The sequence below is a fragment of the Brachyhypopomus gauderio genome, chromosome 1, assembly GCF_052324685.1.
Source record: "Brachyhypopomus gauderio isolate BG-103 chromosome 1, BGAUD_0.2, whole genome shotgun sequence".
NCBI classification, from domain to species: domain Eukaryota; kingdom Metazoa; phylum Chordata; class Actinopteri; order Gymnotiformes; family Hypopomidae; genus Brachyhypopomus; species Brachyhypopomus gauderio.
This window is the reverse complement of record NC_135211.1, coordinates 44,676,689-44,747,760: the sequence shown is the minus strand read 5'-3', so window position 1 is coordinate 44,747,760 and position 71,072 is coordinate 44,676,689. Positions and strand designations below refer to the sequence as shown.

General features: G+C 43.1%; 4 protein-coding genes across 5 annotated transcripts; 1 reads left to right on the top strand and 3 right to left on the bottom strand.

The window, feature by feature from the left end:
- Positions 1–25,366: 25,366 nt before the first annotated feature.
- On the bottom strand, positions 25,367–38,434 carry suclg1 (succinate-CoA ligase GDP/ADP-forming subunit alph). Its single transcript, XM_077015488.1, has 9 exons — positions 38,285–38,434; positions 36,259–36,359; positions 33,949–34,065; positions 33,483–33,695; positions 32,910–32,967; positions 32,172–32,255; positions 31,925–32,076; positions 27,628–27,816; positions 25,367–25,732 (listed from the first exon to the last, which is right to left on the bottom strand). The coding sequence occupies exons 1-9, from the start codon at positions 38,370–38,372 to the stop codon at positions 25,706–25,708; spliced, it is 1,029 nt and encodes a 342-aa protein (XP_076871603.1). The 5' UTR covers positions 38,373–38,434; the 3' UTR covers positions 25,367–25,705.
- An 829-nt stretch (positions 38,435–39,263) lies between these two features.
- Positions 39,264–41,783, top strand: cisd2 (CDGSH iron sulfur domain 2). Its single transcript, XM_077015519.1, has 3 exons — positions 39,264–39,457; positions 40,127–40,341; positions 40,796–41,783. The coding sequence occupies exons 1-3, from the start codon at positions 39,355–39,357 to the stop codon at positions 40,883–40,885; spliced, it is 408 nt and encodes a 135-aa protein (XP_076871634.1). The 5' UTR covers positions 39,264–39,354; the 3' UTR covers positions 40,886–41,783.
- A 592-nt stretch (positions 41,784–42,375) lies between these two features.
- Positions 42,376–51,116, bottom strand: LOC143521937 (sodium/hydrogen exchanger 9B2). Its single transcript, XM_077015475.1, has 14 exons — positions 50,887–51,116; positions 50,377–50,459; positions 50,187–50,338; positions 49,541–49,745; positions 48,835–49,005; positions 47,764–47,906; positions 47,538–47,665; positions 47,065–47,240; positions 46,521–46,627; positions 46,201–46,350; positions 45,368–45,476; positions 44,946–45,082; positions 43,897–44,080; positions 42,376–43,267 (listed from the first exon to the last, which is right to left on the bottom strand). The coding sequence occupies exons 3-14, from the start codon at positions 50,277–50,279 to the stop codon at positions 43,206–43,208; spliced, it is 1,665 nt and encodes a 554-aa protein (XP_076871590.1). The 5' UTR covers positions 50,280–50,338; positions 50,377–50,459; positions 50,887–51,116; the 3' UTR covers positions 42,376–43,205.
- A 112-nt stretch (positions 51,117–51,228) lies between these two features.
- On the bottom strand, positions 51,229–55,504 carry bdh2 (3-hydroxybutyrate dehydrogenase, type 2). Of its 2 annotated transcripts, none has more exons than XM_077015506.1 (10): positions 55,416–55,504; positions 54,947–55,057; positions 53,889–53,967; positions 53,484–53,580; positions 53,131–53,239; positions 52,805–52,865; positions 52,422–52,535; positions 52,127–52,185; positions 51,756–51,921; positions 51,229–51,663 (listed from the first exon to the last, which is right to left on the bottom strand). In XM_077015506.1, exons 2-9 carry the CDS (start codon positions 55,016–55,018, stop codon positions 51,796–51,798), a joined length of 717 nt encoding a protein of 238 aa, XP_076871621.1. In that variant the 5' UTR covers positions 55,019–55,057; positions 55,416–55,504; the 3' UTR covers positions 51,229–51,663; positions 51,756–51,795. The 2 variants fall into 2 exon arrangements, with proteins under 2 accessions (XP_076871621.1, XP_076871614.1); XM_077015499.1 differs by having other exon boundaries at positions 51,240–51,663; positions 51,829–51,921.
- Positions 55,505–71,072: the final 15,568 nt, after the last annotated feature.

The following is a 71,072-nucleotide window of genomic DNA, read 5'->3' as shown; positions in this document are numbered from 1 at the left end:
CGCCAGTCCACTGCATGGCCAACACACACGCACGCACGCACGCACTCACACCTACGGGCAATTTAGAGTGATCAATCAACCTAACACACATGTCTTTGGACTGTGGGAGGAAACCGGAGTACCCGGAGGAAACCCATGCAGGCACAGGGAGAACATGCAAACTCCACACAGAGCAGCCCAGACCGAGAATCGAACCCAGACCGCCTTGCTGCGAGGCGACAGTGCTAACCACCACAACACCATGCCGCCAGGCTTTGGAACAAGTTTTGTTAATTTACCCAAGGGCCATCACTGGCTGTTTTTCCATCAGCATGAGAACAGTGAAAGCACTTAGGAAATAACATCCACTGTAAAGATAGCGCAGAGCTAATTACTTTAACACAACACAACGGTCCACCAAAACTGTGATCACCAAATAAAGCCATCGGCACGGACCAAGATTCAAACTCCTATCAGAGTTTGAGCCAATGGACTTGTTATAGTTGTTTTCTGGTGATAATGATGAGAGTCACGTCTTCAGATAGCAGGCCAGCATGAATCCCAATACAAATCGCCCATTAGAAGTTTGCAAGCACTGATTTTACACCATGAAATGATCTGTAGCTTAGCAACAAAAGTAAAGTATTTGGTACTGCTTGCTCAGCTTCTAGGGTGGAGGTGGGGCAAGGGGGGAGGGGTCGAGAGACTTGTGAAAAAGTCACAAAAGTCCAAGTAAAAATGACTAAACACATCTCCATCTTGTGAAGACAGAAGCAACGACTTTCCCTCCCAAGAGCGTTTCGGTCGTTAATGCTTAACGCAAGGTTACCCGGGCACATTAACATACTTCAATCCCCCCACCCCACCCTCACTGCCTGCAACGAGATTGTGGTCACTGGTTGGCCACTAGCATGATTTAAAATAAGCATTGAGAGTTAATGTTGCATCCATAGGTGGCTCTATCCGGAATTTGCACCCTTGGACTGCCATACTAAATCTAACTTGGCATCTATATGCAAATCCAATTAGGGAGATTTACGTCAGTAAGGAAGTGTTGAAAGGTACCAGAGGTCTGTAAGATTCTAGCCTCTAGTAATGTGTGAGGCACAATGCCGGTGTAATGAAGCCCTACATAAGGCAACATCACTAATCACCAGTTTGTGCTCCCAATTCCCTGCCAGTAGTACTACATTTGTTGCGAATATGTTGCACAATATGAATTATCTTGTTGACCTTTTATTTCTCAAATTAATTAGTAACATTATGTAAATTACATATGCAAAGCATGTGGATTCACATAATATTTACATATGCAAACACATAGCGCTCCCCATACTCAGGTCTTGAAGGTGTCCCCTCATTAATATAACATCAAGAGAAAACTTGCATATACTGCAGTTTTTGTTCTTTCACCAAGGTAAGTTGAGGAAAAAGCATTCTGCTCCAATCAAAATAAAATGGGGGGGGGGGGGGTGCCAGATGAACTCCCCAGACACGCCGTGAGAGCAGTAACACGGGACCTATCAAATGCCTGAAAGATAAATCTATTTCAGCAAAGGAGCATCCAGATGATATCTAAACAAAATCATGGAATGTTACAGTTAAATTAACGCGAGTAAACAGAGAAAGAGAGCTGAATTCAGGTGGAAATGAAAGCGAGACAACCTTCAAGCTTACTGCAAAAAAATGAAACAGCCCCTAGTAACCTCTTCTTGCTCTGTTCACAATGTGTTACCTTCAACAAGCTAGCACACTAATAACTATCAACTTGAACAAATGAAATAAACAAATCCATCAAAGGAAAGGATACTGTTTCATTGCTGTTTCATTCACTCCAGTAGTGGTGGGCGGAGCTTTCAAGATGAGCTGTGACCTGGGTCCTGGTTCGATCTTGAAATGTCCGACACGCAGCAGCAGGAAACTATCTCGGCATTAAAAAGAAGGGTGAAAAGAGATATCGCGTTTCTGTCTATGACTCGATTGTGCAGGAGTTAAACTGTGCTTTCAGACAGGGAGGAGGAGGAGACGGCCCCCGGGGATATCCGGGGGCGGGGGTAGTCGGGGGACCTTGGCATTATCACGGTTGGCTTGTGGATGGCGAGGATGATGAGGATGATGAGGAGGCATGAAGACCGAGCGGAGAGACATTCAAAAAAGGGCAGAGGGACTACGGAGTGACTCACACCACAGTCACTGATCCACTGACCATGTTCTCTCTGATCATTTCAGGCGTGACACAGGCACGGGGACGTACACAGCAGTCTGTGCTTTAATAACACCAAAAGGACCTTTCACAGAGCTGATGGCTGACTGCTCATTTAGTCTGCTTCGGAATGGACTGCGTGACTTCTTTTAAACGTTTCCTGGGGTCATAACAATAATGTGCTGCATTTGACCTCTTTGATGTTAGTGACAAGTATGACTGAATTTTATGGCAGCAATGTAGCAATGACATGAGACCATTGGCTGGAGAAGAGAAACGCTCTAGCTTTATCTGTTAACCGCAAGCTGGTCCTGTGAGCCCGGGCCTGCTGAGAGGGTTTCCTCAAGCCGTGGTTGGCTCTCCCCTAATCCAACATGCCGATGAACTGAGATAAGGGGGCGTGCAGTACTTGGGGAAATCACAAAAGTTTGAGTGCGCACATTGGATCACATGTAAGCTGGTGTTAAGAGTAATCAGGAGTTGTTCCTTACTGTTACTTGTTTTCTATTGTTGTTTACAAAAGAATTTCTAATCTCCTGACGACAGGAGCAGAAAAATCTAAATCTGCCCTGATACCACCACACAGAATCACAGAAACACAGCTGAGTCATGTGAACGCAGCTGAATCACGTGAACGCAGCTGAATCACGTGAACACAGCTGAATCACGTGAAGCGCATCTGAATCATGTGAATGCACCTGAGAAAGGTGCCCATCACAGAAATGTGTTTGATTCTATTTCTCTAGACGTCGGTTATGGGCTTCGCCTGAAAGCATGTCGGTATTCACTACAGGATTAGGCCTGTGTTAAATTGACTGCTTAAGCGGTGGAGTGGGTGAATTATGTAGGTTCATAGAAAAGCAGCAAAAGAGAGAGAGAGGGAATGAAGGAGGGAAAGAATGGGGCCTGGAAGAGAGGTGGGGAGCTGTGTTGATGTTCGAGGCCGCAAACGTTGGGGAATTATTCACTGAGGAATAATTAAATGCACCGTGAAACTTTAAATCAGCTAGATAAATTGCTTTTCTCAATTACCCCCCCCAGCATTTCATTCCTCTCCCTTTCCTGCCCTTCGCTTACATTCATGTAACAAGCAGTAAAAAATAAAATCATCACAGAACCAATCACAGCCAACGGTTTTGTGACCAGAAAGGAAAGTAATATACATATATGCATGCAGGCTTGATGAGTCACTGAAGGAAAAAGGACAAGACCCATTCCAAGCTCTGAACTTCAGTGATATCTGATGGCTTTAAAGGGCAGTGGAATCGTGAGTTACCTTATCATCCACCAGCGGACCATGTGCAATTTAGTGTGCCTGGCCCCCGGTCAGAAACAATTGCAATAAAACACGTGCCGTGTTCGAGAGGCCATTTAGAATTGCAAATTCTTACCAGCAGGAGCGCTCCAGGAGCTGACCCTTAACCTTTGGCCCTTCTATGAATTAAATAACCTGAGGCTTTAGATTTAAAAAAGTGAATTCTAAAAACATAGCCTGGTAAACTAAAGGATGTGCGGAAGGATAACTTCTGCATAATTGTACCATCCTTCACATTGAGAATTTTTGACCTTTAGCCTGTGAAGATGAAATTTCCCTCGGCACCAGTACACGTGGAATATGAATAATGGCTGTGTTAATAGTTCACTGCTCAAAGTCTCACCTCCTTTCAAACTTAACAGAGCGATAATCTGCGGACAACTTCTTTATTAGCTGAATTAGAACTTGAGATGAGATGGCCGAACTGGGTCTGCCTCTTACGGCCTCGCGGGAAATCCAACACGTAGTCGGACCTGATGAAGTCCTTACTGGACATCTTCTTTCTGCTCGACATGCACGATCCTTACATTTGAAAATGTAACGTTTGCAATCCATCACCCAGAATTTGTCATCACTGTTCAGATTGCTTCTAAATGGCATCATTATGGCAAAGAAAAAGTTTATTCATGTGAATGAGAGAAATTAATTGTACAGGTTCCAAATTTCAATTGCAAGAACTATGTCTTGCATTAGAAATGCAAGTTGCAGCATTTTAAGGCAGCTTGTTTAACCTTATGACATATAAGCTCATTTACATATTTAAGCTTTCTGAAAAGATGATTTTGTGGATCTTTAAAGATTTGTTGCATAATTGTGCCTGATTTCAAAATGTAAGAACTAACAATGGTAGAAGTTTGCAAGTATTAAATTGGCTCAAATTCGTAGAGGAGAGAGAATGACATCTGTGAAAAAATTTTACACTTCAACTTGAAAATGAAAAAAGGCATTTGCTACAATGATTAGAATTGCAAATCCTAGCAAAGATACCCACTCCAACGGGGGCCTTCAAGAACAGACTAGAATGTAAAATAAAAATATGGTGAGATAGTGTGAATGAGATTACAACACACTTATCGCTTGCACGTGAATTTACAACCTTAGCAAGCAAACCAGTGGTGACAACAAACCAGAGGCAAACTTGGGTTCAGTAACTCGCTGAAGGGAAATCACAGTGTAGGATAGATCGCATCAGACCACATAAGTCACAACGTTTCTGATTATAGCTCATTTGAGACCCTCTGGCTACAATCATCCATGGATCACACATTATCAGACACCAGTGTACAAAATGTATTTCTTCACTGACATGGAAGACACATGATTCTGAGATTTAACACACAGCTTAACACAAGCGAAAGTTGTGCAAAAGCTTCCAAAACCTCCACTTGAGATGGAGTTAATTCATCTCACAAACCAATGAAAGATTCATAAGCAATGCCCACTGCAACTGGATAATCAGTTGTGTTTGATATGTCCTTCAAGGTATGGGGTAATGTTTAGTCTTGCTCTTCTCCCCTTTAAGCAACTCAGTGGTCCTTCCCTCTCGAAGGACAAAACAAGTGTCTTTCCTTGTCTTGGCGTCTTCGTGTCTGTCGTAAATGAGACAGAACCACTACCTTCATACCTCATTTTCTCCTCTGGCTTCTAAATGGAGATGTGAGCTCGGCTGACTGGTGTCGTATTTAAAACGTAACTCGCTCCGTGCCTCACTAGTCCTGTTTTAATAGGAAACAGCATCAAGGGTCTCCTGGGAATGCTGGCTGTAAACAACCTGCGTCTGACAAATTGCTAACGGAAAGAGGCAGTAACTGACATATTTTTTTGTATTCCTCTTGCTTTTACTTGTTTGTTTTGTTTTTGCTTGCTCATTTCTTTGTTTGTTTCTTTGACTCACCCCTCCCCCCTTAATTCACACAACGGGGATTTATAATATGTATAATTTTGTTTGAATATTAATGGAATTTAAAGTGCAAGTGCAAATCAACCTCAGGGTGTTGTGGCTTCTACCTTTCTTTCAAACATGTGTACTGAATGTATGTGTGAATCACAGTGATCTTTACCTGAGTGTTTTCCGCATGATTGGTAATGCATTATTGTATGTCTCTTGGTAATACATCTCTGTGATTAGACCCATAGAACAAGGAGAGTGATTCATTTGTGGTGATACCTTCAAGTGGTTTTGTCAGCTAAATCTAACTCTCCATGACTATACATGGTGCAGTAAACAAGCAGCTAGATTTGAAATGAAACAATGACTGTGAAATTAAATAGAATACGATCCATTTAATGCAATTTTCATCAATTTGAGTGAACTGTTCAGGATTTACAGCCCTTTTTACATAGAAGCACCATTTCAGCAGACCAAAATAATTACAAATTAACATTCTGTAGTCTTAAATAAAAGTCTCATTTAGTTTAGTACTTATTTGCATATCCTTTGCGATGGATGATGGCTTGAACTGTGCCCCGTAGCCATCACCAGACACTGTGAATAATCCCTGATAATGCTTCTCCAGGTGCATAACACAGCCTGGTTCAGTTTGTGGCAGGCACTTTGCCTTCAGGCTGGAGGGCAGTAAGTAATATTGGGTTTTGATTGGGTGACTAACTCGACCGGTTAACAACATTCCTCTTTTTGGCCCTGAAGAACTGCATAGTTACCGTCAGTAGTCAAGTAATCAATAAAGCCATTTAGGCCTGTTCCACTGGCAGCCGCGTGTGTCCACGCCACGTTTCACTGGTGAGCTGGTATCCGTTTGATCACGAGCAGTTAAGTTTTTCCCCTACACTTTGCTTTATTCTTTATTCAGGTAGCTCTTTCAACCATCTTTAAGACTTTTGTACCAGAATTTTGTGTGCTTTTCATAAACTAGAAAACTGTATGCTGTGCTTTATACTGTTGAGTCTTAAGGGTGGCCATCTTCTTGGTGAGTTTCCTTCATGTTTGAAAATATTTCTTCATGCATTCATTATTGAGGTGTTGTGTGGTCTATCAAGCTGTTCATTATTGCTATGCTGAGCAGTGCCTTCTTATTTGTTAAATCACAGGGAACCTGAGTCTGGCAAATTTTTCTGCTTTATTTCTAAATTAGGGTAATCTTGCAGAATGGGCCATCTTCATGTTGTGTAAAACTCAGAGAAGCTTTATTCTCAACATTCAGAAAGCTGCTGACCTTGTCAAACCCAGTATTCCATATTTCTCAACCCTCATTAAGGTCTGAGCAACCTAGCTAGCTAGTGAGCAAAAGATAGCTAGCACACAAACATTTGAGTATAATCTGCATAATAATATAATATACAGTAATCTGCATTTTTTACTGTAAGGCCATAGGCATAGCTGTGCTGTCGGAATTACCATTCATAGTAATGTGGATTATAATGTAATGATTGTCTTGGGGTTATGGACAAATTTGATCTTGTATAAAGTTCATTCTAAACAAAACAAAGCTGGCATTAGATAAGACTACATTGTCATTACAGTACAGGAAAACTTGACGAAGTCAGTCACGGACTACATTATTTTACAGTGAAGTCTACTGTTTTTGTAAAGACCTCAACAGTCTCACTTCTCACAATTTTTTTTTTGTTTTCGTTAACTGACTCGTGACTCAACTTGACAAGAGATCTGACCTCACACAATTGCCTTGTCTCTCAGTTCTTAGATGGTCATGTTCAGTCTTTTTTATTTCTTATTCTTCCGTCTCTTGGGTCTTGCGTTGGCGTTCAATTCAGCATGGGCACGCAACGAGCCTTTTGTCATAACTTTTGCTTACAAAATCTTTGAGTCAGAAGAACATAGCCTAGTCTAAGTAGTACATGCTGCATCATCACAAAGAGGACACTTGCAAATCCACATCGAATCTTAAGACACATGGAAAAGTAACGCTAGCTAGCTACCCAACCTGTAGTTGGGATGAAGAATATCCTAACTAATTAGATAACTAGATAATTGTTATATTTTTAGTAAGCTACATATAATTTTAAGCAGTTGCTATATGCTCCATTGTCCTACTGCTATTGTTCTTACTGCTAGTAGTTCTTAGAAAATCGTAAATTTAACATTAGCTTTCAGGTAATGTATTTGCGATTGAAAATGCACATTAGCAACCTCACACAAAATATGAGGTTGTTTAACTGTATATAATGAAACTAAATACATATTATAAGGGGTACATGAGACTAGTCGAGTATTTGACAGAGACTAGCGATTTAACTCAAACTCAAAAACTCAAGGCTTGACTCAGTATGAAGAAACTGTCACAGAGTTAGCCGTGTGTGTCTAACTCTGTTTTTGTTTTTTAGTTTAAATTATTAAATGTTTAATATAACACTCAGGTTCAGTATCAAAGTAGTCAAAGTTCAGAATGTATTCTCTCTGACTTTATTGAACCAAACATGGACTACATCTCCCAGCACACATCTGCCATCAGTAGTCTTTCACCCCACTCCAATCAGCCAATCACAACTCTATTCTCTATTCAGCCTATCCTGATTACTAATTATTGTCACAGCACCTGCACATTGTTAGACTTACCTATATAGCCTGTTCATTTCAACCATATCATTTTTCAAATATTGCCATGTGTGTCTTGTGTGTATGGTGCTTGTTTTTTGTGCTAACCTGTCGGAGTACTGATTCTTGATATTTGCCCTAAGCTAAGCTTACTCTCTGCAATTGCAGTGGTGTTATAAGACTGTTGTATAGTCATGGGCAGACAAAGCCTTGTGAAGTGTTTACTTCTTCCTGATTGTGCAAGTCAAAGATTTGTGACACTGGGGTGTTGAAAGCCAGTGTCAAAACAGTGACACCTGGTGGTTTGCAGAAATTATAGCAGTCATAGGTTCAATATTGCACAATGCAAATTGTACAACATTAATACGTAATTATTATTTTTTTAAATCAGTAATGATGATGCTTAAAACTCTGCAATAACGTGCTTAATTATTTTTTTCCTTTTTATTTGAAAATGTAGTACATCATTGCAAACAATACTGAGGGTCAGGTTGACGGAAAGATTAAAATTTAGAATGTTTATTCCCCCTTGATGTCTTTATTATATATATTTCCCACATTTCTGATTTGGTAGTAGAAAGATATCTGGGGATTTGACTCTCTTATCGCTTGCAAAGTACAGGCCCACCCCGTCCAGTGTTTATGTGATGTCTGAAGCTTTAGACGATGGCAAAATGGTAGTAATTTGGATCAAGATTAAATACACTGTAACGAAACAGCATGTATTGCAATAATGATACGGGCTTCTATGCCTTGTGTCAAGCCATGTTATACCATCCTCTTATGGTCCTCTACATGGAGTTTGTGTAAAGTGTTGTAATTCTTACACAATTCAATTAAAATAATGTACTCTTGGATACAGCTAATCGTGTATGTGTATCTAGATGCTGCAAACTACCAGTCTGACCACCGGGAAACAGACTAATGGTAAAAATTGATACAATCTGCAAATTGACAGAGCATTCATGTTTGAGCTTTGTCTGGTTTTCTGATGTATTTTCCGCTCACAGTTGGCCCTCGTGGTAAGACCGATTCTAGTTCAGACTATTCTAGCTTAGCCATCTGACCATGTCATCAGTTGATGTTGTAGGTTTACTTTCTCAGGAAAAATTCTGGATCTTGCTAGTCAGTCCCACATACCCACATTCAACATATATTCGGTCAGTTTGGTTGAGCAGCAGTTCGGGACTGCTGAACACGCCGGCGAGCGGTGAGAGACGGAGTGCAGAACTGTAGGATCGAGAGTGCACTGATCCAATCATCTGATAGGCCACAGTGAGCCTCGCAGGTGTGGTCTGCATTTTCATTTTTTTAGCCACAGTGGTTGTTCTTGAGGAAGACCAAACGTTTTTCTCTTTTTCGATTTTCTCTATCAGTGGTTGGAGAGAAGTAATGATGACGTTTATCCTTGCCCCCACTTCTAGGAACATCTGGTTCTTCTGCGCACGTAGCTGGTAATGCTACAGGGCGTTCTTGTCTTAAGATCTTCAGGATCTTCAAGTTCATTGTGGACGTCATGTTTTTCTTTTTTTTTTTTTTATTGATTTTACTTTTCCAAGAACAAAGTCCTGTTATCTCAAACATACTGCCACCCACAAACAAAGGTGAGCTTTTGTAACTTTAATGAAAGGGAAAGTCCCTCCAGGCACTACAAGCTCAACTGTTGATTACAAGCTTATGAGAGAAATCCTGGAGGGCTGCTGGGGAGGCGGGGCAGCAGTCACTCATAAGTCCCCCTTTATTAGAAACACCTTCTTGCAGACACACTCAGTGGACACTTTATTAGGAACACCTGCCTTAAAGGTGCTTTATTAGGGACACCTACCTTAAAGGTGCTTTTACAAGCGCAGTTCCAGGCAGTGGTCTGTTTTACTTTGACAGTTTATGACTATAGCACTTCTGACTCAGCATTATTTTGATGGTGGACCATTCTCAACACAGCAGTAACATGCTCGTGGAAACTGCACGGTGTTAAGCTAGTACAGGTTTATCAGGCATAGTGCTCCCAACACACCAATGAGAATCAAAAGAGAGTGATGAGAAGTAACTGAGACGTTGACAGTGGCACACCGCATGCACATGCACATGTCCCCAGGGCCCAAGGTCAAGACACTCTGAACTAATAGTACACAAAGCTGAAAGACTAATCTTGAGAGCTTTATAGATTTAGAGGCAAAGGTCAAACAGGGAGCAAGAGACAGAAGAATGAAAGATGAAGGCTTGAAAGTGAGAACACGAGAGAGTGGTGCGGGCTGGAGGGGGGGATGACCTTGGGGGCTTTGTGTGGATGAGAGGTCATCGCAGTGATCTGTAGTTGGTGACGGTGAGCAGCAGCTGAAGATCACAGGAGTCACAGTAGAGGGCTCTCTAAAGTCCAGAAATAATATCACAAACCACCTTTAGGTGTTGTAGGGAGAGAGAGACCTCTATTGATTTTCGCGGGGCAGTGTGATGAGGCCAGCAGTTGAAAGCCATTATTAACATCACCTCCAAAGTCTTGATGGATCAGTATGGAGCCTAGGTAAAAAAAAAAAGAAAAAACAGTAATAATTCTCAGGACTTTTTAAAGAAAGCTGGTCTTCGGGCATGAGCTCAGTTTCAAGGCTGTTAAAGAGAAACCAACAAGGTTTCAAATTCAAATCTTTATTATTTTTTTTAACACCAACAGGAGCCTGTTGGTGATGAAGTGGAATTAGATCGCTAATCAGAAATGCACAAAGCCTTGTAGGGCACGTTTTCTTAACATGTGTTTGTAAGTCAAGAACCTCAGAAGACTGCTAGCATTGATGTGTCTGTACCTCTCAGCTCTGTGGGTCAGGGCAGTGGCAACCATAGCTTTCCCTTCTTAGGCTAGGAGTGTAAAGTCATCACTGTTTATTTAAACATCTGTACTGTTGTTCAAGGTGTGTCACAAGCCATGAGCCATTAGAATGCATGAGCCCTTTCAGTTAGAGGGGCTTCCACTGATTTACAGCAATGAAACAGAGTGACCTACTGCTTGCTGCTGATAATGTCCAAACTAATATATACTTCTTGGTCTAAGAACTATACAATAAATTTGTACTTCTCTCTTGTCTCAGGACCTGTATTACATTGCTTTCCTATCTCACAAACAACAATATGTTGTTTTTTGTAAACATTGATTTGCCACGGCAGCCCTTTGCACAAGGGGTTCCTCAAGGATCAGTCCTTGGTCCAGTCTCTGTTAGCACACATCCATGAAGTAAAACTAAAAATCAAGTGTCCAATCACTTCCATGGCCGGAAGTGTATAAAATTAAGCACCTAAGCATGCAGACTGTTTTTACAAACATTTGCTCCTAAATATTCCACAGTCAACTGTCAGCTGTATTATAAGAAAATGAAAGTGTTTGGGAATGACAGCAACTCAGCCACGAAGTGGTAGGCCACATAAACTGCAATCATTAAAGACATCCCAACTTCATGTGGCCTTTAGATTAGCTCAAGAACAGAAATGTGCTTCTAGAAGAATGGTCCAAAAATCCCCATAAACACACTCTGAAACCTCGCAGACAGCCTTTGTGGAAGAGTGGAAGCTATTCTAGCTGCAAAGGGTGGACCAACGTCATACTGAACTCTATGGATTAGGAATGGGATGTCACTTATGTGACTTATGTCTCATATGTGAATCAAGGAAGGTGAGTGAATACTTTTGGCAATATAGTGCATTTTACATTTAAATACAGAAAAAAATTGTTCAGCACAGAAAGCCGGTTGCTGAAATGTGTAGTTGCAGTATTGATATACAACGAATCAGTGAAACTTACACTCATTGCTAGGAGTTTTGGCATCCTGATCTAATTCTCGCTTGCTTTTGAGGAACACATTAAACCACTCCTCACTCTGTTTTTTTCATATTCATAACATGGCACGCCTCCCACCATTATTGACATCTAGTAATGCCAAAATTCATCCCTCATGCCATATTTTTTTCACGTTGATTTTTGCCATTTGTTTTTTATTGGTATTGCAGCTAAACACATTACCAAACATAGTTATTTGAAAAACCAGGAGCTAGAGTGGTTATATACCACAAGAAATCTGCTCATATCACCCCTGTCCTTATGGAATTGCACTGTTTGCTGGTTCTATCACGTAGCCAGTATAAATTTACTCCTCATCACCTTCAAAGCCCTTCAAGAGCTGGCACCAGCTCATCTTAGGGAGCACCTCATTCCCTACAACCCCCAGCACTCTCTCAGATCCTCCTACAACTCCCAGCACTCTCTCAGATCCTCCTACAACTCCATCATTCTCTCAGATCCTCCTACAACTCCCAGCACTCTCTCAGATCCTCCTACAACCCCCATCATTCTCTCAGATCCTCCTACAACCCCCATCATTCTCTCAGATCCTCCTACAACTCCCAGCACTCTCTCAGATCCTCCTACAACCCCATCATTCTCTCAGATCCTCCTACAACCCCCATCATTCTCTCAGATCCTCCTACAACCCCCATCATTCTCTCAGATCCTCCTACAACCCCCATCATTCTCTCAGATCCTCCTACAACCCCCATCATTCTCTCAGAGCCTCCTACAACCCCCATCATTCTCTCAGAGCCTCCTACAACCCCCAGCACTCTCTCAGATCCTCCTACAACCCCATCATTCTCTCAGATCCTCCTACAACCCCCATCATTCTCTCAGATCCTCCTACAACCCCCATCATTCTCTCAGATCCTCCTACAACTCCCAGCACTCTCTCAGATCCTCCTACAACCCCCAGCACTCTCTCAGATCCTCCTACAACCCCCATCATTCTCTCAGATCCTCCTTCAACCCCCAGCATTCTCTCAGATCCTCCTACAACCCCCATCATTCTCTCAGATCCTCCTACAACCCCCATCATTCTCTCAGATCCTCCTACAACCCCCATCATTCTCTCAGATCCTCCTACAACTCCCAGCACTCTCTCAGATCCTCCTACAACCCCCAGCACTCTCTCAGATCCTCCTACAACCCCCATCATTCTCTCAGATCCTCCTTCAACCCCCAGCATTCTCTCAGAGCCTCCTACAACCCCCAGCACTCTCTCAGATCCTCCTACAACCCCCATCATTCTCTCAGAGCCTCCTACAACTCCCAGCACTCTCTCAGATCCTCCTACAACCCCCATCATTCTCTCAGAGCCTCCTACAACTCCCAGCACTCTCTCAGATCCTACTACAACCCCCATCATTCTCTCAGAGCCTCCTACAACTGTCTACCTATGGTTCCATATACTAAACCCTCTTCTGTGGGTAACAGATAATTCTATGCTATAACACCTAAACCGTGGAAATCTTTCTCCCTTTCTCTGAGACACCATACTTGTCTTTTCTCCTTCAAGACTTTGGGTTTATGAAAGGTGATGTATTATTATTATTATTATTATAGAAGTTTTTTTTCTTTTATCCTTGTACTCTTTGTTCAAAATAAAAGCCGTATTTGCTGTGGACTTTCAGAATGTTACTCTGATTTTGGGCCTATAAAATAAGTATTCATTATCTATGACAAGACACCACACTAAGTATTGCGTTGGTGTGGGAGAGATGAATAGGGCACATCACTTTTTGAGCAGCATTTAATGGCATCATATGGGAACAATATAGCACAAACAAATCTACATTTTGTTTCTTTCTTTCTTTTTGTCTATCTCTGATCAACTTGTTTTTCTGCCGGAATCTGCAAGGGCATGAGTCATTTGGCCAGTGAGCCCTGTTGTTAAATTATGGCACCAATGTGTACTGTAAGTGAATCGCAACACGTCCTTGTTTGGGAAAAGAGGCGTTCAACAATACAATCAGGCAAGATCATAACAGAGCCAGGCTGATTAATCACTCTCCAAATGATACTGAATACACAGCATGATTTGGACTGGGGAGGAAAGGGGAGAGAGAGAATGTTGGACAGTGTGAGTTGCATTTTTCCAAGAGGAACCAAATTAAATGTGGCTGTTACACCAAATGGTCTGTTGGTGGGCAAAGTATTCTCACGGCCCCCAGTGTTACACAAGATGCTTAGGCAAGCTACATCAATCACTGCGCACTCTGTTTGCAGTAAAACACCCCAGAGGTACTTACAGATTATTTTCCTCGCCCATAAAGACGGCCATCTATTTACATCACATCGTGATGACTGGGTGAGCGTCATAATTAAGGTTTACAAACCTGTAACTTGGTTATTGTGACTCTTCTGATGCATTGACGTGCCGCCTGTACGCCTGTGGGCTAAACCTATTTATGTACAAATAAACCAGTGGGGAGCAGTAAGTGTGTTATTATCTGCATTAATTCCACATTAGTGAAAAGCGTTCTTCCTCCCCCCGTGACCCCGCAGGGCCCCATCTAATGAAGACACCCTGGCAAGCACTTAGAATCCTATTTACAAAATATGTCTGCCACCCTATGCAGAGTCCATAAATCCGGACCAAGCCCCTGCCAAACCAGACCCTTTGAAACAGAGATCTATGCTGAGGCAGGGGCTCTGAAAGCTCCAGCTCAGGGAAATATAAATTGGAACGGGAGCCAGTCTCCAGGTGCTGTTGTTGCGGACAGCATTGATCCAGAAGGGGATGGGGGGGGGGGGGGGGGGGGGTTCGCAGGGAGCATCGCTAAATGATTTAAGCTCCGGCATTCTTCCAGCCGCACTCAGACAGTCTGGAGACGCACGCTTGCGGGAGGGTGGAGGACTCCAAAGATGTACTGCTCTCCTGCTCTGGAACGGGGCAGGTTGGATTGCTCCAGTGCTGCTACAAGACTCATTAACAGACATAAATCCGGCATTCTGGTTTTAGAAGCTCAAAATGTCGCCTTTCCAAATATTTATGCACCCACTCAGACTTGGCGATAGATCCCCCGACTTAATGCATTTCAGTGTCCTGTCACAGCTTGATAAATGAAGTCTCCGCTCCAGTACTGCAATCAAGGGCTCTCCTCTGTGATTAATTTTCTATGTTATCACAAAAAATAAAAAGCGAATGCTCCAGATTGGCACAGAAGCCAATATCAAAATCACATATTTCTGGTTCAGCATTTGCCGCCCAATATTTACATTAATATTATAAGGTTAGGCTAGCTTTGTTTAGTCCGCTGTTTCATATGCTGACTGTGTGCCTGCCAAGTGGAGTATTCTGTGCAGTGCTGTATGTAAAGTCAGAGAATCGGCCCTCTGCAAACAGCTCATTCTCTATTCAGAGCAGGCTGGCAATCGCGTGGACTCGCACAACTCGCATTCATCTTGCGCATTCACACCAGGCCACGTGGCTCTGGGGGTGATGCCTCCTTGCGTCTCTGTAGCTCACAGAATTCTTTAAGAATACTGTGGTGAACTTCATGATAATGACGCTCAACTTCTGTTTTCTGGAGCTGGAAGATGGCTTCTAAAGCCACAACTGCTGCACTGTCATAAACCAGCGCATTTGGTCCTCTCCAAGTAAACATCTGAGCCTGGTCACTTGGGACATTCAGTGTCCACAGAAATAATCTTTTGATCTTTTAAGGTGCAAAAAAAAAAATCTTTCACAGGGTGCAAAAAAGTGTAAGCAACGTCCATCAGAGCGCTGAGACTAATACATTACTTAAACTGCTTAATGGGTTCATGTCTGGCATACAGCTTCCACTTTGATTTCCTGCAATAGACCAAAACCTAAAAGATTATATTTTCAACCGGCTCCACGTGTTGTGAGATCAAAGCGATCCACTTCCAGTGTGATTTAAGGAGAAGTTCCAACATCCTGCATTGGCAGCTCCCCGTAAAATCAAACATTCGTTAACGTTCCTTGCCAAAGTGCTAGACACATCTGATCTAAAAGAGTCACACTCATGAAAGAGATGTTCTTTCATGAAACTCTCAGCGCATGCTGGCCCGGGACAATGAGGTCGCGAGCCGAAGGACTTCAAGAAAAAGCGTCTGAGGAATGTTTAAGGATGCTGGCATGCGGGGGCTTTTTTATATATATAAAAGGTGTTTTTCTACTGTCCTCCACAACAAACGATAGTTCTGAGTTAATGCAGATACAAGAGGCTGAGAGGATGTCTATGGGGTGCATGCCGATGACGAGGGAACAGGAGGAAGATCGGCGCAAATGGACTGAATTATTACTGTACGTCGGTGTACATATTAGTATATGCTGGAACGGTCCTGTAGTAACAGACGTAGGCGAGGTGACGCGGATGACTGTCGTGCCTCAGAGGAAAAGGTATAAATAGAATTTGTAGAGTGGAGAATTGTCATTCTGTAATGTCTTCAGGTCTGTCAGAGAGTATAAGTGCCTGCAAGCAAGTCCAAAATTAATGTGATGAAAGGAGCTAAAAGACTATAACCAAAAAGTTTAAAATAGCAGGGTCTTGTGTCACTAGTGGTAATTCCAGAGGACCTCTAGAGACTGGATTTGCTATTTTGTCTAGGTTAAGTAACAACCAGACCAAAGACAGGCCACAGTCAGGAGACACTGCAGCGCGTCCTCTTGAACGCAAACGTCCAATTTAAATTTAATATCAAAGTGATGGTCGCCACCAAAGATTTTAAAAAGCACATATTATGATCAAAGGAAAATCCAGATATGCATAAAAAGCCTGTTGAAACATATTAGTCTGAAAAGCATTGCCAACGTTCTGGAGCATCACTGAACCACAATAAGAGCCATTCATCTGTAAACACGATAAACCTGATACGATTAAAAAAACATGTCCACAGAATAGAAGAATTGACTCCAAGCACTTCAGCATTGTGCACTTCAGACAGGTTTGTAGTCGAGGAATCCACTCTTTTAGAGTTGACTCTGGATACCTACTTTACTTACTTGTTAGGCCTTCTCGAAATTAAGATATTTCTTAGATTAAAGTAATATATTTAAGATGGTGTTTTGACAGCGTGTTGGCATATAAAACCGCTAATCTCATTTAATACGTTTATTTATATCATGTAAAAAAACATTTTTTTCAGTCCATGTCTAGCAGGATGAAAATATTCCATGGGCATGCCATAAATGTGTTTAGTTTTGGCTGGCGGTATAGTGACGTGATGTGAGGATGAGAGAGGTAAGTGAGTGAAGGAGTGAAGGAGTGAGTGACATGGGTAACTGAGGGATGAGTGACGTGTGTGAGGTATGGCGAGTGGAGGAGTGAGTGACGTGGGTGAGGTGAGTGAGTGCATGCGTGCATGTATGTGTAAATAATAATAATAATAGTTATTATTATGTCAGGTGTCCACTTAGTTGGATGCGTGTTGGTTCCTACAGCAAAACCGCTTTAACTTATGTAGTGTTATTTATGTTGCATTGTATGCATGTAGTAACTTCATTCATGTAGTAACTTTTGAACATTGCAATATATCATGTGAATTATCCATAATGCTGTATTACACCTTTATTTATTGGGACTACCTCCACCGGACAATCTAAAGGTAACAAAAACAGGGGGGGGGGGGGGGGCTACTGGTAGACACTGGTAGCTACTGTAAAGTGCAAGGGGTTTTCTTCCAACTCCTCACAAATAGAAAGAGCAGCTCAACTTCAAACAGCCATCACCGAGATGGATCGACAGCGGCTCGGGTTCGCCTGCCTCTGCGAGTTCCGCATGCCGCTGTCTGAGGGCATCAGCTCACCGTGCTGAGAATTCCACTTGCCAGCCATCAAGGAAGCTTCGTGTATCACTTCACAGGGAGTCAAAAAGTTTTGGTTCAAAAGCAAAGAGTTCCAAAGACTCCAAATCCCCATTAGCAGTGGGGAAAAAAACGATATATGGGGCATTTGTGTTACATATTTGTAACGTTTGTGTCAGTAAAAATGTGGTGTTAATTTACTTCAATGGTGCTCCGCCAACCCAGTTTTGTGTGCCTGAGTGGTCAATTCAGACCGAACTTGTAAAGTGTTTCTGATGCATATTTCAAGCAACTACTTATTCAGAGTATGAAAAAAACATTAAATAAACATGGACAGAACGTTTAGATTAGGCAATTACTTAAAATATATTACATGTACTTGATATTTAACTACAACATTTACAACAGCCTCAGGGACAGTATAAAAATCTAGCAATTTCTCAATGTTGGCAACAGTACAAATCTATCTTCTCTCTCTCGCATAATTGTGTATGAGAGGGGCGTGCATGTATTAGTTTATGACCTAAACATAAAACAAACATTACAAAAAAAGAAACACTTTCTTATTACCAAGAAAGAAAAGAATTTTCAGAATCCATCTGTTTTAACCTTTCCCTCTTTTCTGCCTCCCTCTGATTTCACAAACACCACGGGTATTTTTTATGATGGCTCTTTCAAGGTGAAGTGATATGAGTGGGGGAAAAACCTCTTGTTTTTCCCAAGTCTTTTTCAACCATAGAAGTAAAGTGGCAGGCTGATTGTGAAAGCCTTCTTAAGCCGATTCTCCTCTTTTTCGAGGGATTTGGCACGATAACACCACTCATCCCAGCTTCTGTTTGTGATGCAATCTGGAAACGGGGGAATGTGGGGACAGGCAGGCTGTTGACGTGGACATGTGACTGACGGGAGGTGAGTGGGTCTGGGGTCACTCTGTCCCTCCACCACTAGTGGCCAGCCTCCTGGACACATCACCAATCCCAACATCCGCAATGTGCACAGACACCTTAGTTGACAATCGGGCTACAAACCACCCTTGACAATGAGGTCAGTCTGCCAAGGAAGAGCATAAAAACTGGTAGGGAGTGAGAGAAGGAAAAGAAAAAGAAGGAATGTTAGAAGAGATTAAGATCCCTGACGAGGGACGAGACCTGCCCTCGCCATTTCTACCCCTTTTCCCCGCCTATTGCTTATGAACCTGACATAATTTCCCTTTGCGTCGCATTACGGTGCAGCCTGGCCGCTTTCCTACTTGATGAAATCAGCTCGGATGCGTGCGGAGGCTAAATTGCATTAGCGCACAAGAGACGCCGTGCTCGGTAACGGGATGTTTTGCACTCGGCTGCTTTGATACCTTTTGATGTTCCCTGGCGGTGCAGCTCGGTCACAGGCCCAGTGCTGCGAGCAGCCGGCAGACCTCAGACACATCCATTTGAAGTCTAAAAACAGAACGACTGCATCGAGCCTTATCATAACAGTTTTGGAGGGAAAGGGAGGGGAGAGCAAGATCGCTCACTTCGAATTAGCACCTGTCTCTGACCCCCTCCGCCTCATGAAATCAGGGATGGTAAGTGCCTTGTGGATGGTGCCTGAATCATTGCTCTCCAAGATGCGGGAAGAGTGGACATGGCTTGCTTAGAGGTGGACGTCGGGCTGACCCTGTGCTGAGCAGGCTCAAAGGACAGTTGGTATGAGGGGTGTTCCATCTTCCTTTAACTTTTCTTCCTTTAAGGAGAAGTGATTGGGGGGGGGGTAGCTGGGAACAGGGAGGCCAGCAGGCTGGATCAATGGTTAGTAGTGGCACCCTCCAGCCTATATAGTTCTTAATCGGGAGGGCGACGATGTAAGGGCAAAGCCACAAAGAAAGTGTGAAGCATAGAGTATGAGGCAGCACACGCCAGCCTTGGGACTGATAACTGCCCCCTCCCTGTAGTCTACACAGACTAATGGAGAGGTAAAGTGTGGGCATTTGTTCAGCTGCTTGAGAGGGTCACAAACGTGCTCAGAAATGTGGTGCCGTGACCCGCCGTGGGCCCAGTGACATCGAAACCCACGGTGAGTGATGAAGCTAAGCTCCAAATTCTCTGAAGTGAGAAGAGGCCAAAGGATCAAGTGAAGCAGTTGTTCTCTCTGGCCCCAGAAGCGGAGCAGAGATTAAAGGAGTCATGTATGATGCAACAGTGCTTTCCAGTCAGATTCACAGATTACGATGTTGCACCAACAAAATTCAGCAATTCCACTGGACGCTATGGTATCTACTCTCCCAGTCTATTAGTAAACAAAGGATTAGTGTGTCATCTCCGTAACAGACTATTATTATGAACATAGTACATAATAAGCTTGCAGTTATTGCCCTGTAGAAGAGGGGACCGTGACTGGATTACAAATGGATTTCTATCCTGGGAAGGGGAGGGTACTCTCAGCCTCAGCCAGCAAGCTTTTGTGCATCTGATTAAGTTCTCTACTGCTTCTGTGTTCTCAGACACATTCCACTGGCTGGTATGTCAGTCACATCTACATTCAACCCATGACTGACACTTCAAACTTTGGGATTTTATTTTTTTTTTAAAGTCTAATCAAGAGTCAGACTCCACAAGGCGAGAAGTTCTTTTGAGGGGGTGGGCACACCAGTTTATACATAGTGTATCAGTTATCAGCATAACTGAATTATTTTGAAAGAGAAAACGAAATATATTTAATAATGTTTACCGATGATTCCTTAATTACCAGAATTAGTGTCATTTGAACCATTAACCTTCCAACACAAGTGTTTTACCCACATCTGTATTTTTGCATGGTATTTAAGGAAGTGTGTTGTGATTGGTTGCAATTCCTAGGCCACCTTAGAGCTGGATTCACTGTAAACACATGCCATTTACCAGGTCAGCAGAAAAAGTATACTTTGCTTGTTGAAGAACTGAAAAGTAATAGTTACGTGTTATCAGATCTGTGCTAGGTCACAAATGCAGTATCTGTTTCTCAAAACAGTCAATCTTTTACAACCCATTGTTATAAAACCATGTTCTCAGTAACCTAGATTGTAATGATTATAATTCATAATCTAGACAGTGGGTCTCTAATTTAGTTTTTGAAAAAATGGGAGGAGCGCTTAACCTTATGTGAATGACATCATGGTAAATTCCTCTACTGCCTCCAGTCATGGATGTCTGGTTGAGGTGTTCCTACATTTAAAGAAAGACCACTGTGCTCCTGATCTAAAGTGGCTTTATTGCAGGGTACCTTGCCTCCTGAAGATCTCTCTCCCTGCAATATAGTTGGAACACACAAAAGTCCAATAGATTTACTTGGAACCATAATTCTACACTGGAGCAAAATACAATAGACCTCTGGGACTAAAGTTGGGCATTGCTGTTTCTGAGAGTCTGCTAAAGGCAAGACAAAACTCTTGACAGTCATCCGAATTATCTGCTTGGTTTACTTTTCAGTGCTCTGCAAATGAACACAGCACTCCAGAGTGAAAGCCCACTGCCATCAAAACCATGTTCAGAGGCATTGAACGTATAGTTTGTTGATAGCTTGTTGAAGCACACCGTGAATAAAGAGGTTATGAAACCCCCAAAAAGCAAAGTAATTCATGGCTTTCAAGTCATATTTCAACATTTTATTTTCAAAGTGCCACATGGAAGAAAAGTGGAAATCTGTTCTGAAAAAATCTCATTCTGTAACCTTGAACAACATGTAACTTACTTGCAGAGCAAGAACCTCATCATTAAACTATCTATTTCCTGTATGTAATAATGTAATATCAGTGCCTACGAGTACTCCATTTAAAACTAACATCAAACAAACCTGCTGACTTCCTATTGCTCTGATTCCTTTATGGGGCCTGTGAAGATCGTGCATTGTGGTGACAAGATGAATTACACCACCAATAAGTCAATTCACATTTATCTACAACACTGGAGGCACTGACCAATTACACTGACTAGATGGAAGAAACTTACATTAAGCCTTCTCAGATGCTAAAGGCACGGTAGGCGCGCTAACTGCCCCCTCTCGCGGGCAATTACACAACATGTTTGATATGTCGAAGAGGATAATTACGCTGAAGAATGCCACGTAGTCTCCTCTGTATCGAGGCCATTTTCATCCACGCGCGTTTCTTTGGCTCCAGCTGATTTGGCACAATATAAGAACTTGTTAGGCTTTATGAGATAGGGAGTGCGTCTGTTGTGCATTTCAACAATCAAATCCCATTGCTTATTTACGGCTGTGCTTTGACTGGCATGTTTAACAGCCCATTACAGCCGGTGAGACCATTTTAACAGGAGTGTGCGCGTATGTTTCACTCACTCACTCACACACACACGGATCAATGCAGCACCCATATTTTGAGCATAAATGTGAGAGCTGATTTTATAGCGAAGTGCTAATGAATGCCCGGTATCAATCTGCTTGCGCGTCAGTCCAGGAACCTTCAGTCAGTTTGTAGTAGGCGACCCTTTCTGGTTCCAGTGCGCCAAGGGCGCCCTTGAGCGCTCTTCAATGCGTTTACCAAATGTCCCCCAGCTCGTGCGTGTCCAGCTTTCGCTTTGGTTTTGCGGTTATTTTGGAGAGCATGCTGGACGTGTAATGAGTGCCTCACGTAGGTGCCCGAGGGAGGGAGGGAGGGCTCTCGGTCGAAAGGCGTATTATCGCTGCATGCACCGAGACTCTGGTGTTGATATTTGGGTTGAGGACCGTGAGGACGCAGTAAGGAGACGTGGGTCTTTTGCGGGGTACATGGCTGATTTTGAAAGCATAGTGCTCGAGTGGCAGATAAAAGGATTACGGAACCTTGTGGTGGAGTAAGGAGCCTTCAACATCGGTCTGCAAAAAAGGGCAGTTGCAGAAAATCACCGTAATTGGTTTTCAAAGTTGGAACAATTTGCTCACCGGGACGATCATGCCGTTTCTGTACAATTGCCAACCGCGTTTATCTAAATAACCCACACAAAGCGTGAATGGCTAAAGCAACACATGAGACAGGATGATTGCGTCCTCTGAAGGAAAGACGACTACGGTGCTGTAGTCCTCACACGTCACATCACATGCGTAGTGAACGCGCTTCAAGCGACCATCAGTCTCGCTAGACGTCGCCCACTTTCACTAATCTATACTAAATTCTGCTTACACGTGCCCGCGGATTTGTGCCTGCGTTTGGAGCACGGTCGCGTAGGCCGGGGTGCCGCTGCACGCGCTGCTCCCTCTCGCGCTACAGGTTATCCAGCTCTCCAGTTATCATGCACGGGCACGTGCGCGTTAAGGGTCGGGTACAGCAAACCGTGCACTGCTGCGTCAAAGAATAACACAGAACGTCCAGTTAAGAAAATGTTGCTCACGCGGCTATTAACAAGGCTCCATAATAAACTACACCATAATTTATTGAAATGTAAAATCAAAGGCACATTCTGTACTACTGTGTACTTTTTATTAATAGGACTTGTAATCTCATGCTTTGTAGGCCTATTGCATTTGAGGTCAAGCAGTCAATAAAATGAATTCCAATTAATGGGCAATATGGGCCATTAATTTCAGTTTCGATTTTAGGTGAGAACACTACCCAAGACGTATTAGTAATTGAAGACACAACGGTTGACAAACATGGACTACTGTTTTCAAACAAGCTACTTATAGCGCATTTTAACGGTTTACGATGTGCATGACTAATGCTGTAATAACTAACATAAGCTTTCTGGATGGCGAAAGTGGTGCCAAGATGTCCCTGCATAAAACTTGGAGGAATGCAGTACACTATAGTAAGGATTAATCAGTTTATCACGAGTCTAGAACAGACTAATGCATCTTTTCTAGGAAACTCTCTATAGGCTAACGTAAATCTAAATGATGATACAGAATTAACAGTCGTGGGCTGCTCGAGGACACCGAAATCGTCCTTTACTGTTTTAGAAGGAAATACGGCGGAATAGTACAGAAGCGTGTTTCCGTGTTATTTTGGCAGCCTCTGCGCGCGCCTTTTGACCGTGGAGTGGGAAGAGAGCGCAGCGCGTGCTTCACCAGCGCCTCATTAGAAATGCGCAGATAACGAGAAGTGCGCCAACGCCTGGCCACTGTACCGTTCTGGGAGAGGGGCAACCCCAAGCCCCCAAAGAAATAAAGCCCCGTATTCGTCTGGCAATCTTTATTATGCTAATTTCTCAAATGCAGATTAGGAAGTAATTGGCAACAGTGGCACAGAATTGTTGCCGACCGCGGCAGAAGGTGTTTAGTTATTTAGCACATTTAAAACCAAAGTGCTGTAAACGGCTGATTAATATAGTCTAGGACATACACCAATGATACAACATACAGTGTACTAAACTGGCAAAACTGGAAAGCTATGTTTTAATATAGTGGAAGGAGGGAGCAGAGTTGCTTTCTAATGGTAAGGCATTGCATAGTCTTGGAGCTGCAAGTGCAAAAGTTAAAAATAAGAGGCAAGATAAGAATACAAAGATGTCAGAAAGAAGATGACTTTTTTATGGTTCATTATGCGCTTCCCCCCCGGCGAGCGAAACTGCATTCTTAACACCCTGCCTCTTTGAAACTGTTTGTTTGATGGACACGGTTTTCTCTCAAATTCAATGTATTCAGTACTGCATAAGAGGCACTGACCTTGTATTTCTAAAAGACCTCAGCTGGGTAAAAAAAATAATAAATCATGATCACGCTAAAACAGCTTTAAAAAGACTTTCTGGAACATTGGGCTACCTCCTCAGTAATATAAAGCAAATTACCAAATGAAAAGCCATCTTGAAATCTGCAAACCAAAATTCATTAAACATGCGCTCCTAAGGCAAAAGCGTCGAGCTTGGTGAGACCTTTCTATTTGCTCAAATCAAAATGCCACATCACAAAAGGCCATTATTTCTCATTCTCTATAATCAAAGCTTTCCTTGTTTCTTCCATCCGAGAGGAGCGAACAATAAATGGTGGATATTGTGTGGGCTACAGCACTTCATAGGCTACCGGCCTTTTTTCCCCTCTTTTCTTGACATTTTGATGACCGCCTTGTGCCCGTTTCACAGCAGTAAGCCGATATTACCAAACCAGAGTAATTTTACTGAATTTCCACATGCTTTCCATCCCATGTAGCCTAACTGAAGCTTCTTAACATGGAGCACAAGAAACTCAAAACCAGCTCGGAGCGGTTTTGGGAAATATTCTCGGCAAATGATCAAATTAGCATGTTCATTCTGCAGCAGAGTAAAAAGTGTGCGCGCATGTCATTAGGAAGGAAAGACACAATTACAGGGCAAAGGCAGTTTTGTGACATGTGCTACTATGAGGTGTGTCAGAATTAATAAACGCCTACCTCAAACTACAGACCTGTTCTAAAAGCCTCCTTCAGATGACATCTTGCACCAATTTCTGAGACACACCAAATTGGTTGGGATTGAAGAGTGAAAAAGCTAAGCTAGTTCTGCCACCGACGTCGATAAAGAGACTGTGGAGCTCCAAATAAGTTTTGAGTCAGGGTCAGAAATTGATATATAAAACAGACCACATCAACGGCAGGTTATTGTTAATATTGACGAGATAACAGCCCACTGTTGCGTCCAACTATTTTCGCCGGATTTGGGCCAACGACTACTGTAATCCTTTTAAACTTTATTTTTGTAGAGGTCAAACAGAGCCAAGAATTGGCCCACAGACCACCATTGGTCAGTCTCTGTGGAAAGTGTGGGAGTGTGTGGGTGGGTGGTTAAATTGATAATGGACGAAACAAACACAATACAACGCAAGACAGAGGAGGGCAGGAGAATTATATATCAGATATATTTCTGCATCGGATAAAGACAATCAGTTTACACCGAGGATGGAACTTGAAGAGTGCTGCTGCTTCTCAAAAGACAATACGCATAACTCACTGCACATAGTGTCAACCTGGAGTTGCCAGTGACAATAACGTAGTGCTAAATGTAGCAGTTACAAGAAGACTCGTTGGCTCATCTTGCTGTATTGTACAGATGTTAAAAGAAAACTATCTGACAATAGATATCCACTTTATTTCTTCGGGGGGGGTGAGAGAAGAGGAGGAGTCTTCCGCAGTGGCGTAGGTTTGCCCACCCTCAGATGGACAGTCTTGTCCGCCTACAACAGCTTCCTCTTCTCAAACTCCTGTGCAAAGAGACAGATGGACAGAAATGAGACATACGAGCTGGCTGAACGTTTAGCCTAAATGTTTATTGAACTCAAGAGGGCAAAAAGCTGTCGTTTTTGCTGTGGTGACAGCACGATCATCTGTAAATCGCTTGCTATGCAAGTGGTGCAGTGTGCGTCTCTGACCACAGCCAGAACGCAAGGCTGCGACGAAACAGCACAAGACACCGCAGTGCTGGCTCTTAATATGAGGAAGCACTCGTTAAATATATCCTGGCACACATTAAAATTGCCCAGTTATGAACACCTACTACTTGTGGTGTGAATCCATCACTGTTAAAGAGATGTGAAACTGCTGGAAGTGCTACCCGTTTATATAATGTATTCCCAAGCAAGAATGAAGACACACAAAGATGACTCTAGACCATTACACTGCAGTGCAGTTATTTACATAGTCAATTTACTAGGAGTAACAGCTGCAGGGTGATCCAAGACGCTTCTGAAAACACATTTCCCCAACTGGGTATGGCAGAATTGTGCATTTTAGAGAGAATTCCCTTATGCAAATGCCATTTTTTCAGGAATGGATGAACACATTGAAAAACATTTGGGTGCTTCAAACGTCTCAGGAGTTCTACTGCCATCTGGTGGCTAACGAAAGAACTGGGACTGTGACGGAAAGGCTGGCACTGTGATGCAAAGGCCGGATGTTTGTTGTGGCTTCTGTCCGTTTCTAATCTAATATTTTGCAGTTTGTGAAGTGTAGCAGATGCCAGTGTGTTAAATACGAAGGGATTAAGGGTGCCTCTATGAACATTTGAACGTGTGTGTGTGTGTGTGTGTGTGTGTGTGTGTGTGTAGCAGTGCATCTGCACCATAGCTGCATAAAGACGCGCTTGAATTGATGAAAGCGGAGTGGGCGGAGTCTTGCAGAAAGAGAGCGCACACCACCACAGAGATGGAGGCAACACGGAGAAGACTCACTCAGACAGAGCGGCACGGAGGGTTTTGTGCTTCACTCACAAACACACACCTGCCTTAAAGTGCTCAAGTTCACAGAGCAGTGTACGGTCTCACACTCAACAACAGTGGAAAAGACAAGTTAGAGCACTCACACACACACACACAGACACAGACACACACATAGACACAGACACACACACAGACAAATCTATAGCTATATAGACATAGATAATCAAGAAGAACTTGAGGCAGCACTCAATTATTCATTTGTGTGCAGTAGTTTTAGTGTGTTAGTGTACCACAGAGATTAACCGGCCAGCGAGATTAAAAAAAGATGTGCCAACACAATGGCGTGCAAAATTAACAACCAGCAAGAATGTTTTTCATCATTACTCTCAATGATTACAAATTAGACCCCAAAAAAGAGGAGGGGAGAGAGATGGAGAGTAGAAACATTATTGATGCAGAGGAAGAAGCATTTGCAGATGTTTGTAATGAAAGGATAAAATGATGAATGGTTCTAATATGAAACTTCACTTTTTACACATCTTGTAAAAAAAAAAAAAAAAACTAAGTGCAGACTGTGATGAATTACAATAAATGGCCCTAGCCGCTCACTTGCCAATATAAACGCTCAGCTGCACATCACAGGTTAAGAATCCCTTCACTTCCACCATCTGCAGTACCACAACATCCTGGTCAGGGGTCTGGCCCGAGTAACCAGGGTCTGGCTACGACGGGCTTGGGCCAGCCTTGCCCTCATGTGTGGTCTTACTTCCTTGGGCAATGTCAAAGTACCAGTATATTAAGAGCTGGAAAGAAAATACCCAATAACACTTCCTCAAACTGTCGAGGAACGTGTCGGGGAAACAGCAAAAATGTGCAAGATAGTAGCTGTGACCCAAAATAGTGAAGTGGGACCCTTGATCCCATAACTCAAAAGGTCTCACCTTGAATATGGTGCTTCCCAGCTGTGCGGGGGACATGCTGACAACAGCACCAGCTGCCTGCAGGGCGGCGATCTTCTCTTTGGCTCCACCTTTGCCCCCAGCGATGATGGCACCAGCGTGACCCATCCTCCTACCAGGAGGTGCCGTGAGACCAGCGATGAAGGACACCACGGGCTTGGCTTTGACACCCTGCCAGCACATGGGGTCCAAACAGAACATTACCTCACAAATGCAAGAGGAGAGGGCGGAGTTACCCTTTCACCTTTATGGGCATTTGAGCAAGGGCTTCAATGTGTGTGTTCCTGCTTTGCAAAACGAATTTAATCTTCAACAGACATCTGAATGGCTCTAATAAATATGTAAAGGAACTTCAGGCTTCTCAAGAGTGTGCATTGAGACCATAAAACATCAGCATTAAACGAGTACTTAAATATTCAATATTGAATATTTAAATATTCAGTGGCTAATAATGAATGGTAGCAGAGAGAACTGCGCTAGCGTCATGACCTTTAGTAGCTTTCAGTCATTTTAAGCAACGTGAACGCTTCTCAACGGATAATTAGTTGAGAGACCAGTGAGAGATCTATTAAAGGAAAAAAAGAAAGTACAATGCAGCCAATCAAAGCTCTAACTACAGTCTAGTCCAGCTAAACCAGAGACAACCTGTAGGGGTTATAGCGAATCAGCATTTAGTATAAAACTCATCATGTGCCAATCACAGGCCTGCGTGCGGGAGAGACGCCTGCAGTCTCCTCGGCCTCCCCACTCCCACCTGACGTCCTGCTATAGTGTAAAAATAAAACACGACACGGTGGACCCAAGTCTGTGACGTGGGACGGAACGTGAGACGACAGCGGCCCAGGCTAGTCACGCAGCAGGCCACCACCCCGGACGCCAGGCAATCTGTTGTGTCCGAGCTGATTAGCTGCCGACCTGTCGGATCATCCCGCTGATGGATGGTGGCGTTCGTTGGTCTAGAACCTCTACTAGTCCCGAGGGGGTCCAGACAGGTCACGTGTTTTATTTGCAACAAGAGTAATGTTCGCATATGGGCGGCGTGTGGTTTTGGCGGTCACCACTGCTCCAGCACAAGGGCTGCTGGGTAATAGTGATTCAGGCAACAAATGAGAAGGTGACTCCTTGTGGGATTCAAGACTTCCACAATGACAAAAGGTAGGCTTTGACGGATACTGTCGAACTAGGGCCTATCTGGGTGGTCTGCAAGATTACAGCATGTTCAGGGAAACTCTAATTTCCAGATGTCAGATTAAATGTACTTCTGGACTAAAAGAGGAGGAGAATCCTTATTGATTAAGCAATTCAAATAATGCGTGGGATTAATCAACCTCAGAGATATTGATGTGTAATGCTGAAAGAGCTATCTTCTATGGGTTTCTGCTGTTAATCATTCATACAATGCATATGATAAAGTGAACCATACAAGAGCAATCAAGTGAAGAAACATGCGGTAAGTGGCTCTAAAATGTTCTAAAGCTAGCATGTGTTCACACTTCTTCCAGATACTTAATATGCATTAGAGATCATAGAGTACTTTCACTGGAAAAATACATAGTCTAATAAATAAATAAATAGTCTAAAATCTTTCAATCTGATATCTGAAAATAATGCACTGAAATTCCAAAACTCTGGCTCTGGAAAACGGATAAATAACCACTCCCTCCGCTCGTCAACTCATGCAAAACAGGTTGGGAATAATACAATTAGTGCCCCTCCCCGTCCACCCCCCAGAGGGAAATAAATTAGCATTATAATTCTAGCCTTTGTTCTTATTGTTAGCAGCTGAGCTAAAATGTTTAATTATGAAACATGGAATAGATGTGTTGTTCTCCTCCCTGTCTTTGCCCACCAGAGGATGAGCTCGGTCTGCTCGAACCATCTTCACACAGTTATTCATCTGTAGCATTTAATCTGGGTGAAGATTAAGATAGTAACCCCGGGAAGCAATTAAGGGGGAACCCTCATCTCAGGGCTCCGAGGGAGTGTCGGGGAAAAGAGACGCCTCGTTTGTCCCCTCGTTAGTCACTCCATTCAGCTGAGGCTTCAGGAACTTGTTTTTGAAAATGAATTACACGGGACTTAATGCTAGCACATGGGGCGGGGTGCTTAGAGGGCTAGCCACGAGGGAGGAAGAAGCATGCTCGCAGGGGACCGTGTAGACACCCTCTGGATTTTTCAAAACCAGGACACATCAAAATCTGAATCTTATTTAATTTTTTTAATTAAGGCTAAGCTAGGACTACTATAGAAATAAGATGAAGACTTACTTGTGATGAGAAGCCTGTTAACAGAACTATGAGAGAACTATGCTATGAGAATTATAATTAAAGATCTTGAAGTGTTTCTTGCTGTTCCTTTCCTCCAGATGTCTGTCTTATTAAGTCCTAAAATGTGACGTGTCCTCTGCCAACTGTTCCTATGACAGTTTTGATTGACAGGTTTGATGTTCTACACACCCCTCTTCCATCCTCAGTAACCTTACAGGTTTATTATGAGTCAAATGAGCGGGCGGGGCCCAATGTGAAACTCCAACAGATGACCTCTGACATCTCGTCCTGAGTATAATTACATTTACATCAACACCATCACCCAGAATCACACGCCATCCCATGATGAACACTTCAGAGGGAACATTCCCCGTCCATGCGATCAATGGTGTCGGAGGTTAACAAAGATACTTGATTGCTGGCCGATTAATCGTTTTGAGCCAATTCCAACACATGTAAATGTTGCATGCTCAGCAGTTTCTCTACAACAGGCCCATATTTCTGGGCAAGACCATCTACCAAGTGTCCACCAAGAAAGGCCTCATTACATTAATAACATGTCAGTGTGAAAGGCTAGATTAAGTCCAGTCATCAGAGTTAATCATTTTTTCTCCCTTGAAAGAACACTTAGGGTGTCACTGGTAGAAAGGGCATACTAATTGCACCTGAATATTTGAAGGATATTACCATCTGAGTCCATTCCCTCTTGGGGTTGGAATGAATGGTTCTGTCTTAATGACAGAATGGTGGAGCCACTTTTCAACCTACAAAAGGTTTTCCTGAAATTAAAGTACCTTGAAAGTGCTTCTGACTGGATCAACTCAAACACCTCTTTGTAGGAGTGCACCAGTTTTACATAACGGCTGTGCGATTTGAACAAATGGAGCCATTTAAAATTCTTGTGAAAATAAGACACTTTATAAGACCTGATTGACCGGACGGGCTCAGATCAGCTGGAATCTGTCCTCCCATTTCCAAGGACCAAACTCAACCAAACATCTTCTAGCGAACCGACGATGACCAGACGATACGGAGTTTCACGGCACACGGCAAACGCTGCTGCCCAGCAGAGCAGCACTCGATCCAGACGCCGTGGCGGAATGCTGCAGAGATGGACGGATTTTTAATTACTAGCACAAATCTCTGCATCTCTCCAGCCTCCACCTCGCCTCCCCCTTCCAGCCGCGAGCGGGGTGCACTAAGTCATCGACGAACGGACGCCGCCTGCCAAGAAAATTTGCGTTCGTGCTCGTCAGCCTGCTTAACGCACTCTGCCACTCGTACAGCCCAACGATACGACGCCGAGCTTCTATCCAGAACCAGATCGGGCACGTGTCCTCCCTGCAGCTCGCGCCGCGCTCATTACGCCAAGAGTGTGGCGTCTCGTTTTTGGACCGAACTTTGAGGAATTAAAAAAATTGTAGTCAGAGAGAGGTGCCGAGAGACGGAGGAGGGAGATTCGTGCAAACATCACATCTGGAGACCTGCAGCCTCGGCCCACACTAATGATGCCTGACACGCCGCTCTAGTTCAGCCCCCTCGTGGCTCTGGAGTGTAGAGCCCTGAAATGAGATGAGGGGAGAGGAAGCCAGTCTGGCGGTTTAAGTTGCCCTGTCTCGGGACCTGGAGGTTTTTCCTACCGCGGCGATCGGAGATTAAAAGTGCAGAGCGGTACCCGAGGCGGCGCTCTGATCCGGCTGTCTCAGGTGCCGGGACATGGTGACCCTCAGCCCTTTCCCTCAAACGTTTCCCCAAACCCCACAGGCAATAAGCGTCCGGCCGCATACCTCAGCCTAGCCAGCTGTTACACCCTGCTGAGATGTTTCAGTCTATATGGTGGGGCATAACCAGGCATAACAAACTGATAATGCCTTATATATATGGGTTTTTCAAACTAAACTGTCAGACCGGTGGTCAAGTTTACAAACGAAATACTGGGATGTTGAAGTTAAATGCCCAAAAGGCACAACGCATCAACCCAACCAATGAATGTGTGGGTTACATCCACTCACAGAGTTGTGCTCCTTTAAAAACTCGGCTGCATTCTCCTCTGCATTGCCTCCGATCTCTCCGATCAGAATAATGCCCTCCGTTTTAGGGTCCTGCAGGAACACCTCCAGGCAGTCGATGAAGTTGGTTCCGTTGAACGGATCTCCACCGATGCCTGAAAGCAAAAGAGGAGTGACTTCATAGACAGAGAGGGAGGGAGAGGGAGACAGACTGCCCAACAGGTCCAACGGAGGAGTGAGACAAGCGTACCGACGCAGAGAGACTGGCCCAGGCCCACTTGAGTAGTCTGGTGTACGGCTTCGTACGTTAGGGTTCCCGATCTCGAGACGATGCCTAGGAAACATCAGAGACGCTTAGATACTCAACACACTGAGACTCAAATACCAATTATCGATTCATTCATAATTACTGCACCTCATATACTCCCTATGCACAGAGCATCTCGACCAGAGCAGCGTCCAAAAGAAGACAGGAGGAGAGAGAAAGGGGCCGTCCCAGACGCCACGCTGCCGCTTACTAATGCAGGTCAGGCCGCTGGCTCCTGTTCTCTGTTCGCAGCTGCTCCCACTCAGAGCCCCAGAGCGGGGCCCTTTTTACAGATGTCGGCCCGTGTCACTCGAGCTCAAAGGCCACCCAGCCACGCTGTTCAAAGCCGCCGGCGGGGCGGGCTGGCGAGGGCCCTCCCCACACCGTCCGCTATCTGCACCCGCTCTCTACGTCCACGGCCAGCGTGCGAAGTCTGAGCGCGCAGTGCAGCGTCCACTGACTTATCAGCTCGTCCGCTGGGGATGACTAGTCTCTCGCTCTCCCTCTCCCTATCTCTCCCCAACACACCAGACAGGGAGGCTGGGCCCAGACACTCAGATATTCTTATTTAAGAACTGGTGGACGACCTCGCCTTGGGCCGCACAGGCTAAAGAAGTCCACAGCTGGCATTAAAGGAAGACTGATGGAGAAGCACAAAGGCTGGTGTCGTACAGTCCTTACCGATTCTCCCTTTCTTGTGAATGTGTCCAGGCATGATCCCAATTTTGCACTCTCCTGGCTAGGAAGAGAGAAAACAAAAATCAGTCACAATGACCAACAACAGACTGGAGAGAGAAAAACATGAATTGAACTGATCGGGGGGGAAAAGAAGGCTGGTTTATGCTTTCTGCTTCATGCTTCACACAAATGATGATGGAAGGGGCCAGTGTTCTCGATTGGTACAATGACATTCCTATTACTTAGCTGGTGCTGTGTGCAAAATTTCTTTCTGAACTACGCAAAGTTCCATGAAAAAACAAACACCACCACCTTTGAGCATTGAGATTAATTTGTGATCTGTCTCAAGGCGTGTTCTGACCTTTCGTGGCCTCATCTAGTTCACACCTTTCCTCCAGATTCAGGAAATACAAACCAGTCAGAGGCAACTCAAATAAACGGGTGGTTGAGTTGTGTTTGGGAACAGGGAGTGTTGTGCAGTGTGGTGTAAGATGTTGAAATAGAAACAGTGTGTGATGTACAGTGGATCGTTTATGTCTTTCAGTCCCTACTCCATCCAACAGGTGGCGCCCTCACGTTAATGACGCCGGGGCAGTTGGGCCCGATGAGGCGGGTGACGTTCTGGCGGAGGAGTCTGTGCTTGACGCGCACCATGTCCTGCTGGGGGATGCCCTCCGTGATGCACACCACCAGCGGCATCTCCGCATCGATGGCCTCGATGATGGCGGCCGCGGCGAACGGAGGCGGCACGTAGATCACCGTGGCGTCCGCCCCCGTGCCATCCTTGGCCTGACGGGAAGCAACAGTGTGTGAATGGAGTGGTCTCGCCGATGACGAGGTGTCAATGGGACTTTTAAAAATAAACCACGCCAACAAAGACGAGAATAAACTAAACCCTCGACGAACTTGTTTGTCACGTTATCGAATGTCACTAGTTCTCTTGCACGATTATTCACGTTAATATGGGTGGATAAACAATCCCTGTATGTTGTCGCTCAGGGCTAAATTTAGCTCCCACAGTAAAAGACAGAAAGGGCATTACCTCCTTGACTGTGTTGAAGACGGGCAAGCCCAGGTGCATTTTCCCCCCTTTGCCAGGGGACACTCCTCCAACTAACCTAGAGCCATAGTCCAGAGACTGCTGACTGTGGAAGGTGCCCTGCAACCAGCCACAAACAGAGACAGGATTAATGGTGACCTGGTGACCTTACTAGAGAAGTGTATGAGAAGTCATCAAAGGGGTACCAATGGTTTGAGAACAGTGCCATGCTGTAGAGACCCTGGGCTTCTTCGCAATAAACAATTTCTCTAAACAGTGACTGATATTTAAACTGTACGTGCTTTGGGTTTGCTGGCCACACACATATAAAATAATTATGTCCATTATGTCTATTTCATGCAGCACCACTCAGCATGGCACTGAGCTTCACAGTCTGACTACAGGTAAATTGCTTACAGAGTAAGGGCAGCTTTTCTTCAAAGGACCCAGCAGAAACCACCGACCGCTATGTGGGTGGCACTAGAAGCCATTGTCAGAGAGGTAATCAGCCTTAGCAATACAATTTAGCGCAGACTAGCCAATGGAACAAGCCTCGAAAACCCTTCCAAAGACTAGATAACAGAAAACAGACAGACAGGAGAAGCCACTCGAAGGTTATTGTCTGGCAGAACCACCACTGTATAAGAAGCCCTTCTGAGATAATTCCTTTGCAGTGAATTAGATACGCGGGACGTGATGGGGTGGGAAATGAGACAGGAATACAATTGGGGATTCAATAGGCCTCAACTCGAAATCAGCAACCTTAAATAAAGGTACCAAAGTTTTCATGTTCAGTCAATCGGTAAAGACCAGTTCTTCCCTTAATATGCATTATTGTAAAGTATTACACTAGCCTAATGGAACAAGAGACTCTGTGCTTTGTGGTGCCTGCTAAATGCTTATTTAGCCAGCTAACGTTGCTTGCTGCGGGGGTTTATTGGAAGCGGTTTTATCTTGGCAGGCCCAAAGACGACGGGCAAGCAACAGAAGCCATTATGAGCGAACATGCAACACTTTATTCAATTTCAAAGTAAAACTTTCCCTTCAACAGCCAAACCTTAAGGCTTGGTGTGTTCAGGCTGTGTGGTACATAATAATGGGTCACATTTAACACATGAAAGCCTGACGTATTGGAAACAGATTGGAAGACTAGCTTATTTTATCAAGCCGATTTTAGCAAACTTAGCACTAGCACTTTTTTTTTTAAGATTTGATTTCAAAACTAGCAGATGATAAGGGTGGACCACACTGGCTCTGAGTGGAGTATGAAGCCACCCACCCTCTTCATTGTTCCCGTGTTAATCGTTACAAATTATGTCAACATTATGGATATGTCTGCAGGAGGCTGTCCATACCATGACAGTTGACACATGTTCCTCCTTAAGCTATGGCTGTAATTACCCCCCACCACGAGGGGGAATAAAAAAGCCTTTTTTGATTACTCTACCCCCCCCCCCCCCCCCCTCACCTCCACCTTTGCAATAATCTTCTGCCAACTTCTCTATCATCGTTTTTGCCTCCTCCTTCATTTATCCCTCCCTCCCCTCCCCATCACTGACGGCCCCACGGGTGTGAAGCACAATTTGCTTACTGGGGCGCCGAGCAAAGTCACCGTGGCGACCCCGAAGCCATTCCTCATCTCCTTCTAATTATTATGAGTGCTCATTAAGACTTCATCTAATTACCTTTTATTATGTTAAGGAGTCAATTGGAAAAAAAAAACTGGGAAAAGAAGGGATGAATCAGAGAGGTGAGAGGTGCAAGCCGCTTGGAGATGGTGGCTGGTGTGTGTTGGTCTCGGCCCTCTGGGTGGGATTCAAACACAAGTGATCTAGCACCTCCATTCACATCGAAAAACAAAATGACCGACAGAGATGTTGCAAAGCAGCTGTCAAACCCGTAAGAAAACGTGCGCGCACATCACACCTCACAAAATGGGACACCATCTCATTTACACAAACACTCACAGGATCTAAAATTGATACGCACTCATTTTCATTTTGGTAACAATTCCACGTGGAACAGGGGGAGACGGTAATACTCTAACTAAATTACGCACAGCAAATCACACGAACAACGGGAAACAAGAAAGAGCCTTAAAAAAGCACCAGATTTATGCAAAGAAAAATGTCAAAACCTGCTATCCATTATTCCATTATCACGTTCTTTTATCATTGTACTCCAGTGAGACTCATCATCATAAAGGCTGCTTTAAATCAGCAGAATACAAAACAGTGCGCTTGTGAACTTAAAACCACACAAAGCTGCTGTAAATAAAATAAAGCCACATATACAGGACAAGAAAACACAAACCTGTTTTCCTGTGAAGCCTTGACAAATGACCTTTGTGTCCCTGTTGATGTACAGATTCTTCCTGGTACCATTATAACAGTGTCTGACTCCAGTCTGCTGCACTGCAAACACAGGGAACACAGGAGGAATAAGGACCAGCGATGAAAGTGCCGGCACTCATGCAATAGCATGGAGGCTCACAGCAGGACCGTCTTGGTTTTAAAGTAGCAGTTTATACTCTGTAGCCTACACTTATCTCATAATCTTATAATTATAGCAGTCTTCTTGCTTGGACTGTTTTAATGTTGTATGGCACAAACGTGACATGCAGGTGGCTAGAGCAAAAGCATATGAGGTAACAAAACTCTGGAACTCTGCCTCAATCTCTTCATAGCTGTTCTACTCGGTCTTCTATCAAAAACCAACTTCAAACTTTCCTCGTTACTCATTATTCTTCCTAAGTGTTTGTCCCCTCATATATGTGATGTTAAGCATCCTTGGGTTTGTGAAAAGTGCTATGTAAATGTAAACTATTTCTATTATAGCCTAAATGTCCGCTGTGCAGTCAATGTATTACAGTATATAGCCAATACAGGAGGATATCCGATGAGAAGGTTCCATAATTGCATCCATAACTACATTTGTCAATGTTAAACAAGTTATGTTACTAATTACTCATTACTAGTTACTGATGTTTTGTGAAACCTAATCTCTTCTCCTGGACTCTGATGTGATTTGAGACATGATCCACGTATGCCAAGACTCTCATTAAAAAGGTCTGAGCATACGTGGAGCAACAGCACCAACATGTGTTCACTGAGAGACACCTCCCTTCAAAAAGCTCAGAGGACTGAAAGACGTATGAAGACCAAGCAATTATTGTTTTATGATTATTTATTGCATAGTACTTCAGGCTCCTATGGTGTAAGGAGTTTTAAAAATATTGTTCTTATTAGTTCATAGATGTGATGGTAAGTTGCATTAAAGTCTAGTGTGTCTAATCAAGCTATAAAATAAAAAATAACAAGAATTAAAATTAAAATAGCAACCAAAAGAAGACAAGCCGAGTCTCTTTTGGAAAAGAGATCTTGGGTCTCAGTCCTTCATCCTCATAAAATGGTGAATAAATCAGGATTCAGCTCCTGCAGTGGCACTGGCTACTAGAACTGTAGTTTCTCTTAACACAGTGTAGACACGTCCTAAGAAAGTTAATCAATATGAAGAATGTCAGTTTAGCTGAGTCAATCTTCCAGAACTGGCTAAACCCAGGACAGAGTTGCACAACGGCAGATTAGATAAGAGGAGTCAAAGGAACAATATTAAAAAAAATTCTATTTGCCCCTCATTTTCGCATAACAAGATTTCATTTAAAGCCAATCGTTGCCACTGTATTGTCAAAGACTTAATAATGTGGACTCGTAGTGTGATCCCCAGTACAAAGTAGCCAAACACCTTTTTTAACATTAAAAACCGGTCATAACACATAACCCAACTGACTACTATGTTACAACAACATACATTAATCTGTGGTTAAATATGAACACGATGTCACAGACATGTTTGCTTTGGATCCTGTTAAGAGCACACCAAATATCTAAGGTTTCAGGTTGTGGGTCTAAATTCCTAGCGCCCAACATGGCTAAATAACCAGATGAAAATACAACACAGAGAGCTGAGGACTGAGAGAGACCAAGTTTAATCCTGACAGAAGCAGAGAGCTGAGGACTGAGAGAGAGACCACGTTTAATCCTGACAGAAGCAGAGAGCTGAGGACTGAGAGAGAGACCAAGTTTAATCCTGACAGAAGCAGAGAGCTGAGGACTGAGAGAGAGACCACGTTTAATCCTGACAGAAGAGGTGAAAGTTCATTAGCTGCTAGCCCCTTTAGCTCCTTGACCGTGGCCTAGCAACCCTGCACTTCGTCCACTGCTGCTGGGGTGAGGTACAATTAGCTGTTATTTTTTTGTATAACAGTCCTTCTAAAGAAGAACAAAATCTTGTATTCTAAATGCAGCGAGGTTCATTTACGGCAGTGTTGTCTACTTACAGAGCAGCCGGGCAAACAGTCTAGTGTGAGACATCTTCGGTCGGTCACCAATGACAAGGGTGAGACGCACCGAAACGTTCAAACTCATGGGTGGCTGGATAAATGCCTGTTTTTTGGGAAACGATCGTTTTTTACACTACCTGTGAATCGCGCGGCTTTAATATTACAAACTTTATGTCTAAACAAATACATATATTTAGGCTTGACATTTTAATTTGTAACGTATAAATTCAACCGAATAAACTATTAGTGATACAGGGCAGTTTGCATGAGACCAATAATGCAAGGCATGATGGGAAATGCAGTCCTTTGTGAAACATCAGATAAAAATTGGATCCCTTTTCAATTTGCAAAACATGTCAGTTTTGAGTACTTATATTAATGCATTTCACAAAATATGAAATAATATCGATTCGTATTTCATATATTCATGAAGTTATTCCAGTTTTCTTATCTAAAATTCTAGAGAAATTCCTAATCAAAGATTTTGGTTGACTTCACATTCTATATCTCGACTAATTACCAGCTTGTCTGGTATATATATATATATATATATATATATATATATATATATATATATATATATATATATATATATATATATACATATATATATAGCACTGGAGAAAATGTGGTTAAATATTTATGGGCTAACAAAACTGTATCAATTCACAGTTAATGTTTCTGCTCCAGAAAGGCACGACCTCCAAACTGTGCCCAAGGGCCAGACATGCCTCACAAACAGGTCACTGAAATAGCTGATTACTGTTTTAGTTATGTGTTTGTGTAAACGTACGGTACATGCATGTGTTTATTTAAAGACGTATTTAAAGATTTTGGCCAATAGAAACGTACCAACTCTGCGAACGCTGATTGGTTCGTGGGTTTTCGTCCTTTGCGCTGCAGCGTCCACTAGCGTGTATTCACTACTGTGTTCTACGCTATTGTTTTCCACCAATAGCGTAAATCTCTACGGTAACGTCACGACTGCAGACCCAAGCTTACGCAATGACGTAGGACGTGACAGGAAATATCTTGCTTCGAGTGAATTAAACCTGCAATCGTTCAACATGGTGTTAGACACTCTTTCGAGGATTATAAAGATCCAGCTTCCAGCCTATCTCAAGAAACTGCCCCTGCCAGAAACGATCGGAGGCTTTGCAAGACTAACCGGTATGTATATTATGTTTAAATATATGATATACCATAGTCGGTAGATGTGATAGCCACCAAACTTCCATGCATCCCTGGTGCTTGTATTTTAGCATGTATATGTATGTCAAGTCATATTTCTGGTATAATCTTCGATTTAACTCATTAGCGTTAACTGGATAGCTTGCAAACTGAAAGTTTTCTCCTGCATTTAACTTCTACGGTAGTCAGTAGTTAAAAAAAGGAATGACATAATAAAAGTTATAAAACAAGTTTCAATAAACGTTTCTCCATAGGAGAAGCAGGGAAATGCAGCATCCTATTATTTAAGTGTCAGCAGGTTGGGTACCTCTTGAAAAGCGATGAAGGCTCCGTCCCCTCAGGGAACCTGGCCCATACCTTGAGGAGTTGCTGTTCAGAGGCGCACCCCTCCCTCCTGACCCACCTGTGTACCGCAGCAGTCTGGATTTAGTGCAGGACATCGAGAAGTCAAAGGAAAGCAATTGTGTCAAGCCTTTTCCTGAAGACTTGCTTTCAAACTCTGCAACATAGGCAAACCTTCGTCTAGCAATGAGAACAGCTGACTGCAGTTTAAGCAGTTGGCATCTGTCCTTGCGTTCTGACAAAGTGGAACCAGGTGAACCCTGGAGACCCTTGAGCTTAACCCAGTTTTTTCCACTGTGTCCTCAGTTTCAGAGTGGCTGCGCCTGCTTCCTTTACTAGGCATTTTGGCCCTGCTGGGCTACCTTACCATCAGGCCTTTCTTGCCTAGAAAGAAGAAGCAGAAGGACTCTCTCATCAACCTGAAGATACAAAAAGAAAACCCCAAAGTGGTTAATGAGATTGACATCGAGGATTTAAGAAGCCCAAATGTTTGCTATTGCAGATGTTGGCGTTCTAAAACGGTAAGCAGGATGGGGCACAGAACAGCTGGAAGTACAAAATTGTTGCATGTAAAATAAACCGAATTAGGATTAGGAATATAACCCAACTTGTTTTTACTAGTTTTGTGTTGGACAAGAGCCAAACCCTCTTGGCACTTTTAAAGTAAAGCAATTATTGCCTTCATAGTGACTCATTAGGTTGGAATTGCTGGCTGTAGTTTAAAAATGACATGACCGATATTCCAGGCAAGTCTTTTTTTAAAGTGCCCTTCAAAGGGAGGAAGTTTGATTTAACTGGACACAGACCTTGGAGCAGTGCAGTGATGTGCACACACATGGTCTAGATTTTTGGCTTCCTGTTTTCAAGAAGCTTACAAAGGTTGAGCAAAGTTGGCAGATATGTTTGACTGGGAGAAAGAAATTTGTCCTGTGCACTCATTAAGTTTCAAATGCAGCATTGTGATTCTTATTACAGTTTCCTGTTTGTGATAAATCCCACATAAAACACAACGAGCTGACTGGGGACAACGTCGGGCCACTCGTACTGAAGAAGAAGATCCTATAAACCACTTTTCTCACTGAGCCCAGAACAGAACAGGTGCTCTCACTTCCTTTCCCCAAAAAACTTTTTTTGTTATTTTTGTAAAATGTAGGTTTTGCTCACTTCTCCTCATCCAGCTTGCTGTATCTTTTAAGAGCGTTACCACATTGCTGCGTGGTCATTGCAGAATTGGTCTAATGTAGATGCTGTGGCTGGAGGGTTTTTTTCTGCTACTTGTCTGTTTTACTACCTGTATTCTAATGTTAATGCCATCTTGCTTAGATTAAGTGTGCAGTATAACTGGACCACGGTGACTTTCATACATGAGCTTTGTGCTGGTACAACTGTCCCTTTAGTTGCTTCGTTTCTTTATCAAATGGTTGCTGCTCACCTTCAAAAGCCCACAGCTATTCGTGTCCAGCCATCGTAAGGATTGGTTGTGGCTTAAACAATCTACTGAAACCACACTTTAAAAGCTCTACATCTTATCCTAAACTTCTTTAAACTGTTGTACATGATGGGGAAATGTTTTGAACAGTAGCTTAATTTTATTACCTTTCTGTTAACATGTCTTCATTTAGTAGTCAACCACAGGGGTACTGAAACATTAAATTATTTATCAAGGATATTCAATACTTGCTGTCATTCTACATAAATAGTTTTCCTGTTAAAGGGCTAGCAAGAGGCACTTTATTCTGATGTTTATTATAAATGTAATATTGTTCAAAATTAATGTCACCTGTCAGGTCACTAAATCTCAGCCTGTCTCAAACTGTGTAGTGTGACGCATGTTGGAATACTCTTATACTGTGAGGAGCCAACCACATTCTACAGCTCATGCCTAAAGCTGGGTCCAGTTGGCATATGGTTAGATTTGTAATGTGCTTATTTTTCTAATGAATAAATTAACAGACTGGCCAAACATCTGTTCCAGTTTACTTGTACATAAGGGGAAAAGGAAAAAAAAATATTCATGGCCATACTATGGAACCATTTCAGAATTAAAGGTTAAATTGCCCTGGAGTGACCATTTAAAAATTCCCTTCTAGAAAGATACAAATACATGTATTGTCACATTAGAGGGTAGAAACACAAAGAATGTGTGTGATTGGCTGAAGGGCCAATCTTATTTTACTATAATTTGCATCCCGTGATCTAGTTTACATTATACAGGGACGTGAGGAGGAACTGTACGAAGGCCCCCCCACCTTTATCTTCTCACCGCAGCATCTAACTGAGAAAATGTTTCTGGTAAATACACCCCTACTGATCTAATCCTCTTTCATCCAAGCCTCTGCTAAGTTCTTGGTTCTTACTCTCATCCGATCCAGTTTGTGCTGGGAGGCTGGACTTGGCTTGGTCTTCTAACTGAGTCCCAAGGTCTCTTGGACCAGTGTGTCTTGGCAGCTCTGTACAACATGACTGGTCACCATTCTAAGCTCATTGGCTCGCAACTCTGTCATGAGTGCAAAAACACACAAAATTGAAGTCACACAGGAAATCCAAGCATATAATAATTTTGTTCACTTTTATTCACTTCATAAAAGTTTACTGTATGCAGCCGCAATGTTTTCAATTAAAAAGTAAACTACTTAGAGTAGTAATGTCTACACATTTTCTGGTCTTATACACCCGTCAGATACAACTTTGAACTACATGTTAAAAAATGCAACCCAAAAAAGGAAGGTAGAACAGTTATTTCTGCTTCCATATCAAGTTCTAACAAAAGTTAATTACAGCAGGAAAACTGACATGTTTTGTTCATACAGGTTTTATATTCAAATCATACAATTATACATTTTGATTTATATTTGATTATTATTGAGTATTAAAATTTTTACTATTCCTTTGACTAATTACTAAGGGTAATTACTGACTAAGGGTTCCTGAATGAAGACCTCTATCACAATGAAGTATTTATCACGGATGTGTAGGACAGATTGTAAAATTTGCATCATGACTATGAATGTTAAAAACAGTTTTGCATATTGGTGTCATTAAACCTGATCAAGATAAAGTTCATTCTTCTTACAGCAAACACAGCCTACTTTGCAAAAACTCATGTTTGTTTTCAAATTCCTCTAAATTCATCAAAGCCATTTTGCTGAACCAGCATCTTTGAGATATATTTTGAAGTCGTAGGCAGTTGTTCTGCAAGTTACTGTAGTGTTGCACCAAGACCCAAACCCAAGTGAGAGTGATCCCCACCCCTGAAGAGAATATTCTCACGGAGTAGTCCAGGAAGCCCCCTAGAAAGTGTAGCAGAAACCAACACAAATTTCGGAGGATGACCGCCAGACATGGCCACGTGTGAGTTCAGGCAGCATCAGTTTGGAGACGTTCCTCATATCGCACTCTCGTAGGTGACCGGTGCGTCCGATGCAGACAGCGCCCCCTGACTCATAGCTGCGATCCAGAAAACAAACACAGTGTGTGTTGAAAACATGGGGTAGTTGGACCCTGCAGGACAACTCTGGCTCCGCCTTCCCTGTTATGCTGGGAAGTGTTGCCATGCAACCGAACAGGGTAGCTTTCGAAGTGAAAGTCTGTTCACAGTGCTCATAGTGTTCTCTAAATGTCCCTGAACTTTGATGGGCAATTCACGTGGACTTTATGATCTAGTTCAACACCTGTGCCATCTGGCGGTTCATTTTGAATGATATATAAAGTTTAAGAACCTTTTATTGTATCAAGCAGACTGTACACTGAACAAACAATGGTGTCCTGTCATGCAAATTGTAAATAAGCAAGAGAAATTCAAAAGAACATGGAGGAATATGTTCAATGAACTGTGGAATATGTCTCACGGATAAAATGGTAAGGACGATACACAGCTTTACTGCTGAATTGATGGTGTCTTTCTCACCGTCATACCTATACAAAGTGTTCGTTTGATTCGGACTGTCTGAAAATACACCACGTGGCCATACGTGTTCCTACACATGCTGCTTACACACCACCATGAATGATGCCGCATGTGCAGCAGGTGGAGGCCGTGTGTGTGTGTGTGTGTGTGTGTGTGTGTGATATCTCACCCCACTTGGGACTCTTGGGCTTCTGCAGCAGACGCGGGCCACACAGGCCGATGAGCAGGGCGCCGGCGGGGGCCGTGATCAGGATGGCGAGTACGGCCACCGCTAGCACGTCCATGCCATAGAGCTGCGCTGTCTTGTCCTGTCTGCCCCGCGCCATGTCCAGCGCCGTTGAGCCAATGGCGGCCTGCCGACAGAGCGATTCAGCCAATCACATTTATACCAAGAGCTTGAAATTCATGAGATATTCCTGCTTCTCATAACATTTTAAATTGCTAATATTTGGTTATTACGTTTTAAGGCATTCTGTTTGGTAAACACTAAATAGTTCAGTACCTCCAGTGAAACATGAAAGGCAAGCAGTTACAAGACTGAGGAAGGACAGTGTGAACCCACCATTGTCTTCTTGAAATATGAAGGGTATATTAACAGAAGCTAGCAGGTATCTAGTTTATAGTAAACTATAACCTTCAAAGTTCAATATACAGTATATATAGTAATGTATCTTGAACTTAATATAAGGCCCCCCTCCCACAGAGAGCAGAAGGGCTTATTCCATTATCTAAAGCCTTATATATATATATATAATACAGCAAACATAAATGTCAGTTTGATTATCAAAGTGTGCAGCAGTATAATTCTAACAGTTTCTAGTTTATGTACTGAAGTGTAATGTGTCGGGTTAAGTAGCCTGAGCATGTCACTGTGTTCTTTTGATGGTGACTTTGATCAGAGTGTATAAGTGATGGGATAATGTACTGTTATCTACCAAGGTATTGCTCATCATTTTTCTATCTCTGTTGATGACTGATCGTGGGAGATAAAAGGAGGTCAGGTCCTTAATGGGTTTTAGATGTGCATGAAACAGTTTTACTTCCTTTATCGTTGTTTGATGGAGTTAGTGTAGGTCAGAAACGTTTAAAGAAGTCAGCAAGAAATCCTTCATATCCATTATAGGCATTTAATTAAGGACGTTATGAAATCCTCTGGTCATATTGGTTTATACAGAGTGTCTTTTATTTTGGAGTAAAGTGCTTCAAGTGATCGTTTACCTGCACAGTTGCCTTTGGCATCCAAGCCAGAGCGATAAACAGCTTCTCTTTGAAGTTGAAGCCCGCACAAAGTACCATAACGTAGGTGAAGACGATCCGCACAGTCAGGGCGATGCACACGGCCACCAGGCCAAGGCCTGAGAACACACACACACATACAGACAAATACAAGAACTCAGATCACATCTCTCACACATACATTTCCTGTGTAGTTAGTATTCTCGCACGCATTAATTCTGTGTAATTGATGGTAGTGAGATCCTCTAAGCTCTCTTCAGGAGCACAGAAACCTGCTCTTTTTTGGCCAAAGACCGAAAGCTATTTACATAGGTCAAGCTTGTGTGAGAAACACATATTGCAGACTGGTTACAGTGTCTGTTGTGGCTGGGGTAAGCCACAGTGACTTGGTGTGATGCACTCACCCACTGTGATGGAGTCTTGAGCAGCAATGTTGATCTCAGCACCAATTAGACCAAAGAGAAGAGGTTGGAACACATCCCAGACTTTGCCCACAATGTCCTCTACAGGAACCTGAACACACACACACACAAACACACAGTCTTGCTATTCCAAATGTACCTTATCGTTACACAGAGTGGTATTAATATCGCTGGTATGGAGGTATGCAGACACTCTGAATGTAACTCACAACATACAAGGTACAGTGACAGACAGATGATTTTACTCTGTGTGCTCTGTCCAATGTAACAGTATCAGTTATCCAGATTTCCCACAGTGATCCAGATTACATTTGAATGAAGTTTCCAGACTGGCTATAAATGTTTTCAAATAGTGGTGGAAAAGAAATAAACAGAACTCTGAGAATACTGATCTGCTTATTCGATTCAGTCTTAGTACAGCAGTACAGGATTTCTTATATGATAAACAAATGTGAAAAATATTTGATTACAACTTACAGAAATGATGGTACAAAGGTGTGTTTATAAGTGTAAAACATCGTAAGAACCTACAGAGATGACACTATACAGATGACATGTTTTCACAGTGCAAATATCTTTTCACAGGGTGTGACTACTGACTAAAGTGGAGTGTGTGTGTGTGTGTGTGTGTGTGTGTGTGTGTGAAGTTGCATGTAAGAGACTAAACGAATCGTAAAAGAGAACTGAAACTAGCAAGAGAGAAAGTAAGAAAAACAAGCAGTAAGGTGAGAAAAGAAAATAATAGCTACATAAAACATAGAAAAAACATAAGAAAGAAAGTTCTAGAGGGAGGGAGGGAGATGCCAGCTTCTGACCTTGGCCGTTCGCCAGCCCACCCCAGCGAGGAAGGCCAGCACCAGGGTGCACAGGCCCCCAGAACCTGGGAAGCCCAAGACGTTACTGCCAAAGACAGCAAACACGCACAGGCCCAGCAGCAGGAACGCACGCTTACCCACCAGGCCTTTCTGCATGGGGATCAGAGACCAGACATCACAGTATCACATGTAAACAGTTCATCTACATTCCACGGCAGCCACTACGTGTGAGGGAACACAGATACTGATCAAAAACGTAGAGAGAACAGCGCGGTTCTGTGTGACTGAGCTGCAGAGGCTGCGTGGGGCCACATGTGTACCTGGTCTCTGCTTGGGAAAAAACGAAGAAATAAACCAAGGCCTGCACCAGCAGTCACGCCGCCTATCACCTCCAAAAGCCCTCGCAGTACGCTAAACCAGGTGGAGCCTGCAGGGGGCGACAGAGAGGCCGTTTAACTACGAGTGTCTGCAGTCCTGCAGACCGGTGATGAACATGATGGTGTTTAATCTTAATGTTACAGTGTGCCAGAACAGAATGAATGTAGTACCACCTCACGTCTCGACAAGGACGTAACTATGAGGCCCAGTACTAACGGAGCAGTACATCTAACTATCTACAACAGGGGTGCCCAATATGTCAATCGCGATCTACTGGTCGATTGCGAAGGAAGTGTGGGTAGATTACATGACATTAAAAAGTAGTGGATGAATGACAGGCTATCGTCCATCTGCACTGACAGTTGTATTTTGTTTCACATACATAGTAGCCAATCTGACGTACCCCCCCACTGAAAAGTGGGCACCCCTGATCTACAATATAAGACCTCCACCCAAACACACCGCTGGATGCTAATGTCCTTGTACCTGTAGCGAACGCTATGCCCAGACAGGTGGTGAAGCCCGTGATGGCCAGGATATCGTCGAAGCTGCCGGCTGCCATCAGCAGGGTGGGAATGCCCTGTTCCAGGCCATAGCCCTCCTTCTGCAGGAGCAACATGGAGGGGACCACCACCGCTGGGGAAACGGCCCCCAGAACGAACCTGCAACAGGCAGCCACGGGGATGAGCCCCTCACCAACTGACCTAGAGGCAGATTAGCCTCGGCACACTCTAATCACACCCACTAAGAGCAGAACTGAGAAACTAGTCTCAGATCAGCATAAAAAACATTCAGACAGAAATACTCTGTCATACAAGTTTACAAGTAATATTATTTTATGATGCTTATTAAAATATTACTGACAGATTTCTACAATTTTTTTTTCACTGATGAGGTAAAAATGTGATTTTAGCTGCTGAGATGTAGCAGCTGTAAGCACCGTCAGGCATAAACCTTACCCCAATATAAACCCCCAGATCCAGGGCAGGCCCATAAGGAAGTGCGAAACTAATGCAACAGTGGACGCTTCTATGAGACAGGGACCCACGGCCACACGCAAACACACTGCTTTCAGCTTCTTGAGGGCCTGGAACGAACACACACACACACATGCACATACAATAATGATTAGAACATAACTCTTGCTCTACAGCTCTGAACAGAGTATGGCATTGAGCTGCGTACCTTGGCATCCAAGCCCAAGCCGGCTCTGGCCAAGATGACAGAGAGTGCGATGTTCCTCAAAGAGGCAGACCATCGATGGTCGATGTAGACAGCATCTGTCACTACAGGGGTGTTTCTGAGGATCACCCCTGCTAACAGCATGCCTACACAATCACACACACACACACACACACACAAACTCTGAGAATCCAAACAAACCTCAGAGCACTCATTACACTTCTGGGACCCGTGAGAGCATACAAAACCACATTCAGGATATATGAGACTTCAGTTTCACTCCCAGGATGGTTCAAGGCAAATATTATTTTTATATTAACTTCAAAATAATGAAAATGACTGTGCAGACTTGCTCTCCTCTTTCCTCTTTTAAAAGTAAAAGTAAAAAGTTATTTAGTACTGTAAAATAGCTGGGCAACACCAGTTCTGTTTTATATAGTGTAGTTAAAAGCTTTGAAGAGACTGTTATGAGACTTTTAGTTTTTATTTTTTAAGGTAGAGTGCATCAACTTGCAGCAGAGGCATTCGTAGCATCGTATATCTGTGTGTGCTTTATATTTGTGGTATGTCTGCTAAGTAGATAAACCAAAGATCACAGATTTCAATCATCCTAGTCAGTTGATCTTGTTTCTAAGAAACTGATACAGCATACTGATGATGCAGTGCGGTTTTGACAGCAGCAGTGTGATCAGATCAGTAATGGAAAATAAGAAGCTAGGAGAGTCTGTATGAAAGGCCTGGAATAAGACAAGGACTTTTGTGATTTATGTATTAACTTGAAAAGGCCACAGTGCGATTCTGTCAATTCGATGCACATACACTGTATGTTGGGCAACAGAGCACAGACCACCACACCCACCACCCTGCCAAAGAAAACACAGGGAGTGACTCGCGGTCAGATTACCGAGCGGAAAAAAAGAAAACAAAAGATGAGAGAGAGAAAGAGGCTGGACAGAGATGAAAGAAATGGAGAAAAGGTGGAGAGAGAGAGAGAGAGAGAGTGAGAGAGAGAGAGAGCGAGCACGATCAGGGGGATCTAAACAGGACAAATGAGCAGGGGTCAGGGGGTCTAACCGAGGAGTGGAGGCAGAGGTGGTAATCTGGGGATGTGCAGCACCCCCACCAACTTCCCCCCGGCGACAGCGCAAAAGAACACGGCCAAGACGCCGAAGAGGTTCCCCCCTGGGAGACACTCCTCCTCAGTGATGGACCACACCACACCAAAAGACACTGCAGCCATGGTCACTGCGGGAACAGAAGAACACAGCACAGAAATGTTCAGACCAACCTCACGCAAAGTTATGGACGGCTTATTACACAGGGTGTGTGTCACGAGCTCATTTCCATTCCAACGGATGACAGGTGTGTGTGTGTGTGTGTGTGTGTGTGTGTGTGTGTGTGTGTGTGTGTGTGTGTGTGTGTTTTCACACTCCTGGCAACCAAAACCACCATGTATGCGCTGGTGTGAAACCAATACACTGTAGATCAATAGGAACAACCTCACCCACACCTCTTATCAGTTACAGTACTGTTATCAGGTTGACATGATTGTACGTGTGCCAACCAACCACATTAGTTGTTAGCTGAAGCTGACTGATATTAAGTCCAGAACTGTTCACAATTATCCAGGTCTTAAAGGGAAGCAGCACTGCTATCATCTTTTGGTACCATCCAGTGTCTGTGGACTGGTGCCAATGTTGGTATCGACCCGGTGGTGGTTAAAGGGGGCACCTGTGCATCCTCACACACATCTGTTCTAGATCATGCCCCCCAGGCTCACCTTGAGTGATGTGGAGAGCGAGTCGTCCACGCGGGGGACAGTGACACCATCGTCGCAACCAGGCGCAGTGCTTGTGCGACCGGTCGGTGTTGGTGCAGGCGTCGACCAATCGGGACACCCGTGGGACCAGCGCTGCTTCTTCCGGGAGGGGGGGGCCCGGGTGGGCTGCATCCCCGACCACTGTCTGGTCAGCGGCACGCTGATGCTAAAACCAGAAGGTGAAGGAGGTCAGAGGTCAGAAATCAAAGCAGCAAATGTGACATTTAGCCCCGCCCATTTGGAGAAATGTCATCAGGTCTGATTACAGGGTTAAATCAGAACCTGTGTTATCAGGCTGTATTTTCAGAGTCAAGGCTCCCTTTTCGTAAGTCTGTAAACATAGACATCATGGCTCGTCAGGGAAAAATACCCATAAAAGTGAAACAAATTGACCAGGAGTGGAGCCAGGGCCTCATAGCAGCAGTTACCAGGCAAAACCCACACCACAGTACAAATTCATGGGCATACTGCATGGAGTACGTAATCTTACTGTAACTTGTATATGCATTAGACATTTACACTACTCCTGCAGAATGCTTAAAAGTGCGTTTCCTGCATTAAACTACTGCATTAAATCCACATTCACGTGTCATGAAACAGGTCTTACCTCAGCATGGTTCCCCACTACAGGAGATTCATCCTCCGTCGTCTGTGAACAGGTGGAGCGGGAGGAATGCGCTCCAGACGGGACTCCATCCATGGCGCACACAGGGTTAGGAGGCGCGCACTGGGTTAGGTGGGCGCGCACAGGGTTAGGAGGCGCGCACAGGGTTAGGAGGCGCGCACAGGGTTAGGAGGCGCGCACAGGGTTAGGTGGCGCACCAGCCGCAGGTGAAGCGCATTCCCGCAGCTGCTCAATAACTGGGCGTTCACACTAAAACTACAACAGAGACACCAAGTCGTCATTTAAGTCCGTGAGACGAAGCCTTTCATCGTAACACTATACTGTTTACTGTAGATAGTAGCCTATATTCTCAATATTTGGCAATAACTTTTTTATCATTATTTCTAATATTCTTTGTATTGAGACAGCCCATTATTGTTGTTGTCATTATCTAGATATGTATTTATTTAAAGGGAGACTGCGACTCGCCCATAATCTAAGGATTAGTCCCCATTTAGACCTGTATATGCTGCCAGCTGGTTTTAAATCACGCCCTTTAGTGAGCACTAAACCCCAGTTTATTTGTATGTTTATTTTTTTGTACATAAAAGTCGTTGTTGCGCTAACTAGAGCCCAGTGAACTGCCTATTATGAGGGTTATAACACTGGTTATTGGTTAGGGTAATGATAAGCAGCTACTTACTGTCGGGAGATGCGGCTGGTTGCTAGCTAGATACCTTCTTAGAGAAACGTTTAAGCGATATCTCGCAGCTATAACTAGCGAACCAGCCAGTGAAATGGAAGACAACGTTGTTATTACATCTTAAATGAAAGACAACATCTTCGTACAGATATATGTCGCTTTTACTGTAGTCCCATCAGAAAACCGGATAACGGCTTTGAATGCCCTATGGAAAGATTAGGTAGCTAGAGGTGGCCAACTACAAACTTGCACGGAGTTGACAAGCTAGTCCTCGACAAACAAAGCCAACGATTAAACAAACTCCGTTTATTTAAAAACTATATTTATTACATACATTTATTACATGCATTCTTTATTATTATAATAAAGCATTATTATTATTATTATTATTATTATTAATCATCATCATCATCATGTGGTTCATTTAATCTGTAAATTGTCCTACGAACATATCACATAGAAAAAAATAAACTCCGTAATTCCTTAGACAATCCTTAACAAATATGAAATTTCCCTTTTTTTTTAAAAGAACAATTATAAAAGAAACACTATTTGTTTAAGATTAATCATCCTAATAATTGAAACTTGGATTCTGTGGATTTTTTTTAGTTCATTCATAGAAAAAAATTAAGAAGACGTGGTATCAAAAATTTATATGTTGATAAAATTGTATGTCAACATCCAGACTACTGAAAGGAACTCATATTTCATAGTGCAAAATATTCAGATGCTCCAGCCTCCATCGATGATGTGTTCTGTCCCAGTCACATAGGCAGACTGCAAGACAATCCCATTAATCTCAGTGTTAGTGTTCAGAATTGGTTATCTACACCAACACCATTTATTTAATGCCCCAAATAAGCTTTTACCATTCAAAGGGCGCAATCCATTCATGACCACGAGTGACATCTACGGGTTGTGTATCTCTGAGAATGACCTCACCTCGTCTGAGGCCAGGTAAACACACAGGTGAGCCACCTCTTCAGCAGTGCACATCCGACCTATCTTCTGCCGGGCCATAAAGTCCTTATAAGCCTACAACCCATAATGCAACAGACCAGGAACAGGATGGCAGAAATAGTTACCTGCAATTTAGTGACTGAAAGCTAGCATTTTCATCCAGTGTTAGCCACCCTGAGCTGTCCTTTCATCTGTGATGTCTTGACAACATGTGAGATGATCATCTGTTAACAGAGTGGTCTAAGAAGCATGCAGGAGGCCACAGCTGTACTGGTCATACCTGTTCAGGGTCAGGTCTGGCCTCAATGCGTTCTCTCAACGATGGTGTGTCTACAGTACCTGTGGAAAATAAAGGGCTAGACTAATACTGCTGTAATGTTGATGAACAGTGTCAATAGAGATTCTTCCCTTGAAATATCTAAGAAATTTTATTTTAATATGTTTTCTGCTTCACCAACACTTTTCAGTAAAACATTTTAACTGTAAAATAACATTTTAAACATACCAAATAAGTGTTATTATTATTATGTTTCTCTGTAAAATGGGCCTGAAAACTGTGGTGTTTAGCAGCGTACCAGGACAGATGCAATTGCAGCGGATCCCTTTCTCCAGGAAGTCTGCAGCCACTGACTTGGTTAGGCCGATGACAGCAGCTTTAGACGTGCTGTAAGCACACCTGTTCACAACACCTGGGAAGGCAAAAACGAGCACACAACTCCAATGATGATGATCACCTGATGTGTGTGTGTGTGTGTGTGTGTGTGTGTGTTCATCTACAGGGCCCACAGAGAGTAATTTTTTCTAGCTCCAGAACACACCTGAGCCAATAAAAATACTGAACCCTTTGTGTGGATGTACTGGGAACAAGGTTAGAACAATATATGTAAAGGCAACACATGAGGCAAAAGAGATTTTTCTGCCAAATGTATGACAAACTTGAAAAAAAGATCATGTGTACCTTTGATGCTAGATGCCACAGATGACATATTAATGATATTCCCAGACTTGCAAGCCAGCATCTATATGAATGAATGAATGAATGTTCAATTTATATAGCACCTTTCAAGATACCCAAGGTCGCTTTACAATTTTAACACAGGTACAAGTCTATATCCAAGGGGCAGAATTTAGATTTTCAGTTTTTGGTGCACTCTGCAATCAAACTCTGTAATCACGCTCTGTAATGCACTATTAATCTCAGACAACAGCGAAGAAATTAACATAGGAGTACGACAAGCCATGTGTTCTAAATTAATCCAGCAGGTGGCGTGAGGATTATGGTACCTTAGGCAGGAAGGCCTTGATCATCAGGTACATGCTGCGTACGTTGAGGTTCATGGTGAAGTCCCAGTCTGCCTCCTCACAGTCCAGGATGGAACCGTGGTGGACAAACCTGGAGAGAGTGACGACTGGATCAAATTAGCACCATGAATCCACTCCACAACGCAGGAAGGGATGCTAAGGACAGCAGTTACAACTGGAAAATGCACATTTTTGACATCACGTTAATCCATACAAAAGCTGGCAAGAAACATAACAAGAAAAACACATTAGGAAGATTGTAAACTGAGTTTACATTTTAGGTGTACTGCGAGTGTAATAGGTATGGAATTACTATACAGATCTAAAACAACTACCCTGCCACATTAAAAAGCACATCAACATGGTTCAGTTCCTGAGCCAGCGCCTCGACTTGGGCCTTTATGGTTACGTCAACAACTTTAGTCTTGATTCCTAAACAAAAACAAAGAAAAAATTGTAAGCAATCAGCCAAATGTGTTTCCACATTTAGAACCAAGTTGAAAAGGACATTCGGCACAGGGTATTATAGAATTACTGGGGATGATGCAAGGGCATCCTAGAAAAGACTAAGAAATTGACCAATGTCTAAGTCACTCATTACAAATAAGGCGATCCAAAAAAGCGCATTCTAGTGTATAATGGAGGAACTGTGGAATGAGTCATTTGATGCAAACTAAATGCCTGCTTTTATCAGATTAGATTAAGTGGCAATGCGCCGATAGATGGCAGCACAACACTACCTGGAATACCATCCAAGTCTTTGAGTTTGTCGCCATTGATGTCTGTAGCCGTGACTTGTGCTCCCTCTCTGGCAAAAGCCTAAACAAATGCAGTGAAGTCAGTGACTACAGCCAAGTGCAGATTCATTTAAGACTGACGCTATGCGTGATGTACATCTAGGAGTTAAAATGAAAGTGTTGATATTTCTGAGGCAGCGTGCCAATTTCTTTCCCGTCATGATTATAAACTAGTAATTTCCTCCCTGAGCCTATTTGATCATATATTAATTGTCTGAACAGCATGGCAGTCTGAAAGAAACGAAGAAACGCCATGTGTTATCTCAGCGATCACCACTGAGCTCCGAACAGCTGAGGTGACTGTGGCTTTCATCTCCACACAAGTTCCTCTAGAGCAGGTGAAGAATTCATGCAAGTTCCCGCTGTCTCTCCATCTCCTGGAGCAGCCCGTAATCTGCCTTGTCCACTCACCTGTAACTATTGCTACATACATATATATAGACATGTGTAATACGAGTGTGTGTGTGTGTGTGCCAGACAAAAAGCAGCATTTGCTCCTGAACTTTGAGCTACAGCAATCTTGACTTTATGCTATCCTATTATTTCACACACACACACACACACACACACACACACACACACACACACACACACACACACACTACAATGGAAACTCAAATGGAGGTCTGCAGCATGTCAACTTCTTAAAACAGTAGTGAACCGCCCTAACTAAGGACACGGCCCGCTGAACAAAAGAATGTTGTCTTTATGTTGACAAGCCAGTGGGCCTGCCACTCGCTCTGACAGACACGGACGTTTTTGGGAGCAAGTTCAAACCACCTGACAGTTTCACAGCAACTCCCAAATGCATGCATATGCCACAGCTAATAACAATTTAGCGCTGCAATTTTTATTACAATGATTTAGCAACATAAACCCATCGGTGGTATAGTGTCACAGCAGAAGAGAATGACAGCAGAACGGGTACAATGGCTCTTGGGTCAAAGGTTTCTGTGATTATATAATTTAATAATCACATATTATTAATATAATAATCTTACTATAGCGGCTGCTTTTCCGATCCCTTGTGCAGCTGCAGACAGAAGGATGACTTTGCCGTCCAGTCTGCCCATTTCAGCTGGAGTCTGCAGCAGTGCCGAGTGAGCTGTCAACTGAACATGTAGCTCATATTAACGATTTTTTTTACAACTTTTAGTAATCGAACAGTGTATTTTGTGCTTGGTGGAATGGTTGGTTTGGTCTGACTCTCTCTGTTATCCAAAATTCCACAATAAACGTTTTAGGGAACTAGTGACATTACTGAACATTTGACGCTGCTAGCAAAGGACCTGCTAAAAAGGAAGCCAGCCGGCTGATTGCAATGGCCCTCCAAAATACAGTTAAATACAAAAACACGGCGTTGCACATTTGCTATGGCATACTTCCAGCGCCACAACCCTACAATGTCACTACTGTAACAGAAAGGTTTCATACAGAAAGAATGTGTGTGGAATACCACGAGCAACTTACAACTTGAGTTGCAGAAAAGTCCTCACGTGACAAGCCAGCGCGCCGCGGTCACGCGCAGAAGCTCGTTCACGCTGAAGGTCCCGTGTGCGTGCTGGTCGCAGAGGGACTTTTAACTGCACACTGAAAAACTAAACGTGTTCTATAGCTAAATTAAATATATATTAGATCTAATAGGAATTTTGAGTAATTCGGATGGCAAATGAATTTCCCCAGTGTATTTCAATAATACAGTGTGATTAAATAGAGTACTATTAGAATTATATAGAGTGATTTAATAATTTGATTTGTGAATTTTATAGCGATTCAAAAATTCTATAGCGATTCAAAATGGGATACATATAGTGAACCGAATAGGCGTTTAACAGGGTTTTGGCATCCTATTATTACAAATTGCATACCATGAGTACACGAGGAAGTGTGTTTCAAGAATATAGTGGTGTGATTTGATCGTGTATTCAAAGCTTCAAAAAGTGAAACGTGGTGAACTGAATAGACTTATTCACGTGAGTTTTGGCATATTAATTACTCCAAATTCCTATTAGACCTCAGTTAGATCTGTTTCATTTAACTATAGAACACATATATTTTTAGATGTCCAATGTGCAGTAAAAATTAGAAGTTCCCTAATGTTTTTTAACAAAATAACTACAAACTAATTTTAAAAATAATTTATATGTTTGAGCTTGAGGGACATGAGCGACATTTGCATTATGTAATCTTTTTTAAATAAGCCTAGTAGCCTACATTAACTCACTCTCGCTAGAGGTACTGGAGAGATTGAGGCTCTACACATCTTAGACTTAAACAACTTAAACTAAAAATATCAGTAAGTGGGGACTGGTGAGCTCCATGGAAGATGGGTTCTGTTTTCAGTCTTGGTGTGTCCATGTTTTCTGCCCAGGGAGTTCTTGCTTTTGGTTTGGTTCGGGAATCTGGTCCCGGACATTTGTAAAGCTGCGTTGTGACAACATGTCTTGTAAAAAGCACTATAAAAACACATTCGACTCGACACATTAATCAACGTCTGAGATAGTCTCATTTAGACCAGGCTTAAACCAAGCTATCCATTTAGCAATCAGTTACTTGAAATAAGCCATTCCAATCAAGGCAGACAGAAAACAAACGAGGGTGCAAATTGCTCGGTGTTCTTGGGATAAATATGGACATTTCTGATCATCACATCCATCATAATGCCACATGACAAAGTCAAATATTTGAATAAAATAAGAACTTCTAGACAACAACACCTCCCCTACCCTCCCCTCCCACCCCAGTGACAAATATTAGTGGTGCTGAGTCACAGGTGGGCCTGGGCCCCCCAACTGAGGGTTGTTTTAAACCCAGCATGTGTGTGGGAGAGATTCGCTCAGCCAGATATAAATAAATATACTGATTTTGGCATGTGTTTGTTGGTATTTAAATGTAACAAGTGTACATGTAAATGGAAACTAAAATATTATAATCATGATGTAATTGTCTTTTGCTGTGTCACTCGGAGTCTTGTATTCATGCAAACGGCGTCCTTCGGCAGCAAATCGGATCAACACCTACGTCTGATCATCAAAATCACGACTGAACAATCGGACCAACATCGGGAACGTGAACGAGCAGACTCCGTGGAAGGTCAATTTCACAGTTCACGTCTTCGATTTGTCATGTAGGCCTAGCTGTCTAGCCCCAGAAAACAAAACACAACATGCATTTTAAGGTAAGCTTGAATATTTTTTGTTTGTTTGTTTGTTTTCATTACTAATCCTCGTGCCTGCCGTGGCATTTTCCTTCAAGTGTGCTCTTTCTGCGAGTGTTTTGGGTACTGTATTTCCATATAAGCTTTCATGCTGTTTTTTTTCCCCCTGACCGTTTGGTCAAGGGTGTAAGCTGTTTTAGATCCCCTTAGAGGCCCAGAGAACCGATCTCTGGTACTCCTGACATCGACAGACTGGACTTCGTCTATCCCCGGTGACGCGTGTGTTTGCGTGACTGGTTCATTTTGTAACACAACTACTTCGATTTATTGCATCACATCCCTTTTCAGGTTTCGTGATGGTGGGGAAATTGCACGAATTAAATCAAATCAAATCAAATATATCTGTATAGCGCTTTTCACAACACATGTTGTCACAAAGCAGCTTTACAGGATTTACAAGTTTTAACAATCATATGGGTCCAAATCCCTAATGAGCAAGCCAGAGGCGACAGTGGCAAGGAAAAACTCCCTAGATGGTGGGGAATAGGAAGAAACCTTGGGAGGACCAAGACTCAAAAGGGAACCCATCCTCCATTGGGAGGCCCGTTAACACACAAATTACACAAAAACAAATTATACAGATGAATACACAAGTCACGAACAAATCACACAATCAGGCTAAGTATAAGGTAACTAGAATGAAAGTTCTGAGTGTTGATATTGTCAATGTAAATGTCTTGTGATGAATGCCAGGTTTTCATTCCGTGTCCGTGACCAGCCACTTTCGGAAGCCGCCAGTCTCTTTTTCTTTCTCCTTCGTTTGTGGTCATGTCTCGTGGTAAGTGTTTGTCTGCGTGGTGTTTTGTGAAGAGTTCCGCCGTGTGTGTTGTGTGTGTGTGTGTGTGTGGCACGGCGAGGACCAGGGCGTCTTCCCTGGGAAAGCTCTTGTTGTGTGGTGTGAAGTGTGTGCGTGGCAGCGGGTATGTGAATCAGTGTGTGTTGCTCGTTTGTATTTATTGTTAAGTGTTTGGTGTGTGTGACGCGGATAACGCTCGTCACTGTTGCCTCGCTCCCCGTTTGTCTTGTGTTTAATGTGGGGAGCGACTGCGAACCTGAGCGGCGCGTCACTGGGTATCGAGCGCGCAGATGTGGTTCCCTTCCATTTTGTCAGTTGTACATCGTTTTTTGTTGGTCTAGTCTTTGCGTGTGTGTTTTGTCTTAGCATGTTGTCAACTGTTAAATGTAATTCCACGCATGCTTCTCCCCTTAAATGTGTGTTTGGGGGGGGACCGGCTGTGGTCCCGTGCCACAGGGCGTCGCTCCCGAGGGAGGCCCTGAATAGGGTAGGGCGCGTTTGTGTTTTGTGTTGGTGTGTGTGTGTTTTCTGTGCAGGTGCTTCCCCCTGGCGGTGTCGTGGTGTTCCTGGACCTTGTGGGGGTCTCCACCTAGCAGGAGCCCCCTTATGTTGTGGGGTGACCGGAGCCCGGTTGTAAAGAGCCCCTCCCTAGAGGGCTGGGGCCCCCGGATGTTTGGGGACCATGGGGCTCCGGTCTGAGAAGCTCCTGCTGAAGATGGAGATCCTCCCTCCTGCCCGGGGTGACCAGGAGGCCCTTGGGGCTGCTCCCCAGCCCGCGACGGGGGTGCTCTGGGCCTCGGTCTCTGGTGCTCCTGGGTTGGGTGGAGGAGTCCACCTTGCGATGAGGGGCCCCGGGAGGGGTTGGCTCCCCAGGAGCCTGGGGTGACCCCTAGCAGAAGACAGGGATCAGCTCTGGCAGGAGGTAGGTCCAGGAGGTGAAGTAGCCACACCTCGGGGAGGTAACCTGCACACACATACACGAGGGACGATAAAGGAGCCGTAGCTCCTCGTCCTCACACCTGTGGGGCTCACCGGTTAGGGCGTGAGGGCCCTGTGACTGACAGGGGCGTGGTTTTGTGTTATTAACGGCCCAGTCGGTCCAGGGTCCCGCCCAGGGAGGTGAGCTAAGTAATGTTATATGTTTTGTGTTTCAGCTCCCGGACTGAAGGAGGTGTGTCCCTGCCTTGTCCCTGCCTTCCTGCCCCTTCATGTTTTGTGTGCAGCCGCTGTGTGCCACACACCCAGTGGAGGGGAGTGCGGCTTGGTGGGGGGGTCTGTCACGGTGAGGCGGCCCCCTACCGGTCGCCTTCGTCCACAGCGGCTGTTGTTGTTGTTTTGTTATGTCGTGTGCGTCCCTCAGGTGAGCGGAGCCCGTGATCCGTCTCACCTGAGGGTCGTTTGTTTGCCTATATATGTCTTGTCTTTGTACCAGTTGACCGCTGGTCATTATATCCTTAATTTGGATCTATTGCACGGGTTTTTGGTTTGCGCACTTTCTATTAAACCATCCTCTTTCTCTGAGACTTGGCGTGATCGCTTCCTTTTTAGTCGCTCACCCTGCCCGTCACAGTGTCGGAGTGATGATACTGGTATTGTAGGCTCCGACTGCAGTGTTACTCCCCAGGTGAACCTCAGAGAAGAAAGATATGTCGTGCTAAAAATATAATCGTGCTAAAACGTCAGAAAACGTTCATGTTTTCGCCCATTCACCTCAGCAGTCTGGAAAAAGACAGAACTGATGTGTATCATGGTTGAATAGGCTTTGCTGGCAATGTAGAGACAAAACCTGTTGCAGTATTATTTATTTATTTGTATGAAGTTATGTAATAGCAGTATTTGAACTGTGGTTTGTAGGTCTGATTATTTATGGTGTGAGAATTATGCCAACTCACTCTTGCCAATACCCGCCCAATGTCTGTTTATGCCACTGCTGGAAGCTGCAATTACAGTTTAAAGAGTTAAAATGATACTTAACGGCCTACTGTTTGGGACATTGTCTTTGCATGAGAAATGTTTTGCATCTTGTGCTCTAAATGGAGATGGTGGCCTCCCTCTAGACCATCATTACACATGGATCATTTTAACATCAGAAACCACTTGAATTTAATAACATTTCTCTAAGCTGAGCCTAGATAGACAGATACACTTACATAAAACCTTTCTATTGATGATTAGTATTTATTTGTTACCATATAGCATATAACTAAAGAAAAAAAAATTGATAAGCAAACTCATGTTTGTTGGGCTGAGAAGTAGAAAACACAGCAGGAAACCAGACTGTCTGCATGACGGGCCTGGGAGGTCATCGCTGGAAAGACACGCACGGTGTGATGTGTGGACTATTTTGAAGTGGGTCTTCAAGCAGTCATTGACCACAGAGGGTTTGTAACCTTTTTAATCACAGCGGAAAATGGAATGATTATAGACCAGTGCATTTTCTCTGCACCGTATTCAGACCTGCAGAACTAAACACTAAAACAAAGGCTCCATCTTATCAGACATGTACAGCAACCAGAGCCATTCTGTAACATAATTATGATGAGAACCCATCACTGTCAGACACTTCCTGGCTTTTAAATCTAGCACAGCACTTGATTGGGGGGCATGGGGTAAACATAGCCAGTCTTCAGAATTGTCTGACAATCTCAGTATGTTATCTGCTACAGTTCCATTTGAGTGTTTCTGTTCAAGTCACCCCACTGAGAAACCCACAGATCTCGAATGAAATTCGATTTTTCTGCATGTCAAGTCAGGAATTCGCCTAACCTGAGTTTTATATATATATTTATATGTGTGTGTGTGTGTGTGTGTGGAGTCAGGACACAGCTCTGCTGAAGTCAAACCTTTAATGGCTTATTGATTAAATGAAAGGAGAAAAAACTAGGGATCTTTTTTGCCCAAAGCTCTTATTTAAGGTCCTTCTGTTCAAAGCACCACATGCTGGCCTTCAGGAAGTGTATTTCTTTGATTTGTCCAGATCATCACCTTCATTTATCACTCCATGTGGGTTCCCAAGTAGGATTGGTGGAATAAAACAAAAAAATAATAACAAAATTGAAATCATGAGGGTAGGAGGCATATCTGATTAGATTAGCTCGCATGCTTGAAAAGCTTTAGGAATCTACTGACTTTGGTATACAGAAGAATAAGGTTTGCAGTAAAAGCAGCTGAACTTCACTGCCACTACACAAGTCCCCTCTGTACCATTTGTTAGTCTCTTTATAAAAATGTAAAAGTGTTTGAATGTAAAAAAAAAAAACAAAACACCCACGGCATGGAACTTCAACATTAGACTAGTTAAGAACACATGGGAACATTCTGGAGTTGGCAAATCCTCACTTCATTTCCCAGCAGAGGAAACTGATGTTTTACCTCTTTAAAGAGATCAATAGGGCCTACCATAACCCCACATCTGATTCATTATCATTTGATTCTTGTCAGTCACTTGTCTCGCAGGGTTTACAAAGCCATCCTACAGAATGATAGCCAGAGAGGAGTGTGTCATCGTGCAGATAGCGGTGTGTTTACAGCTGACGCACCCAGGTGAGAAGCCGTCATCACTTTTGTGTTCCTTTTGCTTTGCTTCAATGGAGGCTGGACTGTCTGTTTTGACTTGAAGTAGTAGTGATCTGGAGTAGCTGGCGGGTAAACCGAAACGCTGGCCCTCCGAAACTACCGTTTGTGCTTTAAGAGGAAGCACGCTGCACAGATGACGGAACAGAAAAGAAGTAAAAAAGACTGGAAGTAAGAAAGTCAAAAAGAATGACAATAGTTGAGAATTTTGCGATGTGCAAGGGTTGACCACGCATTCTCCACTGGTGACAGATCGTTGACATTTGCAGCATGCGTCATGGGAGGTTTATGATCGAACGCTTTAATCAGGAATCCTTGACAACTGCCGTTATCTTTTGATAATATGAACTCATGAAGACATGATATATACTTCTATATGAAATGGACAACAGTACACAGAAAGAATCTATATATTTTAAATTAGAAAAAAATGATTAGCTAATGAGCATCGTATGTAATGGATACCCTGACCCCAGTGTCAAAGGTTAATTCAAAGGTCATGTCTTCTGCCTGCTCTTCTGCCTACACTAAATGCCTTTCAGGAATTGACAGGCATCGTGTACTGTAAAATAAGACCGATTCTGCTGAGGTTGGCACGCCATTGTTTTCAACAGTTCTTTGTTTCTTGATGCTCGCTTATTTATACTACATCAGCATCACATTTCTACCTTTTCCATGGTCTCCTCAGTGTCGGTCCTCCAACCTCATTCATCCAGGCAGTGATGCAGAAGATCATGTTGAGGTTTGGGGCCCTGAATGCTCAAATATCTCAGACAGTAATAATTTTCGTTAACATGACTCACTCTGTGCCTTGCAGTGGGAGCCAGTAGGACACCAACCTCTGGGCAGCCAAACCTCACGCATGCTCTGCTCAACTGCCATTTAACAAACATAGTTCAAGTCATGATGATGGTGACAACAGCTGTTAATGGCTGAGAGCTTTCTGGTGATGATGTTCTCAGGGAACGCGAGTTCTATGGCAAGTAGAGGACATTTACAATCACTGCACTTTTTAAACGAAACCATAAATTGGCTTGGACGCACAGGCCTTATCTAGAGATGGGCCTTCTTTAATTAATTGGATGGCATGTAATTCAGATATATGTTTTGCTTCTCTGATTGGCCATAATGTAGAATCTAAAGTGATTTCAGTGGGTACTTGGACACCAAAGGCACATTCAATTACTCTCTGATGCCTTCTGCCTTCCCAGCATACTGGAGTATAGTTTATACAAAGGCCTAATTAATCAAGTGGATAAGCAGATGGGCACTGGCCAAGAAGGCATATTAGCTAGTAAATAGAGAGCTGGCTAGCTTCCTTTATGCTTAAATATGATAAAAGCTCCCCTCAAAAACACTTACTTGAACTTAGCAGAAACACTGGCTGTGAAATTGGTCTGACTAGTATTATTTGGGCGTTGAAGAGCATTAATATAAGAGTATCTCCTAGCAGGATCTCATTCATTAAAATAAGAAAGATGTTATTGTGTTCTATACAAGAAATGTAACTTGGCAAGATATAGTTCTCATATAATAATACATTTTCTATATATACGTTTTATTACATCTTCCTTACCTTTCCTAAAGCACAAACAGGGGTTTAATGGTTAATGCAATGCCATGCTTAGGATAAGTTGTGAACGCTGCCGTCATAATCCAACATTGGTCATAATCCAACTTAGTTTTTGTGTTCAATGTGACCAATGCCTCATTTGCTTGACAAGTCATTTGGTAACTGAAATCTTTCAGGCCTTTTCCTATGCAGCACTGCATCAGAAGAGAAAGTGAACAGGAAGAATGAAGAGGCTGTTAACATGTTGAAAGCTAAAGAGTTGGTATTGTCTGGGGTCTGTGTCCTCCTTTCTCGCTGTGGCCTGCAGCAATTTACAAACACTACAGAGTGCAGAAACGCTGCCTTAGAGAGCGGACCGGGCTGCTTTTCGATAAGCCGCAAAGAAGTGTGTTTTAGAGCGGGTGAGAGAGCTCTGATGATTGTGCCACGGGTCGCCCTGCGCTTTCTCAGAAGAAACATTTGAATTGTGTGTGTGTGTATGTGTGGGAGCGTTTCTATTTCCATGCTAGCTGCACTCCCCCCAACACTATGCACCATGGTGTGAAAATGGGACCAAGGCTGTTAATGATGAACTCCGTTCACTCCGGTGCTCCTCATTACAAACCCAGAAGATGACACGGCGTAAATCAGCAGGTCTGAGTAAGTGCATGTCTTCCAGACTGCGGAGTGACCGCAAGCCGCCACAGCCGAACGCACAACGGATCTGTAGTCATTAAGCAAGAGAGAGAAAGTATGAAGTCTGGCCGTGGGGCTGACCATGTGACTAACAAGTCCCCTTTTGTTGTTGGGTCCTTCTGGAGAAGCATATAGCAAAAGATGAAATGGGGTTATTGGAGGTCAGTGTGTGTGACTCTCTCCAACACAATTATTACTCTTTATGCTAGATAAAAGAGAAGAATCTGCAAGGCCTTGGGCATCGGGTCTGTAAAACTCACAATACAAAATTCAGCACTAAGTGAACATGGAGTATAAGGGGTTTAAGGCCTAAGCCATAGTCTTCAAGCTAAAATAAATTATAACTAAATTATAACAGTCAGGAGATCTTGGTGATGAAGTTTTATACCAAATTGCGTTAGTGTTGTAATAAATAATAATAATAATAATAGATTTTATTTGTAACGCACTTTTCATTTTATAAAATCTCAAAGTGCCACAACAAGGGCAAACCTCAAACACAAAAAATAAAACATCAGTCATGAACTATTATGTATATAAAAATAATAAAAATATAAAATATGTCAAGAGCTATATGCCTTTTTAAAAAGATAAGTCTTAAGAAGAGCTTTAAAAGTGTCCTGGCTCTGCGCAGACCTAAGTTGGACTGGGAGACAGTTCCAGAGTCGCGGTGCTGCTGAGCAAAAGGCTCGGTCCCCCATAGTTCGAAGCTTAGTGGGGGGCACCTGGAGGAGCATGCTGCCTGATGATCTGAGGGTGCAGATTGATGTTTGGGGGTGAGAATTTCTTGTAGGTATGATGGGGCTTGACCAGTAATACATTTGTATGTAAGCAGAAGGATTTTGTAGTTTATCCAGGATGAGACAGGAAGCCAGTGCAGTGATTTTAGAATGGGGGTGATGTGTTCATATTTTCTGACCCTCATTAGGATTCTGGCGGCACTGTTTTGAATATATTGTAATGCCTGGATGTCCTTGCCAGAAATCCCATAAAAAAGACTGTTGCAGTAGTCCAGCCTTGAAGAAATAAAAGCATGGACAGGTTTCTCAGCATCTTTGTGAGTCAGAAGAGGACGAAGTTTTGCTATGTTCCGAAGGTGGTGAAAAGAGTTTTTGCGGAGATGTTTTATGTGAGTATTAAAAGTCAGCTGCGGATCAAACCGAACCCCTAGATTTGTGACTGAGGAGGAGAGAGTGATAATCTGACCATCAAAAGTTACCTGGGATATGAGAGAGGAACGCACTTGATGAGGAGTACCAACAAGTAGGGCCTCAGTTTTACCACTGTTGAGCCGAAGGAAGTTGTTACTCATCCATTTCTGTATATCCTCAAGACATATGGTAAGTTGAGACAGGGTTGCAGAGGAACTTGTTGCAGTTTTAAAATAAAGTTGGGTATCGTCAGCATAGCAATGAAATGACAACCCATGTTTACTGATAATTTGTCCAAGGGGTAACATATAAATGATAAAAAGAATGGGGCCAAGAACCGACCCCTGTGGGACGCCACATACGACAGGGAGTTGCCTGGACTTACGACCGCCCAGTAGAACATATTCAGTCCTGTCAGCCAGGTAGGACTGGAACCACTGCAATACAGTACCAGAGAGTCAAATGGTGTTGTAGAGACGATCCAGTAGGATGGAATGATCCACTGTATCAAAAGCCGCTGTTAGGTCAAGAAGAATAAGCAGGGATGGTGATCCTGCATCAGCTGTCATTAGTAGATCATTTGTTACCCTAAGAAGGGCGGTTTCTGTACTGTGTGCTGGACGGAACCCAGACTGGAACTTCTCAAACATGTTGTTTCCGTTTAGATGGTTCTGAAGTTGCGATGTAACTGCCTTCTCTAGGACCTTTAATAAAAAAAAGGAATAAAATCATTAACATTCAAAGGGGAGTGGTAACAATTCAACCACGATATTTAAATGCATTCTTAAAATGAAAGGGGTCTGATGGATATGATGTACAATCGAAAAACAAAAGAAAGCTTCACAGATGTTTTTGGAATCACTGACTCATTACTGATTAAGGTGGTGACCCATGTTTTGGCCATAAAACACCAAGACCACACCATTTATCGTAAGGCTCAGGGAAACAAGAAAGGAAGCTTCTGCTTTTCACTGCTGCTGTCACACCTCTCACACCCAGCACTGTCTGCCAAGCAGCCTTGCAGAGAAAAGGGCTTCATTCAAGCAGCAAAACCATTTTGTTTCAGCAGGAGGGGATGCTCTTAATATAAGAAATGAATGTGGCTAATGAGGTGTCGGACACGGTTGTGTAAACATCAGAAAGGTATGTGCTAGTTAGACAGTTATTTCTGTGAGTGGAGATAAAGCACGCAGGAAGGAATTGTACTTATTTTCCCTGGTTTTCCAGCCTGTCTCTTCAGATTAAAAGAGAATGCATGTGCGCGTGCACAACACACACGCCTACGCTTAGAAGCACGCACGTAAAAATCAGAAGGAAATGACCAAAGGACTCCCGACACAAGCCCCATTTCCCCAAGGCTGGAGAGACGCCTGGGCAGACCTGATTGCAGTACGACACTAATCATAACCTCGCACCCCCCGCAGTGCCGATCTGCACACGCTCTCCATCACCACTCCACCGACCCTAAAGCCTATTAGAAACCATGCAGGTCTCGCACCACCACAGCCAGTCCGAGCCCAATCCCCTTTCTCACACTTGACCCAAGGCGTATGCTGCCATATCTATAGCACACGGTATTTTATCCGTGCTGATTGACATTAGCCTATGGCATGCTATCAGAGCGAGGGGTCCGCAGTGCAAGGGCTGCGTGAGGAATTGGCATAGAGAGAGCGCTGCATGTAATGCCACTTTAAAAACGCAGAGGTTTCTTACAACAGCAAAACAATTCTTCTGTCATATGTGTGAACATCCATTAATTTATGCTGCCAGAAATTCTGCTGCCTGTTTTTTTATTTTTTTGTCTAGTACTGATTTGATCAGTTTCCATTCTGTACAGCTTGTCTTTTACTGTGGTGAAGGATGGAGAAGCGACCGACGTCAGGATAGCAATATGTGACCCGCACTCTGTAAGGCTGGGAGTGGATAGACGGGCGATCGCAGCCTTTCTTATCAGCCTCTACAAGCCACACAGCTGTGAGCAAAAATGAGGCAGCTATTCATAGGGCGTCTCAAGGCAGGAAATCACGCATTGTGGGTTCCTGAAAATTAGGAGGGCAGCACAAATCACTTTTACCACAAGGAATAAAAGTTATGAGCATATAAAGATGGAAGTAAACCCTGTGTATGGCAGAGATTTGTTAGAATATATATTTATCTCGGAAATGTGTGGAGAAATGGGTGCAGAGTCAAAGCCATTCAACTGTCATTCATAAATTAGTTTCTTTGGGAATAAAGCCGTCCTTCTACAAATCTACAATGAAAACATTCTTGCACATGTTTTCCCTTCATGTGTGAAAGCAGTGAGTTACTAACCACTGTGAGCGTAATCCTGAAAGATTACTGTAGGCTTTCAGGACCCAGTGAGCATCACAGAAATTGTCAAACACTGCTGTGAAATTGCAGTGGAATTTAAAAATGCTTGTTAAATGTTTACTGGAAAAAATCTTTAATTTGAACATTTAGACAAAATTTTTAATTCAAATGTACATCAAATTTAGGGAGACCAGTTCCCTTGTTAATAAAAAATACAAAATTGGATGACCATGTTTAGTCGTGGTCATGACTTGGTAATGTGTGAGAGCTAAATCCACTTACAAAGTCATGATCATAATTCACTGAGCTCATTTCCATATATGTTTCTACAACATAGCCTCCCATTATTTTCATCAACAAGATTAATCTCAGGAGCTACACAGTATAATAGTGTATAACCAAATTGAGGAAAATACCAGATATAGGGTTCCAGATCAAGTACTGTCCTCAGTGTAGAATGGAAGCAAGAAGAGTAGAACCCTAAAAGTTGGAAACAGGACTCTACCAGGCAATTCGACAGACTAGAGCTAGTTAAGAGTGCAGCTTCTAAATGTGATCGAATCCCTATCCCTATGGGAAATCAGGACAAACACGCAGAAACACATTTCCACCACACTGTCTTAACTCCTCAATGCATCATGTAACCTTCTATTCCCATTTATTTCCATGATTAATTAATGTTATCATCAGACATTTTGCTCAAGAACTTGTATTCACACACCATGTATAACATGCAGCGCAAGCCACAGTGTAAAATATCACATTTGCTCATTAAGTTATTTGCTAAATTCCACCAATGGATAAAGTGGCTGTGACGCCTATCTGGAGAGAACTCACACTAAGCTATTGGATATTGGATAAGGCTACAGATACCATGGATACCGTAGTTACTAATTCTCTTCAGGATCAGAATTTTTTTATTATTATTTATTTTTTGTACGCATATATTTTTTAGCGTTTTGTATGTGTGTTTTGGGTTGTGTTTTATCCCACAACCCTTTCTTGAACTTTTACTGTTGCGAGTTCAATAGAACCAGTTCAAGGGATTGAAACTTAAGTAACTTATTAAGTAACCTCTTAAGTAACCTATTAAGCGCCTCTGTGTGTGTTTTCTCAATTTTTTCCAGTATTGTTCTGGCTTCCATCAGTTCCAATGCAGCTTAATGATATTTTAGGACTGTGCTCCCATGTCTATAGCACAAGCTGTTTTATCCGTACTCCAGTCCACTAATGTATGCTGCCCGAGCAAATGATTCGATCATGTGCGCGCAAAGAGCAAAACAGTGACAGTACTGACAATAGTAGACCAACAACAAAAAACCTAAGAACTGTTCGAAAGAGAAGATTAAAATGAAGATGTCTGAATTACTCCATTACGTCTAGAGTCAATACCAAACAAATTGCAGTCAAACACTTAAAAACAAGTCCATTAACAAAAGCTCTTCAGAATGGCTTCCTCGCTACAGTAAACATGGCACTCTACAATACGAGGAGAGCAAGCTAATGGCGAAGATGTAATGAGGAGTGACCTCCACAGGCTGCCATTCCCATGGCTTGGTGTGGTGTGGAAAATAAAGGAATAGCCCATGAGAGACAGGGCACTCGAGACTATACGTTTCTAGTCGTGACAGGGAACGATTCGCCGAGGTCGTCGTCGTTATAAACATGACGTAATCCACACATTTTTTTAAACGGCCAGTTTCTCGAGATTTCCACAAAACTAAAGCGTTTTGTAGCACGAAGAGCCGAAAGTATTATTTGTAATAAGCGAATCCATTCCCGAAGAATCAGATCACGGGCCTGTTGTAAGAAATAGAAGATACTCCAGGGTTGCCAACTCTCACGCAATGAGCGTGAGACACACACATTTAACTGTCTTCACATGTCATACATCCGATTTCTCACGCTGAAAAAAAATCGAATTTATTTATCCCCCCTCAAAGATCAAATCTCACTCCAAGTGATCTTGAAAAGTTGGCAACCCTGGATAATCTGAATCACAGGTGCTTCTTTCAGCCCGCTATACTTCCCTTGGCGGGGGGCAGATTGACCTGCATCTACCTCGCTTGGCAGTAATGGCGCAGGCTATAGGCTGGTTGTCTAGAATCCTAAGTGCCTTTGGTAGCCTTTGGCCCTGTATTGGGGAAATTGAACGGTAATTGGGCAAACACGGTGCCTTCTTTAGGAAGCATGGATTTCGAATCCGTTGATCTTGTCTGCTTATTCTCACGGTTCACCGCCACATATGAGTGATGAAATGAAAATGGAGGTCAAGTTATGCTAACAACGACGTTCTGAAGTGGTTAGGTGTGCAACGCATTTCTGCATTTCGTTTTAAGTATAGCCTACTGTACAGATGCTTCTCTGTATCGTATGCTCAGTATATATTATTCTGTTTTCTTCATTGACGTTCCAAGAATCCATATTTATTAATGCATTTGATCAGTCTGCCCGCCTACCAATTGCCTGCCAGTTTAATGCAGACATAAATATCACAACTCTGAAATGAAAATATGATGTAAATGCAGGCTGCACATTAACTGCATGGAGATACTTCAAATGGTACCTCATAACATTACAAGCCTCCTTACTTCTGTGAAGCAATAACCATACCATCTGTCTCATGAACAAAAATCCTTGTGACCTGCCTTTTGGGAATTAAATTTTCTGTTTGGATGTTACGTTCTAACGTTCAAACAAAAGACACTAATGCTCTGTGTACTCCAAATAGGGTTAGGTCCTCTTTGCACAATGTCATTATGGCTCCTCACCACAAATCCATTAAATCTTTGAATCATAGCAAATGAATGAAAAGAGGGCCAGCGTACTGGGAACAGGAATAATGAGGAAGCCATTACCAGCCACTGTTTGTTGGGGGAGCTGTGGGAAGCTAAGGCACGACAGGGAAAGCACACGGAGAGGCTTTTGTGGTAGGAACACATTTCAGGGAAAGAGCTAAGGGAACAACAAAAGTGAATAGTGGCACTAGCTAATGATGTGGAGGAAACACCTTCTTGGCAAGAGACGCAGTTCTGATCTGTGGTTTCCATAAACAAGTAATATAGGCAGAAATCTCTTATGTTGCTTATTATTCTGTTCTGTGTGCATGGGAATGTTTTGATCCAAAATGATAAATCTGCACTTAACAACAAATAAGCAGGCGTAGGATCTAATAAGCAATATGCTGTAAATAACTCATTTGAAACCAAGAGCTATGAGATTATTTTGAGAAGGAGGAAAGAAGGATCATACCCAGAAATCTTTCTGCACAACTGTACAAAAATGAACCTGCCAGCAGCTTTTGTCCACTGAAAATGATGTACACTTTACCCTTCCATCCTGACCGCAGACCAGTTTTGCGGTTACTCTCTTGGTTAAATTTGCATTTGGAGTAGTCACGACTGATCCTGGGTCTGTGGAAAACCAATGTCTTCCTCATAGCGGAGCTTTAGGTTGACTCTTCACAATGGTCTCTTGCTCCCAATCACCATCATACTGATTCCCATCACCTGTTGTTAATTGCCACTGCTCCCTTTATAAACGGGTTCACTCGGCCAGTGTTGCGTGTTCTTCTCTGTTGATGTTTAGAGCTTCTGCGTTGGACTCAGCCTACCACGTTGGACTTCTGACAGTAACTTTTTTTTGTGTTTGTTTGTAACTTAGTCTTACCTAAAGCACCCATTGCGCCTAATGTACTTGAGCTGCACAGCTCGTTTACTGTGCTATGAACAATAACAATAAAAACTTTTCAGCTCAACTGCCGCCTCTTGCTGCTTCCGCCACGCAACGCCAAGATGTGTTCAAATGTTCCATGTTTATTTAACTTGAA

What these genes read in the sequence shown, in the direction of transcription:
- suclg1 (XM_077015488.1), bottom strand. Translation starts at nt 38,372, where the DNA reads ATGAGTTTGAACGTTTCGGTGCGTCTCACCCTTGTCATTGGTGACCGA. An exon ending in ACTGCCCCGGCGTCATTAAC is followed by an intron (nt 32,968 to 33,482) that starts GTGAGGGCGCCA and finishes CTCTCTTCCTAG; the next exon opens with CCAGGAGAGTGCAAAATTGG. An exon ending in GGGCCAGTCTCTCTGCGTCG is followed by an intron (nt 32,077 to 32,171) that starts GTACGCTTGTCT and finishes TTTTGCTTTCAG; the next exon opens with GCATCGGTGGAGATCCGTTC.
- cisd2 (XM_077015519.1), top strand. Translation starts at nt 39,355, where the DNA reads ATGGTGTTAGACACTCTTTCGAGGATTATAAAGATCCAGCTTCCAGCC. An exon ending in AGGCTTTGCAAGACTAACCG is followed by an intron (nt 39,458 to 40,126) that starts GTATGTATATTA and finishes CTGTGTCCTCAG; the next exon opens with TTTCAGAGTGGCTGCGCCTG. An exon ending in GATGTTGGCGTTCTAAAACG is followed by an intron (nt 40,342 to 40,795) that starts GTAAGCAGGATG and finishes TTCTTATTACAG; the next exon opens with TTTCCTGTTTGTGATAAATC.
- LOC143521937 (XM_077015475.1), bottom strand. Translation starts at nt 50,279, where the DNA reads ATGGATGGAGTCCCGTCTGGAGCGCATTCCTCCCGCTCCACCTGTTCA. An exon ending in ACCTCTGCCTCCACTCCTCG is followed by an intron (nt 47,907 to 48,834) that starts GTTAGACCCCCT and finishes GTGATTGTGTAG; the next exon opens with GCATGCTGTTAGCAGGGGTG. An exon ending in TGGGCTGGCGAACGGCCAAG is followed by an intron (nt 45,477 to 46,200) that starts GTCAGAAGCTGG and finishes GTGTGTGTTCAG; the next exon opens with GTTCCTGTAGAGGACATTGT.
- bdh2 (XM_077015499.1), bottom strand. Translation starts at nt 55,018, where the DNA reads ATGGGCAGACTGGACGGCAAAGTCATCCTTCTGTCTGCAGCTGCACAA. An exon ending in TCGGAAAAGCAGCCGCTATA is followed by an intron (nt 53,968 to 54,946) that starts GTAAGATTATTA and finishes GCATTTGTTTAG; the next exon opens with GCTTTTGCCAGAGAGGGAGC. An exon ending in CCAGACCTGACCCTGAACAG is followed by an intron (nt 51,922 to 52,126) that starts GTATGACCAGTA and finishes TATGGGTTGTAG; the next exon opens with GCTTATAAGGACTTTATGGC.